This window comes from Dermacentor silvarum, chromosome 1 (genome assembly GCF_013339745.2).
Source record: "Dermacentor silvarum isolate Dsil-2018 chromosome 1, BIME_Dsil_1.4, whole genome shotgun sequence".
In the NCBI taxonomy this organism is placed as follows: Eukaryota; Metazoa; Arthropoda; class Arachnida; order Ixodida; family Ixodidae; genus Dermacentor; species Dermacentor silvarum.
The window spans coordinates 424,500,113-424,561,060 of NC_051154.1; the positions used below are offsets into that span (position 1 = coordinate 424,500,113).

The 60,948-nt window shown below is 47.9% G+C and overlaps 1 protein-coding gene across 1 annotated transcript; it reads left to right on the forward strand.

Annotated features, from left to right (window-relative positions):
- Positions 1 to 27,437: 27,437 nt before the first annotated feature.
- On the forward strand, positions 27,438 to 58,692 carry LOC119437649 (zinc finger MYND domain-containing protein 19-like). Its single transcript, XM_037704646.2, has 6 exons — positions 27,438 to 27,832; positions 37,683 to 37,742; positions 40,768 to 40,874; positions 43,819 to 44,071; positions 52,984 to 53,044; positions 57,500 to 58,692. The coding sequence occupies exons 1-6, from the start codon at positions 27,749 to 27,751 to the stop codon at positions 57,697 to 57,699; spliced, it is 765 nt and encodes a 254-aa protein (XP_037560574.1). The 5' UTR covers positions 27,438 to 27,748; the 3' UTR covers positions 57,700 to 58,692.
- Positions 58,693 to 60,948: the final 2,256 nt, after the last annotated feature.

Genomic DNA, 60,948 nt, shown 5'->3' on the forward strand with positions numbered 1-60,948 from the left:
TGCAGTGGACATAAATATAGGCTGATGATGATGATGACTAGAGCACTGCACGGGCTCGGGCTTACCCGAAAGCCCGGGCCCGGCCCGGCCCGTGGGCTGGGCCGGGCCGGTTAGAGCAGTTTTTTTACGGGCTCGGGCCGGGCTCGGGCACGGCGTGTGCTTTTTGACCCGGGCCCGGGCCGGGCTCAGGTTTTTTTGACGCGGGCCGGGCTCTGGCCTTCTGCGAGTTATTCTCGGGCTTCTCAACTCTGAAAAACATGTATTTTTCGGTCTCGGGCCGGGTTCGGGCCAGTTTCAAGTCGGGCTCGGGCCGGGCTCGGGCTTAAGGTAAAGGGGTGGCGGGCCGGGCCGGGCGGGTAACGTAGATTATTTCCGGGCCCGGGCAGGGCCCGGGTCTCGCCATAAAAGTTTTGATCGGGCTCGGGCGGGCCGCCCAATGTAAAAACGGGCCCGGGCCGCAAAAATCGGCCCGTGCAGTGCTCTGATGATGACAGTCATCTTGCACGTGTCACTTCAGCTTGGCACAGAATACATTGAAACATGCAAGGCATAACGGTCGCGTGTGTTCGAAGGCCTAATTAGGCCCTTCAATGAGCGGGCCCGAGTCTGGCCCGGGCCCGTGGCTTCAAGCCCGAGCCCGGACGGGCCCACGGCTTCAAGCCCGAGCCCGGCCCGAGCCCGCCGACAAACGCTTCGGACGGCCCGGCCCGGCCCGCCGGCCGGGCCGAGCCCGTGCAGTGCTCTACTCTAAACGGGCGCGCACGTGTGCGCCCGGCCGCTTCCTTTTAGGGGCGAAGCTCCTAGGGTCGAGCCTTGTCCCTCGTCGCGCCGTCGTAGCCACGCTAGTACTCGCCGCTCCCGCTAGAGGTGCAGCTATGCTCTTTCTCTCTCGTTCCCGACGTGCGCTCTCTCTCTCTCTCGTCCGTAGCTAGGGGCGCTGCGGTGCACAAGGGCTACATAAGCGCTGTATATACTGTACACATGTACAGAAAGTGAGAGAGGCATAAAGGAGAGATGCCTCGACCCGCACCACTACTGTATCGCAGGTATGTACACATGTACAGTATATATATATATATATATATATATATATAACGTTAAGAGACAGGAAGAGAGCAGTGTGGATCAGAGAACAAACGGGGATAGCCGATATTCTAGTTGACATTAAGCGGAAGAAATGGAGCTGGGCAGGCCATGTGATGCGTAGGATGGATAACCGGTGGACCATTAGGGTTACAGAATGGATACCCAGAGAAGGGAAGCGCAGTCGAGGTCGGCAGAAAACCAGATGGGATGATGAAGTTAGGAAATTTGCAGGCGCAAGTTGGAATACGCTAGCGCAAGACAGGGGTAATTGGAGATCGCAGGGAGAGGCCTTCGTCCTGCAGTGGACATAAAATATAGGCTGATGATGATGATGATGAAATATATATATATATATATATATATATATTGTGAGCATTATATTACCCCTTCATCTTCTTCATCTGTATATACTCATCATCATGGTCAGCGCCATTCGCTTCAGCGCGCGACCTGCATAATAAACCGTTGAGGTTGAACAGCTGTCTCGCAAGTGGTGGAGGTGCGGGGTAAGCGGCGACCGGAACGAAGCTTCAGGGAAACTCGAAGGCGTAGAGGACCAAGTGATCGAGAGCACGTTGGCAAGATGCAAACGTAGAATGGCTAGGTGGGTGCCGGTCGAGAGCTGCGAGTGAAGGAAATGCAGGAGAGACGTCCGGCGGGTTGCTCACGGAAGGTGGTAAGCAGGCAGTGTTTGAAGACGGTGGTAGGGGACAACGAGAGAGAGCATCGGCATCCTGGTGTTTCTTTCCAGACTTGTAGGTGACGTCGAAGTCGTATTCTTGTAAACGAAGTATCCAACGGCCGAGATGGCCCGTTAAATTTTTTACCGTCGCCAACCAACACAAGGCGTGGTGATCAGTAACGACCGTAAAGTGGCGGCCGTGCAGATAAGGCCGGAATTTTTGGACGGACCAAACAACGGCAAGACACTCTTGCTCGGTAATCGTATAATTTTTCTCTGCAGGTGTTAGCGTGCGACTTGCGTATGCGACCACAAGTTCTTCGGAAGTGTGCTGACGTTGCAGAAGAACAGCGCCGATAACATGGCCGCTGGCGTCAGTATGTAGAAGAGTGGGTGCGGAGTTGTCGAAATGACAAAGCACAGGTTCGGACGTGAGGGCACGCTTGAGGGCGTCAAAAGCAGTTTGGCATTCGTCGGACCATACATAGGGAGCTCCAGAAGGGAGTAGTTGATGGAGCGGCGCCGCAATGGTGGCAAAGTTACGTATGAAGCGCCGGAAATACGAGGCTAGGCCAAGGAAGCTACGCAAGTCTTTGGCGCGTTGAGGCCTGGGGAAGCGCAGGACAGCGGTAATCTTATCGGGGTCAGGTCGAATGCCCTCCTTGCTGACAAGGTGTCCGAGTACTTTAATGGTTTTGCTGGCGAAGTGGCACTTTTTTGTATTCAGCTGAAGGCCAGCAGCAGAGAGGCATGTCAAGACTTCGTCGAGGCGCTGCAAGTGCTGATGGAAGGTCGACGAAAATATGACGATGTCGTCAAGGTAGCATAAGCAAGTCTTCCACTTTAGGCCCCGTAGTACGGTGTCAATCATCCGCTCAAATGTGGCGGGAGCATTACACAGGCCGAAAGGCATTACGTTAAATTCGTAAAGCCCATCAGGAGTGGCAAAGGCAGTTTTTTCCTTGTCTTCTTCGTGCATGGGGATCTGCCAGTATCCGGAGCGTAGACCAAGGCTGGTGAAATACTCCGCGCCTTGTAATGAATCTAACGCATCATCGATTCGGGGAAGTGGATATACATCTTTGCGGGTTATTTTGTTCAAGGCACGGTAGTCTACGCAAAATCGCACTGAGCCGTCTTTCTTACGCACAAAAACGACAGGTGATGACCAAGGGCTTGAGGAAGGGCGGATGATGCTTCGTTTCAGCATGTCGGCAACGTGGGTATCGATGATCTGGCGTTCGGCGGAAGAAACACGATATGGCCGCCGGCGCACGATGGAAGTTCCATCTGTGTGTATGCGATGAGCCGTTGCAGAAGTCTGTCCCAGAAGAGGAGAGTGCACGTCGAAGGAGTCTTTATGCTTGGATAACAACGCCAGTAACTCTTCCGTCTGCTGTGGCGTTAGATCAGTGCTGATTGCACTAGCGAGAACAGAAGCAGGGGCTGGCTCTATAGCGGTAGGTGCCCGTGAAACAGCAGTAGTCGAGGTAAGCACACAGACAGGCTGAGTGTCCAAGACGCAAATGACAACAGCGCCTTTAGGAAGAAGGACTGGCTCAGTGGTTGTGTTGAGTACAGCCAAAGTGGCCGTACCGTTGGTGAAGCGAACGAGGCTAGGTGCCAATATATATATATATATATATATATATATATATATATATATATATATTATATGTACGCCATGCTCCGTCTTCCAGAAGCCGCAACCGGAAGCCGGCTTCCGGTTCCAGCTTCTGGTTCCACTTTCGCTTCCACTTCCGGTTCCGGAAGCCGAAACCGCCGGAGAACAATTCTGGCGCTTTGCCCGAATGATCCCCCGGCCGGTGCTTCGCCCACTCATCATCATTCACTTCGTGGATATGGGTGTTTTTTTTTAAAACTTTGACTGTCGTGACAGGCTCATCTAGTGAAAAAATCGGAAAGGAGTCAAATAACCCCGCAGGGCTTTTTCTGCTTGTGCACCCAAAGGGGGAAAGCAGCGAAAGGCTATATGATGCGACGTTAACGGATTGCATATGGCTTGTTAAAGTTGCACGGAATGTAACGCTGCGCGTCGGGCACGCGCATTTTAAATATTTTTCCCTTTCACGCGTACGCCCAAGCAAGTCGCACATTTTCCGACAAAAACATCTAAAAAAGTTTTTGAGTTATACTCTGTCAAGACGTTCCCCAAAGTATACTCCGGTGACGCCAGAGGTGGGCTGTTACCACAGCTGAAACACAATAGCATATTTGATTAACCGTACTTCCTGCTACATAATGTTTCCAAGGACATCTATTTAACGTCTTCGCGTAGACCAAGATGTCTGTAGCCGTTTGTAGCCGTTCCGAGAAGTTTTCAAGACGTTTTGTGTTTCGTGGGTAGCGATGGCAGAGACCTCTTGCTCATGTTCGGGTGGCACAGTTGAGCTCTCGGGAACGTCAGGCTGGCAGGTGAAAATAAAAAAAAGAAAGCCATGTGTTTCAGTCATCAGATTCTATTTATGTATTTACAATACCATCAGGGCCCAAGGGCATTGTAAAGTGGAGTTGGTTTTGATTACAAAAAAAATTGAGCAAAAACAGCAGTAAATATACATATTATTCCAAATGTAAAAGAGGCTCACAAATGAAAAAAAGGTGAAATTAAAATTAAATACGGGGTTTTACGTGCCAGAGCCGCGATATGATTATGAGGCACGCCGAAGTGGGGGACTGCAGAATAATTTGTACCCCCCGGGGTTCTTTAACGTGCTCCTAAGGTGACCGGAGATAGTCCGCCGGAATGGTAGGACGCACTCACATCACTTCTCGCTTTTGCGTCATTCTTCGCACGTAAATCTTGTGAATTGGTGCCTCCTTTTGTGATGACCTGATCCGTGAGGTTGCTTGCTACGCGTGAACACCATTCTTATGTGTGTGAGTGACCTTTCGTTTAATTTACGGCCCTTTTGTGATTCCTATCAACGAGTACGGCCATGGCTATAGGCCTAACCAGGAAACAGACCTCATCTAGCGTTCCGGCGACGCGCCGGGCGCCCCTCTCCGGCGACATGAGATCCACCGTCGAAGGAGAAGACATGGACCCTGAAGATTGCAACGAGATCCCCAGCTGGCAAATCATTGCACCCAGGGCCAGTAGGACCGGCAAGGGAGCGTGTTTAACCAAGGATACTACTCCTACAGGGACATCACCACCCCAGGCAAGCAATGGCAAAGCTTCTACTGTTAGAAAAAGCGTTGTGAGACAGAGTAAAATGCATCCATTACCTGAATACGATATTAAGATCACCATTAGGATCCGTGGAGGACTTAATATTACCAGATTGGGCATCACAAGAGTGGCTGACGCAATAACAACGGCAGCTTGCATTGAGACGTCCGGGCGAGAGAATGATATAATGTGCCCTAACTTGCAACAAAACATAATTGTGGTCATCACGCCACTCGAAGAGAATGCAACCAAGTATGCCACCATCAGAGATATTATCATCAATGACCATACCCATGAGGTTGCCGCATACAGGGCGGCACCGCACGAGACCTGTATAGGCGTTATTAGAAACATCCCGCTCAGCGAGAACGAAGACGCACTCAACCGCAAAATCGTTAATGCGCATAATCCTCTGTCCCTGGCAGCCAAACGAATTAAAGAGACCAATACGGTCGTCATTGCTGTCGACGGCTATAAAGTTCCAAACTACATAAGATACGGCAACGCCCTCATACGCTGCGCGCTATACCGCAAGCAGATAGACAACTGCTATGCCTGTGGACGACTGGGACATCGAGCGGATGTCTGCCCATCACCAGATGAGCCCATCTGCAGGGGCTGCGGAACACCAAATCCCACGGAAGCACATAACTGCACCCCACAATACTCCCTATGCGGAGAGGAACATATCACGGCTGGCAAGGAATGCAGGCAACGATTCCAACTTCCCTACGTCGTTAGAAAACGTAGAATCGAGAAGAGAGCAACGCTGACCTCGAATCAGGGATCCAAGAGAGCACATTCTAGCTAAACGAGCAACATTTCCCAGAGCTCACCCAATCTCAACCAAGCAGCGGCAGCGTAGCCCGCGGAAAATCGGGATCAAGACACAAATCCAAGGACCTTAGAGGATCATCACGCAGCCAATCCAGGGGACCCCGGAGCCGCTCCCGAGGACCCAACAAGGACAAGCACGAGACCAAGACCCGGTTCGACGTCCGGGGCGGACCAACGGACCACATGGCCACGTGGCGGCGAGCCAGGATGGGGGAGCCGGAGCCACCTGGGCCCAGCGACTTCAATCACTACGAGCGACAGAGGTAGGTTCGGTCGCACCGCCAAAGCGTGACAACAATTCCGACATAATCAAAAGACTAGAGCATGACAACCTAGAACTCAGGAAATTGGTCGTTAGCCTCATTGATGAAATTAAGAAACTTCGCGCTTCCCTTCCCGCACCAGCCAAAGAAAACAACTCAGAAATTGAAACAATGGACATACCTGTAGTCGAACAAGCGTCAAACCCGGCTAAAAGGAAAGCGAGCTCGGCTACACAGCACACCAAGGCAACCAAAGCGAGAGCAGATAATACAGATACCTTAGACAAATTAGTTCAAAACTTCGCCGCACTCGTGGCTGGGCAGAATAAATTAATAGAGCAAATGGAACACATCCGCGGCACAGTCGCTGACCTAGAGCAAAGGGTGCGCTCCATGGAAACGAACACCCAACCAACAGAAATCTCGGTGGTACCAAACAGACTGCCACAGCCCCTCTACGTCAGGTTCAACCTTTGGCACCTGACGACACAAACATTCAACAACATGGCCAATCACTCTCAACCTTTTAGAATCTGGCAATGGAATTGTAGGGGATATGCTAGCAAAAAAGCCCCCTTACAGCAATATATTCGCGCCACAGCTGATGCACCACATGTAATTCTCCTACACGAAATCAATAGGGCTAACCCTACACTCACAGGATATAGCACCATAGCAAAAAACCTGTGGTCGTAACGGGATAGCTACGCTAATCAGTAGCAAACTAACCCACATTCAAAACGACCTCAACGTACCCTCTAGTAATCTGGAACATATCATGACCGAAATAATTCCTAGGAAATGCAAGGCTAAAAGCCTATTCGTTCTTAACATTTACAGCAGCCCCAAAGACCACGCACAGAGATTCAAACTAATCCTGAAAAAAGCATGTAGCAAAGCAGGTGATAACCCGCTTGTAGTCGCCGGAGACTTTAATGCTCCCTGCGGCATCTGGGGCTACAAGTATGACACAACTAAGGACAAGCATCTGTGGCAAAACGCAACCGAACTAGATCTCACACTCGCCACAGACCCGGCATTCCCTACCAGAACAGGTACTTCTACATGCAGAAATGTGACACCCGACCTGTTCTTTGTCAGGAACTCCACTGAATTCCGCTGGCGTAATCTCCTCGAAGATCTGGGCACTGACCACTGCATAAACGAATTAACGTTCCCAATAGCCACACGAATCCCTAAAGTTCACACTTTCGTAGATTGGGCAAAATTTAGAGAACATTGGCTCAAGGACCAACCAACACCCACACTAGAACAATGGGTGAAACAGATCAAGGATGATATCAAAGCTGGCACCTCGGACATAGAGACATACCTGCCAATAGACAGCATAGACAGCCACCTAGCCCACATGCTCGAGGCCAAACAGTCCCTCACATCTATGTGGAAGGGACAGCGTCTTCAGACAACCGCAGGTTGAGAAAAAAGATTTCGGAGCTCAACAAGCAATTATAGGAATATAGCTCTAAGCTTTCCAGGCAGCAGTGGGACGATGTCTGCAATTCTATCGATGGTCAGATGCGGAACAATGGCGCCTGGAACCTGCTTAAATACCTTCTAGACAGCACTAGCACCAAATCTAGCCAGCATCGCGTCATAGATAAGGCAGTCCATGTGGCGCTGCAGAACTCCACTCCCACACACCTCATTGACAAGCTTACCAACAAATATCTATCGCTGGCTGGCGCTAACAGCAACGGCTCATACCCGACCTATATGGGCACGGATAACCTGGAACTGGATCGAGAGTTTGAGGTGGAGGAAATTCGTACTGCCCTTCACAACCTCAATAGTAAATCAGCCCCTGGCCCCGATGGCATTAGCAATAAAACACTTAAGAATCTAGACACAGAATCAATCGAATATCTCACCAAAGAAATCAACTCAATTTGGAAGCAGGGCAACATCCCCCCCGAGTGGAAAACATCCCTTATCGTCCTAATACCCAAGCCCGGCAAAACCCCCAGCATAGATAATCTAAGACCGATCTCACTCACATCGTGCGTTGGTAAGGTCGCGGAGCATGCCATTGTCAACCGCCTCACCAAACACCTAGAAAACAGTGGGATCTATCCACACGCTATGATTGGCTTTCGGGCAGGGCTATCCACGCAGGATGCTATGAAGCTCATCAGGCATCAAATCATCGACAGCAATTCCAGAGACCTGAAAGCTATCCTAGGACTCGACCTCGAGCGGGCATTCGACAACCTATCACACGAATACATTCTCAATACCATCTCCACCCTCAACCTGGGCCCCAGATTCCACGCATATGTCAGCTCATTTCTAGCCGACAGGACAGCAACGCTTAAGGTTAGCGGACTCACGTCGCAGCTTCTAACGCTAGGCAACAAGGGGACACCACAGGGGTCCGTTATCTCTCCTACCCTCTTCAACCTAGCCCTAATAGGCTTAGGCAGGAAGCTCAGCGCCATCGAAGGCATCAAGTACACAATATATGCTGACGATGTCACTATATGGTGTAACGGTGGCAGCGACGGCCACATTGAATCGACATTACAAATTACTCTTAATACGATCGAGGATTACCTAGAGCCCACGGGACTTAAATGCTCCCCAAAGAAGTCAGAGCTTCTCCTTTATACACCAATTAGACCTGGACCCAAACCAAAGGGCTGGGTCTACGGCAAAGACCGGGACATCAAACTTCACACTAAAAGCGGAGGAGTGATTCCCATAGTAGAGTCAATCAAAATTCTAGGTATGACAATTGAGGCCAATGGCGCTAATACCAAGGCGATGAAGAAGCTTATCACTAAGACAGACAACGCCATGAGGCTAATCAAAAGAGTCGCCAATAGACAACAAGGTCTCAAAGAGGACAATTTACTCAGGCTCGTACATGCATTCGCCTTATGCCACTTCACATATGTGGCGGCGATGCACAAATGGAAACCCTGTGAAAAAGAAAAGCTAAATATCCAACTGAGAAAGATCACCAAGCAGGCACTGGGTGTCCCGAGTTGCACGAGCACGGCACGCCTAATGCAGCTTGGCACACATAACACACTTGAGGAGATCGCAGAGGCACAGGAAAGAGCTCAGTTGGCTAGACTGGCGGGTACCAGGTCGGGCCGTGCCCTGCTCCAGTGGTTAGGCTCCGACGAACCTAAAATCAACTCACTAAACACAGACATGCCGTTGGACACGCGTAACCGCTTCGAAGTCAAACCGCTACCTCGCAATATGAATCCGGAACACAACACAGAAAGGCGACCATACCGGGGTGCTAGTCTTCTCCGCAAAATGCATAAATAAAAGCAGAGCGCTTGTTTTGTCGATGCAGCAAGACATACAGACAGAAAAGCTTTCACGGTAGCTCTCGTGGACAACACGGGCAAGACCGTCAGCTCAGCCACGGTTATCACAAACAGCCCAGAGATTGCCGAGCAGACAGCAATCTCCTTGGCGTTAACGGATACCCGGAGGCCATACATATACAGTGATTCTCGTAGTGCAGTCATAGCCTTTCAGAAAGGTGTAATCTCGCAGCAAGCCTTACATATCATACAAAAGAGCAAAATCCACTTCCATTCAATCTGCTGGTTCCCTGCACACCTGGGAAACATAGAGAAGGCCCCTCTGAATCTCAACGAGATGGCCCATAAGAGCGCGCGAGAACTAACCCTCCGCAGCGCCGCCCTCACGGGTCCGGACCATTTCCAAGAGAACAGGGACGCCCCACTGACATATAACGAGATCACTAAACACTTCTACCTCAGCCGAAGGGAATTTGCTACACCACATCCCACACTCAATAGACCGCAAGCACTCACTTTGAGACTACTTCAAACCAATACATACCCCACACCCAAACGCCTACACTACTACATGGCGGAACGATTCCCCTGTACACAGTGCGCGAACTGTAATGAAACACTTGACCTCAAACATATGCTCTGGCCATGCGACCGAACTACCAATGCCGATTACACTCAGGACCTGGCCAGGTTCGAGGCTGCCATTCGCAGTCCGGATCTGGTTGAATAACTTTGGGCAGTCCAGCAATCCCACGACGCGGCCTCGAAGCTCAGTCTTCCGGTCCCGACGTGGGATTAGCCTTTCTATGGGTCACCCCATAGCCTTGCAGGACCAAATAAAGTTCTCCATCCATCCATCCATCCATCCTAAATCTAAGTACACGGGTGTTTTTGCATTTCTCCCTCCATCGAAATGCGGCCGCTATTCCTCCCCCTGTTTCTTCTCGCACTGTGTATTACCAGAACCACCTATTAATCCGTTAGATTGTAGCACCCAGAAACGCAGCAGGTGAATCCACCCATCGTACGATGGCTCTACACGAACCATGAAAATTGCCTAAAATCATTCGGAAACAGGGCGCACAGGCACTCCTGGCGGCTGGAGTGGCCGGATGACTACAAGTACCAGCATGCACCGCGGCAGCGGTGGCGTCGTGAAACTGGCCGGTGGGATCAGTATAACTTATTCTATACTAGTCTTATCCACCGCTCACGGCCGGCTGATCCCGTTGTAACGCGAGCGAACCGTCGCTCTGACCACTGACAAAGCACGATAAGCGCGAAAACGCATTAGCACCGGAAAGGCATCACTACAAAATACCGGCCCTGCACCCGCGGCCTACCCATGGTGACGGCCGGAAATGCAGTGCGTGACGCGCGTAATGCAATGCAGATATATACAGTTCGTCTGGGTAGCGTGGCATTACAGTTCCCATTGCTCTTATCGGTACAACTGCAAATGTAAACTGTAGTGTTCTACGATACGTATGTCGTGCACCGTTCTATTGTGTGCGCAGATGCGCAGATGCGCAGAAAGAACGGCTCCTTTATTTATAAAAGCGGTTGCGCAGAATGCTGGCAAAAAAAGCATAAAGCACCATTTGAAAAGTCGTGAACCTCTCACAATCTCGACCGTCACATACAAGGTCCCGCTGTTAATGATACCGTCCTCTTCTATTTTCCTCCAGGGCACTTTCTTGGCAGTGCACGCTCCAACGCTCGTCGCATCAGGTGCCGGTTTTTTGATCGTGTCGGAATTGCTCATTGGGACTGAAAAGCGCAAGTATCTGTCCTCTTGGACAGATACTTGCGCTTTTGCGGGGTGAGCCAAAACTATGGCGACTTTTTTGTCGAACGGCCATGCGACGCAGTCGTTCCATACAACATCGACCAAGTGCAGGCGAAAGGTGAAAGCGAGCTCAGCGTCCTGCTCTTTGAAGAACTCGAGCGCAGTTTTGAAGGTGTAACCGCCTACAGTGTAGGCATCGCTCATTTGACTGTGGTACCCGAGGCCTCGGAGGACGGCGCGCGTCGCGTGCACTTCATGGAAGGCGTACGTCGTGACGAACCCGCCCACCTCGCTAGCAGCGCGGAAAGGTCCATGAGCGACCGGTGCTTTCTGCACCGCCAGCGGGGAAGAGCGGCCCACATGTTCAACGCTGTCGTTGCTGTTCGCCTTTACCTTCACCAACTCCAGTTCTGCTTGGAGTCGAGCGAGTTTTACAATCATCGAATCGGTGGAGCCAACGACTGCGTCCCTTAAGTCAAAAAGGACTAAACGGGTATGGCTGTTAGTCCTCTGGGGGACTAAATGACCTGCCACAGATTTTGAACCAATTTTGGACTAACTGCGGGAGCAAATGCCTAACTGGCCTAACTGGGGGAGCAACTACGGCAGACTAAGAGTCAGGCCAGCTTTTAGTCCCTCCCAGTTAATCCTGACAGGTTCAACGGTTAGTCTGTTTAGGTTAGTCTACAGGGAGCAACTGCAGGAGCATCTTTTAGTCCCTCCCAGTTAGTCCCTAGAGGACAAACGGTTAGTCTGTTTAGATTAGTCCACAGGCAGTAACTGCAGGAACACCTTTTAGTCTGTTCCAATTAGTCCCTAGAGGACAAACGGTTAGTCTGTTTAGGTTAGTCCACAGGGAGTAACTGCTGGAGCAACTTTTAGTCTCTCCCAGTTAGTCCCTCGAGGTTCAACGGTTAGTCTGTTTAGGTTAGTCCACAGGAACTAACTTCAGGAGCAACTTTTAAGCCCGAGAGGACCAATGGTTCGTCTGGTTAAGTTAGTCCACAAGGACTATCTGTTTACCCTCCTCGGGAGAAATGTTCTTCCTTTCAAGTACTCCCCACTAGACCAACGGTTGTTCACCTAAAATTAAACGTTGCTCACCATAAAGGTAACGGTTATAACACCTGAATGCTGTTCTACAGGCTAACCGTTAAAACAAGAATGATTAACAGTCAATCCAAAATAATGTTTAGAATAAATCATACTTTTCAGTGATGCACCGGAATCACTTTTCCAATGATTCCAGGCCACTGTAGCTTTTCAAGCAAAAACAATGATCGAACTCAAGTAACTCATGTTTATTTTTAACAATTAAAAAATGACACCATCATCTTGAGCGACATTTGAAAGTTATCAAAATGAAACAAAAAAGGAATACTAGTATACAAACGCCAAGTCTTGATATACAGTAAAGACGCAACATAAATACAGGAGATTAAAAAAACTGACTGAAAATATACAGCAGTTGAAACAAACCAAGAACTCCAAAAGTATACAGCAGGTTAAACATAGTACAGGGTTGGGACTACCCAAAGGCATTTGGGAGCAATTTTTGGAGCAAGTAAAATTGCGTTTTGGAGCTGTTTGGAGCAGACAAAATTGTATTTTGGAGCAACTTGGAGCAGAGTAGATTTCATTTTGGAGCAGTTCGAGCAGGCCAATCTGAATTTTGGTGGAATAATGCAATATAGCAGCACACTCGAAACCCCGATGAAACAGAGAGAAAACCAACACAAGCCGCGTAGTAGAACCAGGCTTTGTAGCTATAGTGTACTAGAATATTTAAGAGTGGGTCGAGCGGCGGCACGGCGTTTGTTTTCCAGTAAAGCCGAAAACATCGGTGGAAGTACAATCTAACTATATATTCCCGCACCGACGCTCATGATGATAGCGGAAAATGGTCTCAAGTTATTCGATCCAATCGACGTGCTAACATAATTTCTTGGTCACCATATGTCACCGCAGACCCAGAGAGCCGCAGTCAACCCTGGGTTGCTACAGTCTGATCTCGTTAATTCGAACTGCCGTTTTATTCGAACTGACGCTGTGGTGCCGTCAAAGTTATGTGTATTTCAATGGGCAAAAACGCCCGGTAATTCAAACGCGAAAGCATTTGCGACGGTTAATTCGAACATACCGCGGACCGACAATGCTCTCAGCAGCTCGCCAAGTAACGCGGCGGCGCCTCCGACTTGCATTGCTCCGACACCGCCATAGAGCAAAAGCTTTGGAGAGACCCCTTAATGCAGCGGTGGAGGACCAGTCCGGCAAACGCTCGCTCCCGATAGCGGCAGAAAACGAAACTTCAGGGAGCGGGCTATGACGGCGACGGGGCGGCGCCGGCACGGAGGCGGGCGCGCGCGGAGACCGTCGATGGTGAGGGAGCTGCGAGGGAGTTGGGAGAGAGGGCGAGGGGAGCCACCGAAGCAACTACCACGCAAGCGGCGGAGTTGCGGAGGCCAATCCTCTTCCCTGCCACCCTCCTCCCTCACATTCCATGGTCTCCGCGCGCGCCCGTCAGTCGCCATGCCGGCGCCGTTCGCTCCCTGAAGTTTCGTTTTCTGCCGATATTGGGAACCGAGCGTTGGCCGGCGTGGGCAGTTCCGCTCTTTATGTGCTTGCGCGCCGCGCTATTTCGCGACTCGCACCGTTCGTGCAACGTGCGATGGTGCTCGAATACTACAAAAATACGTCGTCCCTTTAATTAGAACTTCTTTTAATGCGAACAAATTTTCGGGCCCCTTCGAGTTCGAATTATCGAGATTCGACTGTATAACGTAAAACTGTTCCAGTCTGCCTTATTGAGATATCAATTACATGGACACTCAAGGCGCATTTCTGCCGTCGTCGTCGTCGTGGTGTTCCGTATAAAGTCCAGGGGCGATAAAATCGTCGCCGCGCGCCATATGCTGTATGTGTATGTGCGCGCCGTCCTCGGTTGCGCGCAAGGCACCGTGGACGTTGTCCGGCGGCTGCTGCATATGGCACGGCAGTGCGGGCTCTATCTTGGAAGCGATCTACTATGGAGACAGAGTGCGAGTGCTCACAGCTTTGCGCGCTGTTTTCGCCGCTTAGCTCCATTTGAAGCGAGAGGCAGCACGAAGGCGAATTAGCTCGAAGCTGCCACGCTTCCTCACTCCAGCGTTTAGACAGCCAGTTTCCGCGGTCATCGAGTGAGACGCGTCATGTTTGCTTGTGTTCACGTGACCAAATGCTTGTTAATTTAGTTAGTAAGGGAATGTTCACAAGACTGTACGACCGATAAAACTATTCTTACTTTGTATAGCTGTCTACTAATTTGTTATCACAATCGATGCTTCGCCTTTCGGGTGAAACTGCGACTTTTCATTCCAAATCCGCAATTACCCCTTCGCGATACATCAAAATGTCTTAGGCCTCGCCGATGTGGGCATAAAAACAGATTGGAATATTTTTACACTATACTGGCCCTGGGGAGAGAGACGGCCGCCCGCTGAACCCGCGGCAGCGTGCGCCTCCCTAATGTATCTAGTTCGCTCGCAGTGCCCTACCTCAGCTATGAGCGCCGCACCACTCCGCCCACTCAAACGCATTTTAGTACATTTTAATACAGCCGCCCTAGCCGTTCCGACAGCAGTGACAACAGCCGAGAGTGGCCGCGCACACGCGCCGAAAAGTCCAGTGTGAAAAGCACGAAAATCACGAGAAACTGTGCAGGAAGCGCCATCGCGCGGTCTGCGGAATGAACGGCCGCACTCTTTTTCGGAAAACGAATCCACTCGCTGTTCGTGGCCACGCACGCCGAAGCCGTTCTGGCACAGAGTGGCACAATTTCGGTCAATTTTCTGTGTTTGGCGCAGTTTGGCGCAGGAATCTGCGTTTTTATCAAAATAGCGCAATTGGCACAGGAGTCCCACCCCTGATAGTATAGTCAGAGTAAAATCATGAAAAGAAGAGTGAGTCACAAGCAGTGACAGTCAAAAATAACAAGCACATAAAGTATGTAAAGACCTCAGTTGTGTGAACAAGAATGCGCGATTGTGTGGACGTCTATACATCCATTGCTTCTACTGGCACACTAGCCCTATCAGCAAGACTGCAAGCTGCACGAATGGGGTTTGCACTTATGGGGTTTGCACTTATTTGCACGTGGCGTAACCTTGCTGAAATAGTGCCAGTAAAAGCTGCGTATGTATCTGTGGCCATACGCTAAAATATTCCTGTTAACACACCTGTGGTCTGTGCATCCCGAATTGAGATGCACCACCGCAAGTAAAGTATTGTACGAGTATTTGCTCAGGCTGAACTTGGGTACACTTGATTACATAGGATCCGTACACAAATGCCAACACCAATGCGGTTGATAAAAGTGGACTAAACAAAATTTTAGACAGCGATAAAGACAAGTGCAAACACTGATTATCAACACAAGCACATATTAGAGGTAAAAAAATAATTACAATAAGGCATGCCTCAAAACAGAAATTATACAATGCAATATCATTCACAAAGAAAAAATATGAAATGCAAGCAAAAGAAAAGAAAACTATAAACACATGCAAAGTCAATCACTAGAACAGTCTTTAAAAAGGCGGCGATGGCCTTCCAAAGAAAGGGAAAAAATTTTTAAATTTTCAGCCTCCTCATTGAAACAGTGCGGCAGCCAGTCGAACAAGGGGTGTAGGGCTCACTCCACGGTCCACACTAATTGCTTGGCAAATCAAGTCAAATGATTTCTTTGCCTTCGAGTCAAAAACAATACCAAAAGCCCAGTAGAGGGCAATTAGTGTGGCCACTGCTGCTAGTAAGGTGTTTTCAGAAATGGCAACCTCCTCGAGCCACACGACAAACTTGGTAGCATCAAAAATTCTGCCACCTGCTGGGTACGTGATGGTCGGAAACACGTACTTGACCCCAGGGTCCTGAAAAGGAATGTGTTGACTATCTTTTAACATGATCACGATAATAAAACAGCACAACCAATGAAACGTGCAAAAGAAACCGGCAAAACAATGAAGACAACATGCTTCTTCAAAAAAAATCTTGCAGTCGGCCGCGCAACCCTTGAAACAGCGAATCTGGCCGATCGTAGCCCAGCATTTTCCGGAAGTACGCGCGAGCTTTTCATCTTGTTACTCATGATGATGATAATTTTTTGCGCGTCTCGGACTTACGGCCGCCACTGCGCGTTGCATAGTGCAGCTTGCAACACCGACACCGCGTTCCAAGAGACCCGCTCCGGGAATGTGTCTCTCTCTCGCTCTCACAGCGCGCAAAACCTCTTCACCTCGCAGAGCACGAGCGTACGATAGCGCCAGCTGTGCACGAAGACGACGACGCTCGAAGGCAATCATAGGTCGGGAGCCGACTGTTCACGGCTGGCTGCTCGCCGCTGCTCGCCGCTCGCCTGCTGTCTTCGTCTGCTGTCCTGTCTCGGGTGTGGTCAAGTATCGGGCGGCGGTTATCTATTGCTCTTTTAACGTCTCGATTGTTCTTTTGATTCATTTATTGATCTTTTTTCTTCACCTTTAGGATTATTGTGCCGCGAGTGTAAAGTCAGACTAACCTGATGTCTCTTTCTTCCCCCGGTCAAGGGCATTCCCCTTGGCTAGCCTCAATCCCTTCCCGAGAGTGGCCAATAGACTCTTTTTTACGCTGTGGCAACAAAAGTGTCCCTGTGGCTCTTGTGCCTACAAATGGGGGATCGATTCAGATGAAGAATCCGAAAGCGATTCAGGTGGAGCTTCGAAAGGCCTCCTCCCAGTTCCAAAAGATCACCGAGGTCCGCCAGTTTGGTCGCGGTGGTATTCTTTGCTGCTCATCGGATCAGGAGTGCGTTCGAGACCTTCTAAACTGTTCTGAATTCGCATCGAATCCGGTGAGCCCGTTTATTCCACCACACCTTGCATGCTCGAAAGGCTTAGTTCGTGGGGTCGACGCGAGCCTGGACCCCTCAGAAGTGCTAGACTTATTTTCAGTTGCTGGAGCTGTATCCGTATACCGGTGTAGCCGAATTATTGAGAACAGGAAGTCACCTACGGAGTCGGTGATTGTTACGTTCGCGGGAACAGTTCGTCCAACTGAAATCAAGGCATGGCCCCTGATATACAGAGTAGAGCCACTTTCCCCAAGACCACTACAGTGCTTGAAATGTTGGCGCTACGGACACACTATAAAAGGATGCAGATCGGTTACTCGATGCCGCCTATGTGGAGAGAATCACGACAGCACAGAATGTAAGTCGCAGGAAGAAAACTGCTGCCTATGCAATGAAGCACACCCTGCAGACTATTCAAACTGTTCTGCAAAGGAACGAGAATTAAGAATACTAGAAGTGGTGGAACGCAGGCGTTGCTCACGTAGGGAAGCAGTTACAGAAGTTCAGGGAAGATCCCAGGGCTACGCAGGCGTAACAGCTCGTCACACCGCTAGTATGGATGTTTCTCTATCCAAGGCCATAGCAGAGGCAGTAGAGAAAGCTATGGAAAAGGCAATGGAACGACTTGCAACAACTCTTTTTGAGTCCTTGACACAAATGATGACTAGCCAGATGGCGCAGGTCATTGGTGCAGCCTCTACCCAATCTCCTGCATACCAGGTTGCAAATGTACTAAACATAACTCAAAAACAAACATTGTCATCAAACTCGTCAGCTGACTCCCCTTGCGCAGGACCTTCTACTCAAGTAGAACGGACGGAACCGGAACCCCTAACGGAAGAGTATGAAGACTACCAGGATGTAGACATGGAACACAAAAGTCTAAAACGCACACGATCTCCTCCCCACAAAATTTCTTCAAAGTCAAAAACTCAAAAATATGAAAAAGTGAACCTTTCCAAGAAGGACTTTTTGAAAGAGACTATTTTGGATCAGGCGGTTTCCGCTACCGTTCTATCTTCACCATAGGGTCTCTAAAAATCTTGCAGTGGAATTGTCGTTCAATTGTTTCTGCTACTACAGATCTATCGTATATTTCTTCTCAATTTTCTCCAGACATCATTATCTTACAAGAAACCTGGCTTTCATATGGTCAAAAATATTCTCTAAAATATTATCGAATGTTTCGTTTGGATCGGCCTGCCAGAGGTGGTGGCGTTGCTTTCTTGGTTTCAAATAAATTTAGTCACAAAGCAACGATATCATTTCAAAGAATGTCTACCGAATGTGAAATTTTAGCATTAGACATTTCACTCCCAGACTGCTCCCCTTTTACCTTAGTTAATTTATATTTCCCAGCAGGAGTGCAGGATACATTTTCTCTAGACACCGTATTAGCTTCCTGCAGAAAAGACATAGTATTCGCTGGTGACTTTAATTCACACCATGTATCTTGGGGTTTTAAAACTGATTCAGAAGGAAAACGCCTGTGGGAATGGACTCTTGATAATAATCTATCTTGTCTAAATTCAAAAGTTATTACGTTTCTTCGCGGACAGTCTCAATCGGCTATAGATCTCACTTTCTCCAGCTCATCTTTAGCTATATCATCGTGGAATACTATAGACTGTGCTACGAACAGCGACCACCTCCCAATTATTTTTCAAATTGATTTCCCTGTGATTTCTCTTAGAAGGAAAAATAACTCATTTATAAACTATAACAAACTTCAAAAAGACTTGAAGTCTTTGCAGAAGTAGGCGTCTCTTTTCTCCTCTACAATCACCGTATATGTAGAACAAACGCGCCTTCTTCCTACGCGCGAAAGGCCGTGGCGGGGAGGGGGGGGGAGGGAAGGGAGGCGACGTTTAGCTGCGGCATCAAGTGCCTATTTATTTCAGAGGCTCCGGCAACAGTCACCAACGCCGTACGCATTTTGTGCGAACGCGGGCAAAACGCCGACGGCGTCGACAACAGTTCTGCTTGTTGCCGGTGCTGCTGCATGTCCAAGGTTATACACCTGATAAAGCTACTATCATTACTCCGTATAGCTCTCTACAAATTTGCTATCGCAATTGATGCTTCGCCTTTCAGGTGAAACTGCGACAACATTTTTAAAGGGCATCTTGCTGGCTCGCCCACATATGTACCAAGTTTTTTTATTATTATTATTATTACAAAGCTAAAGCTTTTTGAAAGGCATGTTGCTGGCTCATGCGGACGCGCACAGTGAACTGAACGACACGGTGTTGTCATTCCCCGGTTTATTGCCCGCAGCCCCAGCGTTGTTATTGTCTGTTTGCGTGAACGATTTTCTCTGCGCCCACTGGCTATATTTGCGGCAGATGACAAAAGGAAAGTCGGCGTTTCCGAACCAACTTGTCGAGAGCGGCCTTCAAGTGTGATCTTACTCCTTTTTTTAACTCGCATGGCTAAACATCTGCTGCTCATTCTGGTGTAGAAAATAACGCATCTTTCCTTTCTCTGCTCTCCGAAGTGTCACCCTTCTTATTATTGTATCTCTGAGGTTCAAACACCGCGGATTACATAAAAATTCAAACGAGACGCAAAGTGAACACGACGCGCGTGCTAGCTGCCGCGCGCCGCCCCCATCTAAAGCTGCGAAAGATGCGCACCAGCTGCAAGTAGCGCCATCTACCGCTTTCATCGCTCCTCTGTGCGCTCCGCCGGCGTCTGCCCGTCACACTACCCTCTTCTAGCCACCATAGCCACTGTAGAGTGTACTAGAAGTGGGCAGTGGGCTTACTCAGCCGCTCCTCTGACGCAGTCAGCGTCGCATCCAAGAGGTGGCGCCACTGGCAATTTCAATGGAAGGTTTGCTTGCAGAAGCTTTGATTTTCCTTGCGTTTCTGACGGTTTCAGTTCGAAGCAGTTCACACTCTTATTTGTTTTTAATTTTGACATACTTGAGAGTCTTTACATATCTTTAGCAAGCACTATATTTGTTTGGGCCACATGATATTTGCCATAATAGTACCTTGTGGAAAAGGAAGACGGCAACTCTTGGGCAATTTGCTGCCTATCCTTAAACCTTTTTGCAAAGAGGTCGTCGCTGACGGATTTTGCTTATTTGGAAGGGACCTTCGAATTTTCCGAATTATCGGGCAATCGTACAAAAAATTGAAGGAAAATTTTGAATGAAAGGGACGGTGACCAAATATACGGTTTCATGCCGTGTCGACCTAATGTAAAATTTTGTCAGACAGAAAACAGTGCGCACATACTACCCAGCTGGGCTAAAAAAAAGAAAAAAAAACATCAGGCATGCTAACCAGGTTTGTGCTTTGCTTAGCCAAAATGAATTTGTATATATGGCTTAAATATTTCATTGTTCCACTTTAGTTGTTCCATGCTTCACAGTAGCATTCTGCGTTTATTATTAACCAACATTACGCTCGCACACATTTATTAAATCAAATCAGGATGATTTTTCCATAAAGAAATGGGGGGAGGCCTGACAAAAAGTGAAAACTAGTTAACTTGACAATTATAGGCTCAGGCCTATGCTTATGTACAGCTATATAAGGGTAAGCAAAATGAAGATAACAGCTAGGGCTGTTGCTGACACAAAGCTTTTGTTTGTAAGTACAGCAAGCCATTGTTTCATGCACTTCAACTCACAAGCAACGGTTCAACTTCACCTGCTTGGCCCTCTGCGCCGCTTTCCTGCCTTGTCACAGTTAATTCCTTTGACATCAAAATGCAGACGTGCGACAATGTAAAAACTAATTATTTTAGCTGTGAGGCTAAGAGCGTGCACATTACAGCTGCCAACTTCGAGGGCAAGCAATTACTCTTAACTGCCAGCAATGTCCATAACGCTGTCAGAGTGTGGCTCACTCTGACAGAAGCATTCTGTGAAAAGATCCTCTAGCTTTTTCACGAAGCCGTACAGCTGACTAGAGGGATAAAGGAGGCCTCCTCGGTCACAGAAGTTTGTTAGTCTGGGCGGACACTGGGCAGCTGCCCTAGCTGCGCCGTCGCACCCACGCTCCATTGAAACTGACGCCAGCGCCGCCGCTCGGGCTATCGGAGAAGCTCATATTTGCGACATTCGTGGAGCCGCCGCATCGCATAGCCTCCGCCGGAGAGTACATTTTTTTTTATGTTTTAGTTGCTTCGGTGTGCCCATGACTCTTGACGGCCTGTACCAAATGTAGTTTTAGCCAGGTGAACTGCTGTTTTTACCACTGTCCTCTAAAAGTAACTGGTATCTCCGTACCGTGAATTAAGGCTACGTTGAAAGCACCCTTCTAGTACACTGTAGTACTAGACAATGGTCGAGTGGGCCGAACGGCGCTCTTCCGCTGAGGCGCCCGGTGTGGGAAAATATTGCTAGGGCGCTGCGAGCGAACTGGATTCGGACGGAGACGCGCTCCGCGGCATATTCAACGTACTTTCGCTGCGGGCGCCGAGGCCGATTGCGCATAGTACGCTCTTAAAATAGTGCTTTATTTCAACTGAAAACTTATGTTTACACCATTTTGCCAAACATAGATATTTGAGGCATGGATTATACAACGCGACGTCTTCAATTTTGCTGTCGTTGTCAAGCGCGTCGTCTGCTAGCGAGCGCGGGACGCCCAGTTTTTCTCGCAGAACCTCTGTGCAGTACATTTTTTTTTTTTTATGTTTTAGTTGCTTCGGTGTGCCCATGACTCTTGACGGCCTGTACCAAATGTAGTTTTAGCCAGGTGAACTGCTGTTTTTACCACTGTCCTCTAAAAGTAACTGGTATCTCCGTACCGTGAATTAAGGCTACGTTGAAAATTTTATTACTGATACCGTGTCATTTTACGCGCGCTTCTTGTTGCTGGATATTGATCAGGGACAATGATCCAAGAAAACAATATTAGAGTGAAATAAACCAGGTTTATTAACTGCGCGGCGCGAAGAATGACCAATGTGTTTCTAGGTAATTAAATCAAAGGGTACATAGACATGTATTTACGATATATATAGGTAAGTGAAAATTAGCAAATACTCTAAATGCAATAATTGAAATGAAAAAGTGAGAACTCGCGACCGGAATAAGCGCACGTGTTTGCAGTAACAAACACTTATTAGTGAACACTGGAAATAAAACTCTCATTCGCAGCAATAATATTTATAGCAGGCAAAACCATCTTATATATATATAACGTGTGTGTGTGTGTGTGTGTGTGTGTGTGTGTGTGTGTGTGTGTGTGTGTGTGTGTGTGTGTGTGTGTGTGTGTGTGTGTGTGTGTGTGTGTGTGTGTGTGTGTGTGTGTGTGTGTGTGTGTGTGTGTGTGTGTGTGTGTGTGTGTGTGTGTGTGTGTGTGTGTGTGTGTGTGTGTGTGTGTGTGTGTGTGTGTGTGTGTGTGTGTGTGTGTGTGTGTGCGCGTGTGTGTGTGTGTGTGTGTGTGTGTGTGTGCGTGTGTGTGTGTGTGTGTGTGTGTGTGTGTGTGTGCGTGCGCTGATATGCTGTACGACGCCGAATAGTAATTTCCGTTCGAATGTAACGCATGACAGCACTGTTGAAATCTCAAAGGTGAGTGACTGCATGCAAGTGAGGACTGTTATTCCGAATGATTTTGCTGCCGGAGAGTCGTGGCTGTTGCGTAGAGGCGCAGTTTCTGAGAGAATTAACAGACGGGGGTAAATAAGTCCTGCTTAACAAGTTCCTAGCTGTCATTTAACAAGTTCCTAGCTGTCATTCAATATAAATGCCTCGTTTTGGGGCAGCCTGTAAATCTGCTAACTTGATTCAGACAAGGAAAACTTTGTTTGACAGTCTCACCATGTTTGCAACCCATTAAAACTGGGTGCCCCATGTGGTAAGTATGATAGTGCACCGGATAACTGAACGCAGCCGTTTATAATATACAAGCTGCATAGTTGAGCGGTCATACATTTGGGAAAGGAATATTACATTTATGCATGAAATATAGGATGTTAAGCGGTACATGTTTTTCTCGGAAATCAGACTCAAGAATAATTTCTGTTGTTGACACCCCCAGAAATAAGCCGAAGAACGCAGCCACCTGCTTTTTTCTTTTTTTAATATAAGCAAATTCTGCGGTTTTACGTGGCAAAACCACGATATGATTAAGTCACCCGGTTTATATAGTTTTTGCCACCTGGAGTTCTTTAACGTGCACCTAAATAGAAGTACACGAGTCTTTTTCCATTTCGTTCCCATCGAATTCCGCGACCTGGATTGAACCCGCGAGCTCAAGACCGTATCCACTATACTATATAGCCACTATAATTAGGATACCGCGCAGGCTTTCTTTTTTTTTTCGAAGTATCGACTGGAAAAAAAATTTCTACGTACGGCTTACAGCCAAAGATTAGCATATAGAATGGCCGCTTTAGGATATGGAACCAAATATCTGTGTACGCATTTTTTATATTATTGTGTAATAAAATTCCCCTTTGATTTGATTTAATTAACTCAAACCGTTTTCGGCGCTCGAGGTCCGACTGCAATAAATGACCCCGTACCAATTACTCCGCATTCTGTTAGGCGAGAAATGCGGAAATTTGAATGAAATGTGGCGCTGCAGCTTTTTTTTTTTCTATAACAATACTTCCCTTAAATCTGAGGACAAGGCACCGGATGGGGCAGCTATGTTTATTTGTTTGAAGCGGCAAGCAGGAAGGTTGCATATGTTTCTCCTTCTGCGTTTCGCAGGACCTACTGATGAAAAACTTTATGCGCAACAATACGCACGAGAGATACATGCTGCTTGAAGAACGAGAAAAATATTTTTCTCCGAAATCGACACTGCGGCCGCAATGCACGCGCAATCACCGAGCGGTATTAAAAATATTAAAAAATAACTAAAGAAGAGAAAGAAAGGAATATATTCTTAAGGTATAAATACATGTCATATGCAATTATGAACCCCGTTTGAGCGGTCTGAACGCAAATACCAGCGCGCGAAGTAGTACGAATGACCCTGCCGAGCAGTATCCCCAGCAGTTTCCAACGGCGCGACCTTGATGCGGCCCAATCCACTTCGACCGCAGCGCCGCCCCAGTATTTTTCCACGTCGGACGCCTCACTGCAAAGCATGCGCCGCCCCAGCCGCTCGTCCCACTCGACCATATTCTAGTACACTCTAGCCACTGTTACGGTAGAGTGTACTAGAATACGGTCGAGTGGGACGAGCGGCAGGGGCGGCGCATGCTTAGCAGTGAGGCGCCCGACGTGGAAAAATACTGTGGCGGCCCTGCCACAGTATTTTTCAGTAGAGGAACTTCTACATGGCTCATACCACTGGTACTCGCGAAAAATAATTTTGAAGAATGCTGGTGGCGATACTTTTTTTCGGGACAGGGCCATACCCCTGTCAGCGAGGGGGCGATGCAGAAATCTGAGGGGGGGGGGGGGTCAGGACATCCGGACATCCCCCCTGGATCCGCGCCTGGCTGTCAGTTTGGTCTCGTCGCCTGTTTTGGAGTGTTCCTCGCGACATTGCAGTCGTCAGCAAAAAAGAAGACAGCGAAAAAGATGTTGGTGCTTTGTACCTGGATGTGATACTGGGTACAGGAAAACCTCAGAAAAAGTATCTCTCTTCCGTGCCCCTGCCTGCAAACAAGCGTTTGCCAAATGGGCTCGAGCGATCCCAAGGGCCGACAAAGCATTGCAGGAGAACTCGGCAGTTTGTTATGTTGGCACCAAAGTTATGTTGAGCACCGCAGCGACGCACGGCTAATCTATTACATTGCAGGTTATGTGGCGAGAAGGCGTGTTTTGCCCACACATTGTGAAGACTGCAAAGCAGCATGTATTAGCGATAAAGGCAATATCCCCAGAGAACTTCCATCAGAGGCATCCAAAGAGTGGGTCCTTGGGGGCCTTTCATATCCCTCGGAATCATTCTATAAGCTGGTCAATGCCCTTGAAAACAAACTCACTCGTGCATAATTCAGTGTAACACGCTTGCATGCCAAAGCTGTGGCCGAGATTTTGCAGTCAATTGGTGATATGCCAAAAATTGGTTGCCGAGACCATTCTGCTGCCCTGACAGCATCAGTAATACGTTTTTATTGCCTCACAAGGATTCACTTTTTGCTTAAAGGTGTGAATCAGCAGGGAAGTGAGAAGAAACGGAAAACACTGAAACCTTGTGTGTTGTACGGTTTCCCAATTTTTTTTCCTCACTTGTAAACAAATGATTTCATGAGCAGATCTATTGCTTCACTGTCTGCAATCATGGTAAATTGCTTATGTGAGCGTCAAAATGGCATGCTACATGTCTGCAAACCAGTGGCGCACCGACGGGCGGGTCGGGGGTTGTAATCCCCGCCCTGAGGCCGAGTTAAACCCCCCCCCCCCCTCTTGTTTAATCCCTTTTCTTTCCTTGCACCTTTGAGTACTGCAACTAAGATGTAAGACGCGCAATCGTCTGCACACTCGCTAACTTGCGCAAAACGCGCATTTATTGACAATTTCCCGTGAAGACATTGAAATTAGTGCTGTTCAGATGGTATTGGCAAACTGTCAACCCCCCCCCCCCCCTCCCTGGCAGAGATCCTGGGTGCGCTACTGCTGCAAGCGCAGAAAAAAAGTGGTGTGTAAATACTTGGAAACGTTCTCAGGTATACTGTCTGCAGTTTACAGGTCCTACGGCACGCATATAGGGTGATTGCTGATCTCGAGGATGACGATCGCATTTTCAGGGAGGCGTAATGCAAGGCGCCCGTGTGCCGTATAATGTCATTGCGCGTTAAAGAATCCGAAGAGATAAAAATTATTTCGAAGCCCCCCACTAACCCCTAACACCCCGAGCCGCTTCACGAAATGTGCACAGACAAAACGCGTTTGAATCTCGATACGATGCGAACTGGGCCCGTAAAATTTCACAGGAGTAAGCATAACATTGTTTTCATGATAAAGATTTATTCTTTGACGCTCGCAGAAAGCGCGCGATATCCGAAACGGGCTCACTTTCACTTCGGTGGTAGAGATGCAGCCGACGCGAGGCTGGCGATGCGCACATTTCGGCTGCGTGCCTTCCCGCGCCTCAGTCAACGGCGCCGCCCTGCGGCATCGGTGCGCTGAGGGGCCACGCTTGCGTCGCCGGTATTCACACCTCCCCTTCCAGCCACCCTACACGTGGCCTTCCTGATCACCGCGTGCGCAATCTTGGAGGCCATAAACCAGATGGCGCTAGTTGTAGGGTCAAATTAAGGTGCCTCGATGCCAGCGCCGCCGTTGGACGGCGGCGCTGGGCATCGAGGCACCCTAGGACAAATCATGGAGTAATTTTACTGCGTTTTTGGATTGCAGGTTATAATAAAAGTTTTCGTATAGTAAATTGTGAACTCCGACTTTTGAAACAACTTTTCGCCAAGCCATAGGTGATGTCTAAAATCTACGCCCCAATGATGGCGCTAGCTAGATAAATAAATGCAGATCTCGTAGGCTATGCTTTTGCTGGCTGCAATACAATGAAAGCTATTGCAGGAGCCAAAAATATGTCATAGACGCTGGTCTGGACGCCACGGTGGCGCCTTGGTAACAGATGCCAAAACTCATGGAGGAAGGAAAAAAACTTCTTCCTTCACGGCAACACTAGAGTGTAGCTGAAACCCGACGCCTATGATGAGTCTTCGGCTACAGTGTACTAGAATTCTAGAACACTATACTTCGGCTCTTGCAGTCGCATCCGCCACGTGCAGCCAGCCAAAGTATGGCCTTCTGAGCCATAGAGTTTCTCACTATAACATGTGAAAGTCTATGTTTTGAGCTCTATACTTGTTACCTAGATGGGGCTGTTGTCGAGGCGTAGATTTGGATAGGTGGTGTCCAAATCTACAAATTTAGGGTAGTTTAAAATGCTGATCTTGGAGGTTATGCTTTTGATGGTTGAATGCGACGGAAGCGGTTTTGATAGCCAAAAACACGTCTACGCGTCGAGTTTTGGACACCGTCTTTTACTAGCTAGTTTTGATTTCATATTGGGTGGTGTCCAAAAGTCGCTGTCTATGATGTGTTTCCAGCTTTTAAAATCGCTTCCGCCGCATTCAAGCAGTAAAAGCATAGCCTATAAGATCCGCATTATAATTTCAAAGATTTCTATCTTATAGAGCGTGGATTTCGACACCACCTACACCACTTATAGTCTTTGTTCTAGCTGTTTTATTTCAAAATAAATCAGTAAATTGATGGTCAGTTGCTACGCCTGACTTCGCATTCTTGCAATTAACAACCATCTTGAACGCGTGAACAATGCAATGCAATTATGAATTGTTCGCCTTACTACTTGAAAGTTAGCTTTCTGTAATACTAAGCTATTAACATCCTTTATATTCAATTCGGTTTTGATCAAACTACATGCTTGCGTTCCGAATATAAGCCGCGCTCGCACGTTGTGCCGAAACTGGTGCCGGCAGGAAGCGTAGCGAAGTGTGTGGCGCCTCGGTCGCGCCAGCTGCGAAGCCGTTGGAAAAGCGTTCTCGGGCTGGTCGGTCGCTCACATGTTCTTCGCGGTGTCGCTCGTTCGAAGGAGGCGTAGCGGGTGCGTGTGCCGCGGCCCGTCGCTTTCCATTTCTTTCGTGGTTCGCGCGCTTGTGTGCAGTGTTGCTTCCGCGTGAGCTCGCGCGATTAGGTCGTGCTCCTGTTCCACGCGGCCGAATCGAAGCCCGCGGCGACCACTTCCGCCAGCGTCGATCGTCCCACCAAGCCGCATCGTCGGTTCCTTCGGCGGCGCCTTTATGCCTGCCCCGAGCTCGACAAAATGAAGGACCAGGCGGGCCCTTCGGACTCCTGGGTGTCCGGCGTCAAATTGGGCATCGTCAGGCTGGGCCGTGCCGCCGGAAAGGTAGGGCACCGCCGTAAGGGAAAGTGCTTCGCACTCTTCCGGTTTCCAGTATATCTTCCCCTGCCCGCGTTTTACTAGCCGCACCAGACAAAGGCTCTCTCTCTTCCCGCTTCCACTGCTTCCGTTTATCGTTATGTCCGCTGTTTCTGGGCGCGTCGCAATTTGCCCGCTGCAGCTTGCGACGGGCCCCGAATCCTGGCGTGGTTTCATTGTATCCGCGTAATCTGCAGACCTTGAACGCACGCGTGCACGTACGAATCGTATCCGAGGGGTGCTGGAGTTCCAGCTGCCCCGACTGACGTCTTGGTTGTCGCGCGCGTTTGTGCGTCATCCAGAGGGGACTTCTCACGAAGCCCCTTGCCAATATATTCTCGGAACCGCTGGCGCAATATTCCAGCCGTTTAGTTGGACGTTCTTTATGTGCACTACACGCGTTTTCGTAATCTTCGGTTGCCGTGCTTCGCCACGGGTTGACACAAGTTCTACGTCCCCGAGCGCGTACAGCTCCCCGTGTAAGAACGGAGCGGGAGAAACGAAAGAAAAAAAAAAAAGAAAAAAAACACTCGCCTATCGGAAGGCCTGCTATTATCGTTCAGGAAGTGAAAAGGAAAAGTGGACCGACGGTTCCTCGTCCGGGCTGTCTTATACATGCATGATTTCAGGGCGCGGGAAAGGGGGTTGAATCACTTTTTAATATTTTTTCCCTTTGTTATGTAGTTCATGGCCGTTGAAGCACGTACGCCGTTGCTGTCGCCTCTTGGCAAACGCGCGAGGTAGTTTCATCACAGAAGACTCGGAAGCTTTGCAAGCGCCCCGTTGTCCACGCTGTTGCGATGGGGCGCCGAGTTGCTACAGCGTACAGGATTCGGTAATGCATTGACACAAGCCGATCAGCGAAGTCACTGCAGAAAAGCTTCATTGACTTTAGCTGAGCAAGCGTTTCTATTTAGTTGATGTTTCTTGTGTTTTTGTGCCTGTTGCCTTTCCGCCGCGGATGGGAGATTCCCCAGTGTTGACTACGAGTAAATCTTGGCCGGAGCTTCGGGCTCGAAGCATGCACGTTCGAACCTCGCGGAAGAACCCGGCCCTGTCTAATTCGAGCTGCACGCGGTTTCACGTTCTCGGTTGGACACATTCCAGCGCCGTTGATATGGAACGTGCTTCTTCGGCCCTCCTAACCAGTCCCGATCGGGGCGCCAATCAATGAGTCTGCCTGCAACCGGCGTGCATGACGCCGTGCACTGCACGGTAGCTGGCGGCGTCTGCATCGCTCCGTGTGATTTGCGTGTATTTGCTTGCCGTCCTGGCCGTCGGTCCTGCCTCTATCGGCGCCGGACCGAGAAGCGGCGTCAGGCCTTGGCATCGCCGAACCGAGGAAACGACCCAGACTTCAAGGGTGTGCTGCCTTTCGGCGATCAATAAGGGCCCGAGTCGTCCTAGCGGTGGCGGTTCGCTCGCCAGCCGGGGCGGCCCGGCTAATCTTTTGTCTTTGTGTTCGTCTGCGGACTGTCGCGATTTTTTTTATTTTTCGTCATGCGAACGACAGGGGCGGGAAACGTTCGCATGGGAGGCGACGGCGGCGTTGGGTGAATCAGCTGGCCGGTGCACCTTCGAAAAGCCGAAGGTCGGCCTCCTCCTCCACCCTCGTCTGACCGGTCACCGGCCAACAAAAGGCAGCACCCGTGCACACAATTCAGCCGCCGCGGTGCTTCTTCGATTACTTTCTTCTTTCTTTTTCCCTCCGTTCCGAGTGCGCCTCTCGTTTTATGCATGTGTCGCGCCCGTTTCTTGTGTGCGCCGCTTCTCAGACACGAGAGCGTTGGGGGGTGAGGGGACAATTTCAAAAGCCCTCCCTGCGTCCACCGCCAGACACCTTCGCGACCCCGCCGTTCGTGCCTGCGAACAGCTGCGGCGACCGGGGTTTGGCGGGGGGGGGATTTGACGACGACGCGAAGACTACGATGAGCACTGCTGGCTCGATGAGCAACTGCCGCGTTCGCTTTTCGCGATTGGGGAGGGTGAGCCGATGCCCGACGCTTTTGTGGCGCGCGTCTCCGCTCGGATACCCTTGGTTTGTCGCGCGCGGCGGCGTGGGGGGTGAACGGGGATCGTTTCTCTTTTGCCTTTGCGTCGGGGGGGCTTTGACGTCGGAAGGGACCTTGGGGATCGCCGTGGTACGGTGGAGGTCGCGCGCACCTGTTGGTCCTTCGAAGCCGGCTGTCGTCTCCAGACGAATGTAGCGATTCGTTTATTTCATGTATGCAGTCGGTGCTGAAAGTTTGAAAGCCATTCCGGCGCGTTCGGCCGAAGGTCGGCTGGTGTCTCCTTAATTTCTTCAGCTCTAGATTGAGACGCGTGATTTGCTCTTTCGAGCTTTGGTTAGGATTTGTGCGATAAGGAGAACGAGGCACCAAACCATGGGCACGGAACATCAACGCGATTTGCTACAAAGAAAAGGAGTGTGCTCACATTTGCGGCAAAAATTACTCATCACTGACATGCCCCGCGCATCCCCTTCACGAATTGTTGTCCGAGATACCGATAGGCGTGCTGATGTGGTTATCGACTTGTGCGCGAACGGCCTCATAAATATTAGTCCGCATTTTCTTTTTCGCTGTTTACCACACGTGTCTGTCAAACCATAGCGAAACATCGGTGTGTCGATACGTGTTGAGGAATGCTGGAAGATGCCTGCTTCATTAGCCTGCGCATACGCAATAGACCTTTTTCTTACTGTCCCCGCAAATTGTCCAACGTCGTGAAATAATTGCATGTAGTGTAGTTTCACTTCGTTGCGGAGAATTTCCGCAGTTTCCTCCGCTTTTCGAAGCATGATTGCCGTCCGTGATTTCAGAACTTACGCACTTGCAACTACGCGACGCTGGCTGACTTTTTATTTCGCACGGTGCGCGGCTAAAGACCACTTGGCGGTGTGAGTGAATCTGAATCCCTCCAGTGCGGTTCCATCAATCACACCCACCGAGGTCGCCGAGAATTCGGAACCAATATCGCGCCTCGTCAGACGTCGTAGTGGCCCGACTTGGTTTTTTCCCCGAAGCGAAGTAAACAATCCTGCAGTCTTCAACCATGAAAGGGGAAATAATCTGCATTAGCTCAAGTCTACCAAGGCAGCCCCTAACGGTTTTCTCCGAAGCTTCCCAGTTGAAGAACAATTTGCTTGGAAAGGAAACCGGGATAACGCCATGGCGCTGAGCCGTGCTCCCTCAAGGGCTGCAGAAGATAGCGCCAACCTTTCCTTTCCAAATGAACCACTTAGTATAACGCCATCACGGGGCGGTCGCTCTACTAATGGAGCTGACCACAGGAAGTCGGCTAGGTGGCGTGAGCCGCCGCCCGATGTAAAGGGTTAAGCCTTATTCATCCATCCATGTGCTCAGATAAGCGAAACTGGCAGCCGCCGCGCGATAATCGCAGCTCCACGCTGCTACGTCGTGCTGTATTTCCACAAAGTACAATATCTCGAGAGGGACACTTCGCTGTTCTTGCGTAGCGCTTTAGTGCCATTAATAATGCCTGGCCCAGTTTTGAACCTTGCTGCAGTTCGCGACACCGAAAGAGCTAGTTTGCAACATATTGGGGGTCAACGTAAAAATAAAGGAATGGACCACCACAGGCGCTGACAGTTTTTTATTTACGCCACAGGGATCTGCGGATTCACGCAGAACCAGCCCGACGTCATCGTTTTGTCTCCCGGTGTTCGGAGGGGAGCGCCCCAACTATCGGACGCTAGGAAATATGGCCACGCGAGAGGTAGCCTTCTTATCTCGAGAGAACGGTTCGCTATCCCGTGCCGACAGGCGCGCCTATCGTTTCCATCAGCGCCTGTTCTCTGCCCCCCCTTGAGTCTTCCACGACCGACGTCTCGCGCTGCGGGAGACGGCACGGGCCTCCGCTGATAAAGGCGGCGACCAAGGCGAGCAGTTTGGTGGCCCGGATTAAACGATGACCTCTGCTGGGGCTCGTCCGTCAGTGTCTCCCCCCTTGCGTGGGCAGAGAGCAAGCAAGCGCGCGAGCGGGCAGCCATAGCGAGCACTTTGATCCCTGGCGGGCCGGTTTTTGTTACCGCCAGACTTCCGGAATCCGCAGCGGCAACCTCGCCCACTGGTCGCCGCTGTCTGGTTGCCGGCCGAGCACATCTGCCGTCGTTTCCACGCACATAGTTGGACCAGAAAGATAGCGGTGGGCCCAAAGGGGCGCGCCCAAAAAGTCCCCGGCCCGTTTCAGATACAAGCGGCTGCTGTAGTGCGTTGGCTTTGGCCTGCGTCCGTGTGGTCGTCGAGTAGATCGGGGAGGAGTCGCTGTGGTGGTACGAAGCACTAGCGAGTTTGGGATCCGCGATCGAAGCCGTTGGTGTGCCAAGTTCTAACGTTTGAATCTCGTGCGGAAGGCGCGTTGTCACGCAGACCGTGGCACCGTTGCAGCGTTTGTGCAGCGAACTCTCCGCACGCGGAGCTCATCAGCCGAGCAGATAAACGGCTGGTTTGTTGGGCGTTCAGTGGTTGGTGGTCTAGATACAGTAGGCTATTCTTACTAGAATTGTTGGTGAACTGCCCAGGTTCTGTGGTAAGTTTCTCAACTGTCGATATTAAGTGACATGACTTTTGGCTGTTACAGACAACTTGCTATGGACACACCTGCAACTTTTTTACTTGCTGATGTCGGTGGCAGTAATTATAGAAATGGCAGACGTGACAGTGGTGAACAGAATTTGTCAATTCACAATCATCACTGTTCTCTCTCTCTCTTTTTTTTTTTAGGTAGCATTTTGTGCAGGCAATTCATGTAAGCTATACAGGAAAAGCAAATGAATATCTAAACTCCATGAGCATGCTGGGGAAAAATCAGCACAGTTCATATCTGACACTGAGTGTCAGCAGCATAGCCACAATTTTGAAATGGGGTTATTATAAAATACCTGATATGACCAGTGTTTCACTATGCTTGTGTTGTTTGGTGTCCTCATAAGGAACACCAAATTAATCTGTTAGAATCCATTCCAAGGAAGGCAACATGATTTCTTTGATTGCTACGACTGACTTTTCTACACATACAGCTCTAGTTTCGCTGATTTTCGTATTCAGGGGGTGAAAAACTAATATTTCGTGTAAAGCGCACTTTTCTTGAAAAGTGATTCAGCTGCCCTTTAAGCATTGGTAGTCACGTTTGCCGCTCTTCGAGTTTGTGTCCACGCTTTGCAACAAGTAACCACATTTTAAAGTGATATATTTTTCTGTACTTGTTGTAATCTTGCTTGGATTTGTTTGTTATTGCATTATTTTTTTTTTTCATTTTGTTTATATATAACGACTCCCACTCCTGCAATAGGCCCTGACTGGACTGCAGTATGTAAAAATAGTTTTGCTTTGGGGCAGGTTTTGACTGGATGGCGTGAACATCTTAAGGCAGTCTGAGAATTTTAGGAGTGGTTTGGACCCCGAAACTTATTCTATGCTTATCCCACTGTATTAATACCTGCAGTTTGGTGCCTTATTTTTCCTGTACCGGAAACTCTGGTATTGGGTGCCAAGGTTTCCTGGAAGGTATAAGAGTAGGTGTCTTAGCAGATGAGTACTTCAAAATGGTGTAGTAAAGCTCTTTTGGCAATTCATGGCAGTGAGCGTTGGTTTTGTACAATTGCAGTAGCCAGTTAGCCCTTTCAAAACAAAGTTATCTAATAAATGTGTGCCTGATTCATTTATTTATGAATCAGGCACCCATCTAATTGCAGAAATGAAACTGGGTAATATGCTAGGTTGTCCATTTGGAAGGAATTCTGAACATAGTACCAGTATTGAAACATGCAACCTGATATGTGTGAATCAAGCGAAGCCTTCCTTATCTCTGCAATACAAAGCATGAAACAATGATTTGTCGCTTATTTTGATATGAATGTTAACCTGGTGCTAGTCTCAGGATTCCTAGAAAATGTGCAGGCCTCTATAGCTTTAGTTCCCATAAGATGCTAGTCATTAAATCTTAATCATGACCTTTACTTATTATAGCTTATTGAAATTTATCGGCATATATTGTATAACTGCCAGGGGATAATATGGTGCCTAAATATTGTCTCAATCTCTATTTCAGTTTTTAAGACTTGATATCTTAGCTGAAAAATTGTCTGTGTGTGTGTGTTACTACATTTACTTGGAACTTGCACTTGTTCACTATGCATTGTTGCTGTTTGTGCTGTCATGCTGAGCACACATTTTCAACCAGAGGAGTGTCATGCAGAACTGCAATACATAAATATTACAAGTTGGGTAAAGTTGAGTAAGTCTTGTATGGCATGTAACAGTCGGTAATTGTTATGTATTGGTAGGCCAGGGTAAACATGGTACAACACAGTGTATGTTACAGTGTGCATTGCATTTGAATTATGACATCTCAAACTTTAGCACCCTAATTGAACCTGCTGGAAACATGTCCAGTACATTTGTTGGCACGACTACATAACACTGTACAAGGACAGAGCTGACCACCTGTCTTTTTCTGTTATACAGTCAGCCATCCATTCTAGAATTGTGAGCCAAGCCCACCCTCAAGGCCTGGCAATGGTCCTGAAGGTTTTAAAGGACCCTGAAACATTTTTGACGATGGTGTACAAACATGCTGAGTCGGTAGGGTAGGTCGTTCTGACAGTTCACCATTTCAAATGCCAATGAATTCTGTTGACTGAAAACTTGCTTTCACTGCATTTCTTGCCTATTCAGAATCGTCAAAAGCTTACAACTGCAGAATTTGCAATTCTTTTGTGAGTTTTGTCAAGTTCACAGGACATGAACTCCATGCAAAAACTCACTACAGGAACATACTTATGAGAACTATTTCATGTCTAGCAGGCTTGAAAAGCACCCATCCAGACACTCGAAAATTATGCCTCATGCAATACAGGGCAAAAAACAATGAAAGGAATACTCCCACCGAGCAAGTACACACAACTGTCTACCTTCCCACTACTCGTTTTACTAAAACATTTTGAACCCATTATTCAAACTTGCAACACGATTCCAATCGGAACAGTTTCGAGATGTATGCGACACACATTAACCCCCAATTCAGAAATGCATCTTCAGTCGAAGCCCACGCTTGACTTGATTTAAATGACGCCTGTCGTGAACGCGACAGAGTAAACGCAATGAGCGTCCTGGGCACGTTCACGCCAGGCGTCGCTTGGATCAAGTCAAGCATGGGCTTCAACTTAAGATGCATATCTGAATACGGGGATAAGTACTATTACTTCCATCGATGCTATTGCTGTTGAAGAACTTTCTTGGCATACACAATTGTGTACACAGTGTCTTAAAGGGTTAAGGGATGGATTTAAGTGCTCCGCGTCAAGCGTGTCATTTATTACAAGGCTTTAAAAATGTGCATTGCTACCGATCACAGCAGCGTCACTCCCTCGTGTTTTCAGCTGCCCCTACCCACGCTGTGTAGTGTGGGTGAGCACTTGAGTGAGCTATTCGATTGGCTACACATGCCATGTCATCGTGAATGCTTGAAACATGCCGCTGCTTTAAGGTTATTTTTAGTAGCATAAGAATAAGTAGACGAATGCAATAAATGTAGACATTTCTTCAAACTAATGGCTCCCTTCCACCTGAGAAAGCGGATTGTCTGCTACAGCCAATGGGAAGCAGAGGGGTTTCACATATGAAAATAGCGGCAACAATGTCTTCTTTGGCGGCAGAAACTAGCGCTGTATTAGGCTCGTCTTGCACTGCAGGTGTGTGGCGGAAGTAAACTGCAGTGACTAAATGATGTAGAAGACTCGAGTGGCTGCACGTCAAAGTTAACACAAACCTCCTTGGTCAACATATTCATAACTCGCAGTTTTGGTAAGGCGCTTTTAGCAGTAACCATAGGTGTTCCGCATTTGTCAGCGAGCCAAGTTTTGTATATAGTTTGCCCAAAATGATAGCAGAAAAATATCCTAACAAGCAGAGATCCGGAAAAAATGTGTTGTGAAGGCAGTTGAACATGTCCTGCGTGTCAAAACGTCTGTCTGAAGGCGGCCATCTAGATTTTGGTGTTGTAGCAATGTCTCCACCTCCCATGTAGAAAGTGTGGGTTCGATTCCCGATGTCAGTTTACTTTTTTTTTTTTAATTCTAGAGTAGAGGAAGCGTTATAAATGGCTTATTTCACGGCATTCACAAGTTTGCGGCATCTTTTTCTGGTGACAGCTACAAATAAATCTTGTGAGCGTAATATAGAGACAGTCGTAAGCACACATATTATGAGATATTTACATGTTATCAGGCAAGTATCAAACAGAAATAATACTGGAAACAGGTACTTTATAGTTTGTACACTGCACATACGTACGCAGCAGTGTAGTGAACTTCTGCAGCGGCATCTGTGTTTTCTCTCTTCATGTAGCGCAAGCCAGCGAACATTGTGCGTACTGCCGCCGCATCTCGATCCGCCACGCGAAATTTGCCTTTATTTTTCGCTCCGTGTAGCCCAGGCTTAATCAAAATGTAGGAAAGACACGGGAACATACTCAGTTCAAATCAACGAGAAGTCATCACTTGCATCGCCACATGAAGGAGGCGAGGCATAGCGATGGCCACATGGTGTAAAAGTTGAAGGGAAACGCCGCAGTTTGAGGGGAGGGTAATGTTTTAACCACTTGTACCTGTGTTATAGCACTCTGACACAAAATTCTTGTGAGAAAGCATTTATTGAGAATACCCTCGTGTGTAGGTGTACGACAAAAACTGTTCAGGGACCCTTTAAACATTCCTTTTTTGGCATATGGATGTTGGCTATGACAAAAAAGCAAATCTGCAAGGTCTTACGTTTACAAAAAAGAAAGTATGTTTCTTGAATACTTCACTTGCCTTGAGTAGTGGCTGGCCTCAAGTTTGAAGTTGCACTCAACTAAATGACTAATGCTTATTAGTAGCTCTAGCTAAAATTTGGTTTACATAATTTTTACTTAAAATAATTTATACTATTAAGTCGTCTTAGCTGTTTCTGATGTAGACCCTAATGAATGTCGGCAAAAAATATAAATGAGCGCCAAGAATAAGGAGATCCAAGGGGCTTGATTTTTTGTTAGTCACAATTATACGAAGTGACGGACAATGGAAGCCAGGGAAAGTTTAGGGGAAGTTAATTGTGCTGTTTGATTGAAATGTAGAAATAAGGACAAGGGGATATGAAAGTGCGCGAAAACATAACTTGCTGCCCTTGGGGACAGAACTCGCATTCCCTACATTACATGTGTGGTGCTTTACTAAATTCACATGCTGCATTGCCATCTCTCTGGTCACTTGGGTATTTGCGTGCAGGGTAAGCCCTGGGAGTGTTGGGCGCCGCTCACAGCCAAGCTGACGGGACGTTAAGTGCTATTTTAACCTTTTTACATTATCTCTCGCACTAATTTAAGAGTGACTGTTAAAACATATGGTGTGGTCAGTTATATCTGTTGGACCTTCCTAAATGGCTTGACAATGTCATTAAAGTTGGCCACAACTGACGTATTCCTGGAACTCCTGTTGAAAGGTCTTGAACTTATCACAGAGTAGCTTGGCTATGTGCGTCATCCGTGCAAAATTGTTTAAGAACTTGGCAGTTGTTTATTAGTCTGGCCACCTGGCTGTCAAGATGTGAAAGGTGCAATCATTCTTTGGCTGTGTTTCCATGCTCGTTTTTGCTTGGTTATTTCGGTGCTTAGTGTAACGTGTCTGTCTCTCTCTGCCAGGTGCATTTGTTGTGCCCTTGACATCTTGTCAGCAACGTGCGTCACTGCGGCTACAGCATTTGCTCTGCGACATCTGTTGTGCCCTCACCAATTGTGTTCACTTCGTGTTATTTCACAGATTAAGTATACTCTGCTGGATGAGCGGGACATCACACTGGTCCACGAGTACTCTTTTGAGGTAAGCCTCGGAGAGACAGCTTGGGCAACACCTGTTGCTGTGTTCTGTATGGTCTTTATTGTGCGTGTTAGTCGTGTCACGATTACATCTCGGGAAAAGGAAAATTTTAGTATCTCGGTAATATATTATGGATGTTGTGATTCTTGTCATCTAGTGCACACGCAATCTCTAACACTGTGGGATTACTACGGGGCTGGGGGCAATTGTGGCACATACAATGGCAGACAACACATTGTCGTCGTCACACACGCAGTATTCACCCCCTGTCACAGACATGTGCCTTCTAGTAACACTTTGCACGACTCTAAGCAAGGCTAGATAGCCAACTACCCACAAAATGCTTCGCATAACATTGATTCTGATGCTGTGTGGGATCTACATAATTTTTGTTCCAGTAAGGTCGTCGGGGACGGTGAAACTGTTTGTTGCAACAAAATGGAAAGTTGAGCTAGCTAAACTGAATTGTGGCTTGGAAATTATAATGCTCATTGCGCACCCATCTTGCTTCTCATCCGAGTCATTATTTTCTGTTGTAATTTCCAAGGCATGACAGTGCGTTGCAGCTTCTTGTGCTGAGAGCCCGTAACGTTTAATTGAAAATAGTAGCTTTCTACAGTAATACCAAAGCCCACTTGCAATTTCAGTGCAGTAAACGAGAACGCAAAGTATGAATGTAGTGTAAGCGATATAGTGTTCCTATCATGTCTCACTTGTATTGTCTGTTCCTTATGTGTTCGTCTTTTTCTGCACTAAATTTTCGGCTGGAATGCTTACCAACTTGCTCAGTTCGTTTTGCTAATTTACCTACTCAAATGTTTAATATTGTCCTTGGCGGTGGCTCAGTTAGCTAAGGCATTGCGCTGCTGAGCACAAGGGTGCGGGATCGAATCCCGTTGGTTGCGGCCGGCATTTTGATAGGGGCGAGATGCAAAAACGCCGGGTGGTCAAAATTAATCCGGAGCCCTCCACTACGGTGTGCCTCATGATCAAACTGGTTTTGGCACATAAAACCCAAGAAAAAAGAATATTGCCCTTGGGGGTCGGGGGCTCTAATTGCTGCAGCAGCCTTTATAATGGAATGAGCAAACTTTCAGCCAGTTAATTTCTTTTACTACAAACAGCTTGCTCTTATGGTCCCAAGTTGGCCAAGCATACTAGGGGAAAAAATATACCATCGCATCTATCTTCATGTGTGGCTGGCAGGTCGGTAGATACTGAAAGGCTGAAGTTCTGAAAGGCAGAGGCACCGGTATATGGACAGGTGCTTTCATGCTGAAGAAAATTTGAATGTGGCTGTTTGATGTTGAAGTGTGCCCAGGCCAAAAGGTCATTGTTTTCTGGTACCTGGTATCTAATTCTAAAGCCGGCCGTACATTTCAGCAAAATAATTTGTTTGGCTGTATTTATCAGACCCTTACCAGTAAATTGGTAAATTTCAATAAAAGTGCCAAAACCACAATCTAATTATGAGGTGTGTCGTAGTGGTGGGGGGATGGGACTCCAGAATAATTTGTACCACCTGGGGTTCTTTAACGTGCATCTAAATCTAAGTACATGGGTCTTTTTGCATTTTGCCCCCATCGAAATGCAGCCGCCGTGGCCAGGATTTGATCCCGCGACCTCGTGCATAGCAGCCTCGTGCATAGCCACTAAGCAACCACTTCGGGTTAAAAAAAAAAAAAGCAACGACTTGCTGGAGCATGCCTGAAATGCCATACCAGCAGCAAAAAGTCACTTTTAAGAAAGCACGACTAAACTGTTCCTTTTCCCACTGTAGTAGAAGTGAGTGTACCTATAGTCGGGTACAACTTTAGAAGGCAGCGACACTTGCCCCTCAATGGCGGATGCACACGAGCCTCCGCCAATGGGCACGCACTCTAGACTGACGTCATGAGCCTGACGGCCGGTGGCCCCGTCGACGGAGAACATGGCAGCCCGCACTTCAAGCTGGGCCGAGTCGCGTCATCGGGACTATTTCATTAATAGGGGAGGCAATTGGCTACTACACTTCGGTCATCTTGGCGGGGCCTCTCCTGCCTTCTTAACTTGTACCAGACTATATGTTATTTCTGTCTCACGGGTGGCCGTACACGAAATGATTCGTTTCCCCATGCACATGATGTGAAGCGAAGTGGTGATACGGTACACATGGCAAAGTGCCGCCTTTGTGGCGTTGTGTGCATGCACTTTTTCACTGCTTTCTTTGCCTGACGCTACATTGAGCTTGATCCATGCGCTCGTTCACGCTAACAGTGGGCCAACCTATACAACACAGTAGGAGACTGATAGGAGCAGACGCTCACAGCACCGACATCAACAAACAAATTGTATTGGAAAAGATGCGCAGCATATCTATTCATAATTACTGTCCTTTCACAACCATGGTGCACTACACCACGAAGAGTTACAGTGTACAGGGCATGAGCTAAATGCATGTGTGTCTGTAAAACATCACAGAACAGCTAAACTTGTATAGTTTGGCATGCCTTGTTTCTGTGTGTGCACCGTGGTTTGGACATGTCAGTGATGATGAATGTATACATGCTGCTTGCCTTTTCCGATAAGATTTGTAAGTCAATGCTATGTGTATCTGCTGCTATTCATTTTGTGCTTCTGTGCTGTATGTCTAATTATGAATCGCCAATGAGCCCAACTTTCCATTGTTGGACTGACTTTATATCTAAGGCTAAAAGGAATTTGTAAGCGGTTGCATGGATGGCAGTGACCACTGTATCGCTAGCACACCTGTGTCAGCCATGCTTTCTGGTAAAGAAATGTCTATGGCCTGTGCATTTGATGTGGATCTGTGTGGGTATCAGTGGCTTGAGGTCTGCCATCTATGTTTCATGTTTGCTTTACTACAAGGACAATGTCCCAGCGCAATTAGTCCGTACTAACAACTTGAGCACATGTTGTCTGCGTGGCAACTGGTCAATGTCCTGGGAACTTTCAGGTGCGAAGCTCAGTACGACATCGCCGTGCTGACCAACTGCTCATCTCTCTGCGTTTTTTTTTTTTTTTCTAGGCTCGTGTGGAGGTGGACAAGGATGGCAATGGGGCCCAGATATTTGCCTACGCATACGAGATGAACCAGGGAAAGAGCACTGGGCAGTACCTGCACCAGCTGCTTTGGTGAAAACTTTTTCCTCTGTTCTTTCCTGCTTTGCTGTTTCTCTTTCGCAAACCACATGCATTTGTAGGCACTTGTGCAAGTTCTTCAGTTGTGTGCTGCTACACTTGTGCCCGATTTTGGAACTTGAGGGATACTCGCAGATCTGCTGAATGCAACGAAAATAAAGATGGTGGTGTGTGGTTGTGTGCACAGGCACTAGGATCAAGCCAAAAAAATAGACGTCCGACTTGCGGATTGCCTGAAGTTGTGAATTGCTGGCGCACACGTCGTAAACCACCAACTTTATTTTTGCTTACTTTCTATCGTATTTACTCGTGTAAGGCCCACACTTTTTTTTTCAGAATTTTTGCTGCTTGCGGCCGGTGTTTGCTGGCTTTTCCTTTTTTTTTCTGAATTTTTGCTGGCTACTCACCGAAGCCTCAAATGCGCTCAGACTGCTATTAAAATTAATTCAAGCACTGACAGCCATCTATGAACACATTTACAGTCGCCAACAAATTTTCTGGGTGTGAACTAGTGCCACCTTTCAGCGGCTCACGGGAATTAACCAGAACGCGAGCATGCACATGACGCTTAGTGAAACTTTTTTTCCAACTTTTCACACTCCATATTGGGGGTGTGGGCCTTAAAAAAGAGTACAGTCAAACCCGGGTATATCGAACCCACATATAACAAACTATTGTGTATAACGAACAGCAGTAAAAAACTCTAAAATTTTTGCATAATTTATTCTATTTATAGAATTACCTAATATCGAACTTTTTTGTGATCCCCTTTAGATTCTATAAATCCGGGTTCGACTACATATACTATACTATATAATTAATCCAAGTCAGCATCCGCTGTGAGGTAACGAACCAAAATACACACCAATCCAATTTCTGCTAGTGACACAAGCTCATCAATTTAGGGACGCACTAAGGTGGCACCCATCACAGATTTTGTCTGCTAGCCACACACATGCTATTGCCATATAATTTCCAATCGAAATGTTGTTCCCCGAGGCCATTGTTTTTAAAAAAGCAAGATTGAATCGTTGCTGTTCCTGGATGTTGCCAGCAATTTCCAGCGCAAAGTTGAAAGTTGTGTGTTGCGTACAGATGTCAGTTTTGCAAGCTGACCTTAGTGTGTCACTAATTGATGAGCTTGTGTCACTAGCAGAGATTGGATTGGTGTATATTTTGGCTCATTACCTCACAGCTGATACGGGCTCGTTTTAATTAAGATATACAGTCTCAACGGAATCTGAAGGGGATCACAAAAAAAAGTTTGATACTACATAGGTAATTCGATATATTCTCCTGAGACCCGAACACAACTTGTAAGGATAAATGTAATGAATTCCAAACTGACCACATGCTGATTGGCAAGATATTCTGCACCAACAAACTTGGAGCGCTAGAGTAGTGAAAGCTTGTATACGAAACGGCAGTCACCGACATCATTGCTGGTGAGACCATGCGATGCTGTAGTCAGCCAAAGCATGCAGCACTCTCATTGCCACAACTAGCTGCTTTCCAGTGGTGCAAACACTGCATAGGCGATTCAGTAGCTGCATAGTTAATGCACAGGTATTTTAGTATCTTGGAAATCTGAGTCGTGCTATAGAGCCATACGCAGAAGCTATTTTTGCTAGACTAGTTGTTGCGTGATTTATGATGAGGAAACTGATGCAAACAACGGATGACAGTGGGCAAAGTCAAGAGATGAAGACAGAAAGAGCACTTTATCTGTGTTGGTCTCTCTACTTTGCTGCCTTGCCTTGGCTGGGCCAGTTTTCTCATTATAAAAACTGAGGATTCTAATGCATGATATAGTTAATCACTGCATCACATGATGTCGTCACCCCTCAGTGGCTATGGCATTGAGCTGCTGAGCTTGAGATTGCAGCTTCGATCCCAGAAACAGTGGCCATATCACGATGTGGTCAGAATGCAAGAATGCTTGTGTACCGTGCATTGGGTACATGTTAAAGAACCTCAGGTGGTCAAAATTAATCCGAAGCCCTCCATTACAGCCTGCCTCAAAATCGGCTCGTGGCTTTGGCACATAAAACCTCAAAATGTTATTAAGTTTTAATTTTAGTTTGTCATAGCTAGTGCTGCTGTTCAAATATACCTTCCAGTATTGTCCTGCCCTAACGCATTCAGTGGATGCATATTAAAGGGAAGCAGTTGAAGTCGAGGATGGAAGAGGGTTAGTTGGTGTACATGTTGGCTTACGCAAGACAAGGGTAATTGGATATCTTTAGGAGAAGCCTTCATCCCACAGTGTACGTAAAATAGGCTGCTCATGCTGGCGACGGTGTATTTAAGATTTTTATGCCCGGTGCACTTTTTCAGCTTCATAACTTGTGCTTTCTTTTGATATGAACTGATAGCACACGTGGAAAATAGCAGCACTCAACGCTTAATGAAATAGTCCATATAAGGTATAAAATTAAAACATAAGCCATTGCAAAAGTTGGGTCCTTTGTTTTCGGCCAAAACTTGATTTTTGCAAAAACCCAATTTTTGCATCCTGAAGCTTTATGAAAATCGGGATTAAAACTTATTTCTCCCCGAAGTTTCACCCTTTCATAAAGTGTAAGAATAAGTGCAGGTGTCGAAAACCAGTGAATGCCATCAGACTTGTGTGTGCAAGTGGTCAAGATATAGTATATTAATATTGTTCATGTATGAAAATGATATATGCTTCCTTTTAAGGGAAAAATGATATTGCTCATAGATCTATTTTTTAATATGCCTCATATATTAGCTGATGTGAAGCCACGTACGTTATCATTGTGTGCATTATATTCACCCTCAAATTCCTTCATTGCACGCCAGTGCTGCCACCTGTGCAGTCTCTGCTTCTTTTGCGTCTTTCACTCTCTACAAGTGTGGCATTGTGGCTGGCATGGCTTCGATGAGGAACGAGGCAACTTTCTGGTGGTGTGTGCAGGGAGCGGCACTTTGGCGGAGTGGCTCCTGGGTTCCGGGTGGCACACCTGAACGGGGTCACCATGGACAACCGGCTGGAAAACCTGGCACTGGAGCGGATATGCCTGCCCTCTGCACCCCATGTGGCCGACATACACATGCCAGCTGCCCCCTCCTCGTCGCTGGCAGCAGAGTCCCAGCCCAACAAGCAGCGCGAGCAGTCCCTCTACTGGGCTGCCATCCAGCAACTACCACCGGAGCACCTGGTCGAAGAGGTGCGTCACCTGCCTGTGGCTTTGGTTGCTCCCTGTTGTCACAGGGTTGCACTGGTAGACTTGTTTCATGTAGTTTCCATGCAACACTTATTACCTGAAACATGGTAGTTATCTTGGTAGATGCTGGAGAGCTTGTGCGCTGCAGCGCTTGTCGCAGTAGAAAATGAAAAACGCAAACCACATTACAATAAGTAGATAAGCATGGCTGGGGCACTACAGTTAAACCTGCTTATAACGAACCTTCATATAACAAAGTTTTTCTATTCCCAGCCGTTACTCCATAGAAGCACATGTATTTGAGACCTCTACGTAACGAAGTGGCAGCGGGAGATCCCCTCGAAATAATGAATTTTCTCCGCCGACAACCTAGAGATTTCGCCCAAAATTTTGTCATTCTTGCGCAAGCAGCAACCGGAAGCACCTTCTCCGCCGCGACGGAGTGCCAAGCGAGCGCACGGGTGCATGCGTGCAGGCGTGTACGAGGCAGACCTGCATCCCTCGACCTGGCGATCTTGCCGCTGCGGACGTGACCTTTCCCCCTCCCTTCATTCAAACCTGATCCTGCCGCTTGCTGCAGCTGGCCTAGCCCACCAAGCCGGCACTCTCCTTTTCCAGTTGATGTTGCAAACACACTGGCAGACGCTGTGACACATCACACTCGATGAGCGCGGATACGCGCTGTCAAATGCTGGCGGTGTGTGGAAGCGCCGCTGCAGAAGTGAGCGAAGTGACCTTTGTGGCTGTTGTCTATCGCTTCAATGCAAACTGAGCGCTGAGAACACACAGCACGCACAAAGCTACAAGCCACCGACGCACCTACACTGCCTAGACTCTGCCCCAACGCAGATCGCTTTCAAGATACGGCCCGCGCGACTCGCCGCGCAGTACACAGTTGATGCTGAAGTACAGTACAATGCCGCCCGCTATCCCTTCCCCCTCGCTCCCTCGCCGGTGCCTCGAGCACAACAGAAGCCGCGCTTCCTCCCTGCTTTTCTTGCGCGCGCAAGATTTAGAGCTGTCGTCGGCTCCCCTCGCTTGTTTTCATTCGCAAATATAGCATACGGCGCACGGCGACTGCGTTATCGCCCTTGGACTTTATACGGAACATCTATGAGCCAAAACCAATTTTAGGGCCACAACGCATCATAGACACCATCTTTAGATAGCAAATACGGATCTCAAGGGCTATACTTTTGCTGGCAGAAACTCAAAATACGTCATAGTTGTCGCCCCTGGCACTTTGGGCGTCCAATGTCATCGTCAAGCCACCAAGCCAAGCGACATGAAAAGTCAAAATGGCCGCTCGGGCCGGCGCGGGGTGGCAGTTCGCAATGTATGATGCAGGAACGATCCCACAGTTGCGACGCAACAGCGGGGTTACCAATGCATTGGGTTCTATGGGAGCTGTGCCGGGACCAGCCTAAAACGACGTAACAGCCAGAAAAACGCAGCACCCGGGAACATAACAGCGGGGTTCTACTGTAACACTATACAATGCTACGACGCCATCGTGATGCTCGCTCTTCGTTTCCGATGCCTCGCACTTGTGCGAAACAACACGCGTCCACGCATCCAGTACCTGGTGTGACATTCCAAGGATGAGTGCTTCGACGAAAACGGGTGCGCGTTAGAATCGAGTAAATACGGCAAGTTTTCGTGCCGAACCTGCGTATAACGAAATCCTTTTTATAATGAAGTTTTTCGGGAATTTGTTAATTTCGTTATATCCAGGTTTAACTGTATAACATAAAGCTATTCCTAACTCATTCTATTCCATTTTCCCTATTACCGTATTTACACGATTGTAGGTCGACCCATTTTTTCAAATTTGGCAATCCAATGTTGGGGGGTCAACTTAGAATCGAAACCGAACCGTTTACCGCTAGTAACGGCAACAGAAACGAGAAATCGGGGTGCTACGGCGTGGTTACAACTTTGCACCTACGTTTTTATGGTTACGGTAGCAGCGTAGCGTAATAATGTACTGTATTGCATACATTTTGATTGCGCGCACCACGAGCGCACGGCTCTTGTGAGTGCATCGATCATGGAAGAGCCGCCGTTTAGGGGGTATTGGTAGATGGCGGAAGAGCCGCTGTTTGGGGGGTATTGGTAGCTGGTGGAAGAGCCGCCGTTAGGGGGGTATTAGTAGTTGGCGAAAGAGCTTTTCTTTGAGATTGTTTTCGACGGCCGCACGCATCTGTCACTTTAGCTGTTGTGCTGAATCGTCGCGCCTGTCATGAGTGCCAAGAACTTTCGGCGCTCGTTCTCAGCAGCGTTCAAACGGGCTGCTATCCTCCATGTTGAGGAAACTAACAACTGCGCAGCGGGACGCAAGTCTGCAGTCAGTGAACGTGTGGTGCGGCAGTGACGGCTTCAGCACGAGAAAATTTGGCCTCTCTGGCTTCTGTGTCGGGGGGCTGTACCGCGCGTTGTCGTGGTGCGGTCGTTCGCGAAGTGTGGACTCACTTTTGATGACGACGTGCTGTGGGACCGCAGCAGCTATGACGGCAGCAGTACCAGTGAGGTCAACTCTAGTGACGATGAGTAGTCTTAGCCCCACCAATAAATTTCCCTTGTGTGAAAGGCACTCGCGTGGTTTTTCTCCCCCCCCCCCCCCCTATTTTTTTTTTTTTTTTTTTTTTTTTTTGACACATGCAATTTTGGGGGGGTCGACCTAAATTCGAGTCGACTTACAATCGTGTGAAGCCCGACCCTCATAGAACGAATTTCCGACGTCCAAGCGGCGAACTTCGTCCGACGGCGGCCGCTCTTCGGTCGGCGTCAAAAATCGCGACACGCGCCACCGATTTGGGGGGGATAGATATTTTCGCCCGCCGCCGGAAGCGTCCAGCACGCGGCGACAAGCCCGATCCAATCAGGAGGCAGCACTTCCGGCCGTTGCATCATGGGATTGAGCTTATGTAAAACATGGCGGCAGTCCCGGTCGCCCGCTTCGAACTGAATTTGGCGTTGTTCTTGTAGAATTCACTTCGTTCGTAGCAACTGACTGCGCAAACGGCTTTTGCTTAGTCTCATGTCGCTTCGACGAGAGTGTTATGGCTAATCTTGAGGAATTTTCGAGATCGCTTCTCGTTTCGAACGCGCCTAAGCCTAGCGAGAGAAATTTTCATTGAGATGCGAGCGCCACCTGTCGGTAAAGTTGGGAGATAGGCGCGACGACGGCATATGGCCTCTGAGATTGGAAGCTTTCGGAGGCTATGGTAGATAGCTTGTACTGCTTGTCTGCTTCGCTGCAGATCGGCGGACATGGGAAGTAAAAATACAACGCGCTCCTGGCTTCCATTGCGCGGCCTCTGGCACTTTCCTGACGCACACACACATAGAATTACTTGGTTGCCCTATGTATGCGAAATTCAAAGCGTAATGGAACCGCGTATGTTGTAGAAGAAATAACTCAAGAAAAATTATAAAACATTAAGTTATGACGTTATTAAGTGTCGCAACATGCTAAATCTTACTGTGGGTTACATTTAAAAAACAGTAATATCCGGCTTCACGGCTGGCCACATTGATAGCGGCTCGGCGGCGTTCGCCGCTGGATCGTCGCATGAGGGGCGGTGAGGCGAAAACACGGCGGCGCGTCTCGCTACACTTTTTGACGCGCGAACATCGTCGGGGAAGTTCGCTCCATGAGGGTCAGGCTTAAATACGGTAGCCCTCTGCTATTGATATAAAAAAAAGTCGGGATGCGCCCACTTAACCTGTCTGTCACGCGATGTCATAATACCACACGAATTCCCCACTTCAGGGATGTGTACACCCTAAAAATGCATTAGTATGCCAAACAAAAGTTTCAGAATAGCCGTTTAGTGCCCCCGTTTTAAACGGAATAGAAGATGGCTGCCTTCCAATTGCTCTGGCACTGGCTACTCGGAGCTGTCATGAAGAATGGATTTCTTTGCGTATAATAAAAATATTTATGTGGCAGTATAGCGTTGTCGAGCCCTTCTGGCACGTACCGTATTTACTCGAATCTAACGCACACTTTTTTTTTTTCAATAAAACAGGTCCAAAAATTGTGTGTGCGTTAGAATCGAGTACGACCCTAAATCTTTGTTGCCATTAGCCGTCCGCATTTCAAAATGGCCGCCTCGCATGCGCGTCAAGCCTAGCTACCGTAGCTTCCTCCATGTGCTGCAGTATACGTGCTTAAGCAATAGTCTACTGTCTGTCTTCACATTCTCTGCGTCTGCTCTATGAAGTACCGAGTTCATCATGATGCCGCAAGGAAAGTGATCATGTGTGCGGAGACGGTCGGAAATCAGGCCGCATCACGGGCGTTCAGAGAATCCAAAACTTGCGTGCGAGACTGGCGCAAAAAGAAAGGGAGGATTTTCGCCAGCAAAGCGGAACGGTTTCAGTGGACCGAAGCAGGACGTAATCTGCAACGATCCACTTCAGCGATACGATCGCCTTGGCCCTATCTTGAAAGCAATCTGCAACGGGGAAAGTCCGCCACGCGCAGTGTTTTCGCCGCGTTGAAGCAAGAGGCATGATAGCACGAAGGTCAATTCGCTCGCCGCCCTTGTCACTCCAGCGTTTTGACAGTTCGTTTCCGCGGTGAACGAGCGAGATGTGTTCGTTTGCTTGTGCACGCGTGACACCATATTCGTTAATTTATTTAGTAAGCGAATGTTTGCAAGTTTATACGGCCGCATTCAATGCTGCGCCTTTTGGCCGGAACTGCGACTTTTTTATTTATTGCAAATTCAGTGCATTGGGAGGAAATCTGTTTTTCCAAATGAGAGAAAGTTGTATATTTCTGTTTGAAAGCATGAGGTGCGCGGTACTGTAAAGGACTTTTTTTTTTTGTCACGGGAAACGGGTGCGCTTTACAATTGAGGGCACGTCTGCCAACTCTTCTTTGCAGAGGACCCGTTTTAGTGGCATTCCTAAAGGGGCCCTGAAACATTTTTGAACGTAGTAAGAAAATGTTGCTAATCTGTCATGCAGGTTGCTGTGAACATGCAACCCAAATATTACTGCACTGCATGCAGCATAGAATTTACAATCTCCTTTCAAACATGGTATTAGTTAGAAAAGTGTTCTAGAGCCTCTATAACTCCCCATTGCACGCCGTTGTGATTTTCGACCAGCCAGCGCAAGCTAAGCCAGGGAAAGTGGACCAATTGCAGATGCCGGCACCACTCTCCTCGCCCAGTTATCTTCTTTCATTGCGCTAGCTCGGCTCAACCGAAACGCTCTCCACTTTTGCACTCCTTGCCTCTTTTCAGCTAATTGGATAATAACCTGTAAAGGTAGACAGTGGTATTCACTTTGAAAGTGATTGGGCAATCGAACTACGCTGTGGGTCGCCACCCGATGCTTGCATCTGTGGTTGCGTAAATTTTACGTCCGGAGATTGGAATGGTTTTAGGGGATACGACCCCTGGTGTGAAGTGCCGAATAAGAACTGGCATTAGGAATGTGGTAAACAGAATTTGTTGAAGTCATTCCATTCATCCATTCAAAAATCGCCTGTGGCAGATAGCACAATTCTAATCCTTGACCTGGATTACTAGAACAGGCAGACATTACTTACACGAAAAATCAATGTGTAATCAACTAACAAACTGTCACTAATTATGTTTTTTACCAATCGCTTTACAGCACATCTTGTGAATTGCAATCAGTGAGTTTGAAGGCATATCGACTAGGAATGAATTCTGAGCATGCCATTGGTTTCTAGATATGCGCCATCAAAGTTCATGTAAAAATGCACAGTTGTTCCACTTCACAAAGCGTTTTCATGCATTGAACCACTAAGGCAACTGGACTGCCAATGTAGTTCGTCACCCAGTTTGGGAATATCTCGAAACTGGTGTCGTCCTGAGAATTCGTTCCAAGTGGTATGATACGCCTTGTGAACTTGCCGGCCACCATTCGCAAATTTCAGTATGCACCGTGAAGTAATCAATTGAAAAGTTAATTAGCAAAGTTTGGTAATTAGTCGATTATACATTTTGATTTATTGAGCAAGTAATGTCTCCCTCTGAGTAATTCAGTTCAAGGACTAGTAAGGTTATCTGACAGGTGATACTCAAAAACCCTGTCTGTATAGCATAGCCTGTCTCTATAGCGGCTGTCAAACCTTGTTTGACAAACCTTGTTTGCTGTATAGTCAAACCTTGTTTATACATAGTCGGCCGGGAACGACGTTTAGGTACGCAATAAACAATGTACGAATTAACTGCCAATGCCAGTTTAGCGGCTACTTACCAGCCAGAAAAGAACTACGTCACGATGCTCTCGCACACGCACTCGGGCAGGCTTTATTTGCGGGTAGGCAGCAAAAAATCACTGATCTTCACTTGCCGCCGTGGTGTACGTGCCACGAAGACTGCATCTTCGAACTCGATAAGGCCGCGAGCCATTTGTCCATGAGAGCCCGCTTACTAAATTAACAAGCACTGTGTCGTGCATGCACAGGTAAACATGAACAGATGTCGCTCGATGACCGCGGAGGCACTTGCTCGATGAGGCCTGCACGGGTGTGCACTTCGTCCACGATGCAGGTCGTTTTCAAGATATGGCGCCCACTCAGCCGCCGCCGAAGTAAACCCCTCCCTCTCTTGTCTCCCTCCCTCGCACGCGTGAGCCTATTGATTCGGCTGACCCACGCAAGCTTTCACTTGCACATAAAGCGTACGGCACACGGCGACGATGTTGCCATGTTTGGACTTTACACGGAACCTCAAAGCGACGTCCACAGGGTACAAATGCGCTTCGCAATAAAATGTGCTTCTGCACGGTTACTACTCCGACGGTGACAGCGAATTTGCACCCACTACCGGCAGTTTCTCCGCATTACCGGGAACTTATCTCGAAGGCCATGCTTTTGTGCGCTGCAATCGGCAACAGCTGTACGAGCAGGAAATACGTCTTGGTGGCCATGTTTTAAGTTCACTATCGCTGGCGACTGTCGTCCGGGCGTCGCAACTCGAGAATGGAATGTCTGAGCACGAGATTTTGCCGATTTTGTGCCTGTGCGAGTAGAACAAGAAAAATAGTACGCCCGAACCGTTTGGTGGGCAATGAGCGACTAGGGCTTAAGCGGTCAGCCAATACATGGGGTTCAATGGGGGCTGGGTGGGGGAATCTTCGCGACTACGTTTAAACCGCAATTAAGGTACGTATTAACGAGGTTTGACTGTAGTTAAAAAGAAACTTCCAGTATTGTGTTCTGGAATGCAAAATTATAAATGATCACATTCTGTCATAATATTCGGGAACTGGTTCGAGAAGAAAAACTGATTCAATGCTATTACTTGTGAAACTGGAAATTTTTCATGGTTCACTCTGATTACATTCATGCCATTTGGCATGCCAGTAAACATCTGAGTAGTCATATAAGTGACATAAACATAAACTGACAGCGCATACACGCTGTCGGTGTTTGCGTCAGGCCGTCTTGTTATGTAGAATATTTGCACATGCCAGTTATGTTTACCACAAATTGGCTGGTACTTTGCAACGTTGCGTGCCTCATAATCAAATCGTGGTTTCGGCACGTAAAACCCCAGAATTCAATTCAACTTGGCAACAGGAACTTGTAGCCCCCCCCCCCCCCCCCAAAAAAAAAAAATGCAGATTCTGCATATTCAATGGATTCAGAACAAAAGGTACTTCTTTTGCACCAAAGACAATGTATGCACGACCTTGCACATTTGTAAAAGCAGTGTCGTCTCGGTATCTTCACTAACAGTGCTGTCGCAGCCGAAAGTTGTTGCAGGATATAGGAATGCAAAAAAAAGTGACTTCTTAGGCAGCCTAAATTGGACAGGCAAACTGCATTGTTTGCACTAGCACAGACTGTGCCTTTGGATTTCATGTGGCAGGTTGATATACATAAGGTAGATGAATTAAACTATGAGGAAGAACCTGGACTTGCGATCACAAACCATTACCAAATGTACACATTTACCTGTGTATAAGGCACGCACTTTTTTCATAGATTTTAGAGTGCAGGGCTTACACGAGGCAGGCTACTCACTGAAGTGTCGAACTGTGCTGAGACTGCTATGCAGAATAACGCAAATACTAGCAGCCGACTATGAATGCTTTGTTCAGTCATCAAAATAAAAATGTTGATAGGCTTGTGTTATCATCAATGCCCTCCAAAAGCTGGTCATCCTTTGTGCTGTTGATTACTGTTCGAGATTCCAGTCACTTTGAAGCACGAAGTGCACCTTGAAACGAAGTGCACACCGTGTGTTTGAAATCTACACGCACACATCTTGCAGCGATGCCCTCTTAATGCGCTCGAACGCACAATGACGCTAAACTTGCTAAACAATGCACCTCGGCAGAGCCTATAGCATTGAAGCATGCTGAATCTATGACGCGTGATTGTGATCCTCTGGCAAACAGTGATGATGACGATGCCATCGTTGGCAGTACAGAAACTAGTGCCATGTAGTAGTAGTAGTGGCTTGTGGAAATTGACCTGCAGGCGGGTGTGGCCTCCGAGATCTAAGTGGCTTGCCGGCGTGATCTCAGAGGCTACACACCTGGGTATGTGCATGACGCTTCATGAAACTTTTTCAAATGTTCGTGCTCCAGTTGTGTGTGGGCGTGGGTGTTGCACGAGTGAATACGGTAATCTTTAGCATTTAAGAAACTGGGTGTATATATTCACTTGTTAATTGTGGCAGTAAGCAAGATGGTGTAATCAAGGCACGAGCTAGTGATGTTTCTTTTTTTTTAAATACAGGGCACCACGGATCGTCCTATTGCAATGATGATGGATGCGTCTAACTTTGCAGAAAAAGGCTTGTGGCACTTTTAAAAAAAATTGTCACATGCTGCTGTTCAACTGGCACTTGCTCACTAGTGAGCTAGAGGAGCATTGTAGCAAGGGTCCATAATCTTTTTTTCTTTTTCCTCAGCTTGCAGATGCTGCCGTCACCAAGTATTACAATGCCAACGGCGAAGTGATTGAGGAAGATGGTAAGTAATGCTGTGACTTGTCAAGTTATTGCTGACCGGAAACCAGAACATTTATAATACAGAAGCACTTTTTTGCCCAACTGCCTGCCAGAAGCTCTAGCAGACCTCTACTCACTTCTGGCACGCTGTTGCACTGGAGAGCAGTATTTAGGAAATGTAGGGGTGTCTAATGGAAAATGTGTGAATTACCCAAACATGCGAGTCCAATAATAATTTTTCAAATGCAATTTGATTCACCATTTGATTTCCCAAATGTAATAAGTTGTTGCACTCGGTATGAGTTGCAACACAGGAAACCCATTTACTGAAGGGGCTTCGAGACTGTATAGCAGCGCCAACACACGAAAAATTGGTGAACAATACACTACCAATAACTGGTAGCACCCGATTTACAAGAAAATGACACCTGTCAGTTTTTTAGTGAAAGAAACAGTGGCGGGCATATATTGTGTGGCAACTAATGAGTGTGGGAACTAATATTGATGAAAGCTTCTTGCATAAACTTTTGTAAGCAGCTCTGAAAGTTTTCTCTGTGCATTGCCTGCTGGAGTTAATGTATGTGATCCCAAAGCTCCCAATATACAGTAACTAATTTCGTGCACACCCAGAAGCACTGCCTACAGAAAGTGGTTTACATTATGAAAGCTCGTAGACAGAATTAAACATTTAAACCCAAATTAAAGCATGGAGCCTTATGAGAGAACAGTCGAACCAACTTTTAACAATATTCACGTGCCAAGAAAATTCCGTTACTATAACCAATAATTGGTAGACAGTGCAGCCCATTTATAATGATACCACATATAACAATATATTGGCTATATTGATGAGTCGACTTACGAGGATCAACTTATGCAATTAGGGCTGTGAGAAAGAACCCCATATAAAACAATGTTATGACTGCATGTCATCTACCACGATCAAAATTTTGCCTTCTGGATGGCGTTTTTCCATGCAGACTAAGCTTGACATTTTGCATTGCTAAGTTCCCCTAAACGAACAACGCGGAGACTGGGCAAAAAGTTACCTTACGCGAGTTCGTATCTGCCACCATTACCGCGCAGCATGTCCTGCCCATGCCCCAACTGCAAAAGCCGCAGGGAGGACCACAAGATGGCGCTAGCTGCTTCGTGTCTGCATTGCCCACGATCGTGCTCTGCTCCATACGCACCCAGAGGAGAGAAACGAAAAATAGTGAAAAGCAAAGCGGTGTGGTGGTGCTGCCCTTTCTACGGTATGTCTCCCTCTCTCAGCGAGCGCGTAAATGCGCTATGAAAGCAGCCCCGAAGCAACTGTCCAGTTTGTAAAAGATGGCACCGACAAAGCACAAAGCTGTGTCCCTTGAGCCGAAGTTGCAGATTTTGCAAGACTCGAAGTGTGAGCTCATGCAGTCAATTATATTTACGATTCTCTAAATCGGGAGCGATCATGAAGACTGGAGCCAGTGGTATGCTGATCAACAGGAAAAAAGGTTAGGGACCCTTTTCCACCATAACTGCTTCAGAAAGGTGGGCTTTGTGTGCCAGGGCGAAAACCGCTGGCATTACCGAGCTCTGAGAGCACATCGCTACTGACGATGAAACAGGTGGTGCTTTGATGGAAGAGTTGTTCAGTGCAGATAGTGCTGCCTCGTTCTGCGAAGAGATCTCCAACACGGCAATTGTTGTCGCAACAGACGGCGTCTTTGTGCTACGAGGTGACGACGAGATTGACAGTGGCGAGTCTTTGACCCCCCAATGTTCATGCATAGTGCGCTTTCGTCGATTAAGTCACTCATTGATTTCGTGCATGTTAAAGGATTTCTGCCATGAGTACACATGGAGTACTAGTCAATGTTTAATGCGATATTGGCTGTACATAGTTGCAGCCATCTTGATTCATCTGGACTCTTGATGGGGACAATTACAATTCCGGCCACATTGCTAGTACATAGTTGCAGCCATCTTGATTCATCTGGACTCTGGATGGGGACAATTACAATTCCGGCCACATTGCTAGTACATAGTTGCAGCCATCTTGATTCATCTGGACTCTGGATGGGGACAATTACAATTCCGGCCACATTGCTAGGATTGTGTGTCGACCTTCTTGCAGTTGCTGCCACAAAATGGCCAGCTCTGTGCACCACATGTGGATCCCTCGTTTAACAGACATGCCTAGACTGGTTCTTTGCTAATTACTAAGACCAACATGCCACACATGATGCTTTTGTTGTCAACACTTTCGTTTGATCTTAGTATGCACTTCACAATTCAGCTGTCTGCGTTGCCCTGTTTTTCTTGAATAGTTGCGGGCTCAGTCCTATAGGCCCTTCTTGCGGAGAGCTTGCTCTAGAGCCTTGCCAAAAGCGCACGAAAACAAAACCATTACCGCTTCTGCCCTCCAATTGCACGATCAGCTGTTGGAAATGCAACTGGGTGTTTGCTAAAGCACTGTGCTCTATTCATGCTGCAAAATGGGGAACGGTAGATGGAAGGTGTGTGAAGTAGTTGGCTGCAAAGATTGACACACACTAGAACCCTGCCGATACATTTTTCACAGGACCGTAAAAATAAACTTGAGAGCCGGGAAACAGGGAAAACTGAGAAATGAGAGTAGTGGTGAACTGCACACAATTGTAATTGGTGGTGCTTCAACTGCGTACTGCGCCGCCTACTATCCCTCCCCCTGGTGCCTCTCCACTTTTCTTTCTGTCTTGCGCACGCGATATTTAGCCACCGTTTTTGGCTCCCCTCACACACTTTCACTTGCACAAACGGCGTGCGGTGATGGCATTATCGCCCTTGGACTTTATATTGAACATCTATGCGCCAAAACCAATTTTACGGCCCCAACGCATCAGACACCATATTTAGATAGCAAATACAGATCTCAAAGGCCATGCTTTTGCTGGCAGAAACTGAAAATATGTCATAGATGTCGCCCCTGCCACTTTGGGCGGCCAATCTCATCGTTAAGTCACCAAGCTAAGCGACATGAAAAGTTAACATGGCCGCTCGGCCCTGCTCGGGGTGGCAGTTAGCAACGCATGATGCAGGAGTAGTCCCACAGTCGTGACGCAACAGCGGGGTTACCAATGCATTGGGTCCTATGGGAGCTATGCCAGGACCGGCCGAAAACGACGCAACAGCCAGGAAAACGCAGCACCCGGGAATGTAACAGCGGGGTTCTACTGTATTAAGGAATAGAATTAATCTGGGGCCAAGTTCACGGTCTGCTGCTACATAAAGACTGACTGACTTGCGCTGGTCCGTCGTGATGCACGGCTTTTCTCATGGGTAAAAAGAAATCGTTCTTCCACCAGCATTGTATCGCTAACCTCCAAAGAAAACTTGACCACAGAATGTCGGCAAGAGTGAGTATCACTCGCTAAACAGACATACGGAGTAGCGCCACTTCCTGGCATAGCAAGTTTCTCTCATTATCTATACACACACACACCCCACCTCACAGGTAAACGTACGCCCCCTCTATCACCAACGTATCAAGGATAAGTGAATGGGCGCACCCTTGAATCAATGAGCCGAAGCATGGTGACAGCGACTACACCGACACATGAATGTTCAAAGCTGGATGTTCAGTGATGGCCCACGGAGTAAGCGATTGACTAGCGATATGTTATTGCTACAAGCTATTGCCAAGTACTGAAGATCCACATTGTAAGCCTTGTGCACAGCAAGAACAAATTGTTGCAAGTGAGTACACCCCCGAGCAATTAGGCAGAAAATACACAATCGGATAGTGGCCGCACTGAAGAATGCTACTGAATCTGAAACCCAAGCTCCAAAATGATTGCCAAATGAAGAGCGAAGAGCAAAATACTGATGCTGATTTAATTAACAAGTAGAAAGTTTGGAGAGGTACAAATAAGTTTCTAGCCCCGCTTTTAGTACAAGCACTCTACGCACTGCTCGCACAGTTTGCACAAGGTGTAATGAGCTCTTGAGGCGCTTGCATGTCCTCTGAAGCTGCGGCCAAGACTGCGTATCGTCCACCCAGTCACCGTCGGCAATATCTGCCGAAACAGGTTTGCTGAGCCGCACCGGCGTCATTGTAAACCTGGAGGCAAGAGAGGTAGCTGAGGCAAGCAATGGATGCGTTGCCACAAGATCAAACATGGCGGCGCCCACAGGATTGCCGCAATAAAATGCAAAATCTTCAGTGTTTCAAGAGATCACTGTGAGCCCCCAACCGTCTGCACATTTTTCGTCTTGTACCTTGTGTGCTAACCTGACATTGTGATTTGGCAGTCATGACATTCTGAGCACAGCATCTGCATTCCAATGGAGGGAATGTGCACAAGTGCTCGTGCAGTGAAATTATAGCCTCAGGTGGTCAAAATGAAGCTCGAGCCCAGCACCCCCATAAAAGAGGTGTTTGGTTACTGTTGTGCGCAGTTTCATTCTTCCTTCTGAACATTTCTCTTGACTCCCATGCCTCTATTTTTTTTTTCAGAGGAGGGTGGCTGCTACTACGAGTGCCACTATCCGCCTTGCAGCAGCCTGGAGCGGGAGCCCCGCGAGTTCAGCATCTGTGGCCGCTGCCAAGCAGCCCGCTACTGTGGCCTCTTCTGCCAGCAGCGCGACTGGCCGTTGCACAAGCGCCACTGCCGCCCCCGTCTCCGAGCGCATCGTGAGAAACCCCCCGAGCGATGACTTGGACTCATCGTTTCCATGTTAATCCGGGGCGGCCCGTCATTCGAGCTCTGCACCGCTTTTCCACATTGGGGACCGCTGCCTTCTTTCACTGCCAGCTCTGGCTTGCCACTTGCACCTGCCGGCTGCAGTTAGAAGGAAGGGCATCACTGGGACCTGCACTCTAGAGGTGGTGACAGGCTTAGTCCTGTGGGATCCCTGTTGACTGAGCAGTGCCGTTTCGTCTGCCCAGCTTCGCAGGGGACAGTGGGTATGCCGCCCTCTGTCGCTGCGCACGTGTGACCACTGCAAAGGCAATGCCAGATCTCCAGAACTTGGCATCTGTGAGCTGTGGTGGCAGTGACTGCTCTACCTTGTCATGGGGAGGGAAGTCTCCACTAATGGAGCATTGCACTGCTCTTCCTTCACTGCCAGCACATCGGTGCACAAACAGTGGGGTAGCACGTGCACTTGGCAACGGCCATGTTGTGCTGAGAATGGTAGAGGCATCAGCTCCCACCACCCGATCACCTCTGTGCAAATGGCAGTGCCTGTTCCCCAATTGAACTTCCGAGTGTGTTTTCGTACTCCGTGGCGCTGGTTAATAAAGCAGTGCATGCATGTGTGTTGTCCCTTCCTCTCGTTTGCTCACAATCATGTCAATGCCTCCATCGTGCTTTTATTCCCCTGTTTTTTTTTTTTTAACTGGTGCTGTTACCTTCCCATGTCTTCTCCCTCTGATTTGTCATTGGTGCTCTGTTTTGCTGTCAGGTGTTTGCCGATCAAAAGTGCGCTTTGTTGTTGGCAGCATGCAGTTTTAATGTTTGGGTTGTATCGTTCCCAGTCTCATTCTCACTTAAGGTTGTGCGGGAGAGTAGTAGTGTTGAAATGTTCTTTTGACGTTGACATTCCTTTGGGGCTTCCCTCTTTTCCTTATGTCCAGCTTTGTTGCTTGCAGTTGTCAGGTGGACTAATATAAACTATTGTTGCATCCTACGTGTGAGCATATGTGTGTGTGTGTGTGTGTGTGTGTGTGTACAAGCACTCATTCCGATGTGCTTGTACTTGGGATGCTACATTAGCACGACGTGTGCCTCCCAGGTTTAATTTCAAGCTGGAGCATCGGAGCCTGCAGCTGCAAGCAGTTTCCATGCCAGCAGCAGTTGTCTTCATTTTAGCTAAAGCAATGGCTGGAAGCACAGTCCTAGTTCTCTGCTTATGTGAAGAAAAAGAGCACTCGGAACTGCCTGATAAAATGCTCTTTGTGAGGCCTCTCAAGAGCGCTTTTCACAAAGTTCAAAGTGCCAAGTTCACCTGCTAGAAAGCCTCGTTAATGTGCTGTGGACTTTGTCACAGCAGAGGACTCCTCCTCCCCCAATTCTTGTTGAGGGTCCAATACTGAGGTGTCTTGTAGTACCCAAGGAGATTCAAGCTTATTTCAGTGAAGCAGTAAATGAAGAGTAATCACTCCCTTGCAGATATAACTGCATTTAACTTCTCTGTAAAAGATTGCACTGCTGGTAAACTGCCCCCGGTGTAGCTGTTAAGTACACTGCCAATTGTATCTGGAGCCAGTCAACTGTGCTTCGTAGGAACAGTGTTTTTACATGTACCCCCAGATTTAATCTGCAGTCTCTGCACCCTTTGATGTTGGATGGTAGTGCCAGTTTTCAGATATTCAGTCCAACCTCCTGCCCACAACTGCCACTGTAAGCACCAACCTGTAGGCTAGCTGGTAGTCCAATCTAAGGGCAATGCAACATGAAACATGGCAAGTGCAGATGTTACCAGAGTTAATATGCTTCAGTGAGTTTGTTTTACCCTAGGAGTGACGCCCTTTCCAGTGTGTTTGGTAATGTGTAGCCATGCCCATGTTGCTTGGTGCAAGTGATTGCGCAGACTGTTGCTGATGGCATTGAAACAGCATCCTTAAAGCAGCGAAGGCCACCAAAATCGTGCTTGTGCCATCGGTGGCGCTTGTTAAGCCACAGATGCAAGTGTTGCTATAGAACTTTAAAGGGATCCGGTTGCTCCAGGTTTGCCTACTGCAGTTCTGTTGCAGTAGTTGCACCTCCATGCCGTCCGTGCCCTCTGCCAAATTCTGTCAGCACTGCTCATGTGCTGGGTCTGCAAAGCCCGCTTCCTCGAGCAAAAGCACCACAGAGATGTCTACCTCCCTCACATAGCTTGTACAGATCTGTTGTTCTTGTGGGTCTTGTAAGCTACATTTCTTACCAAAGCCTTTTGTTCTCAAGTGTTGTCCACTTGCAACACCGAGGCGGCGTAGTGTGCCACTGCCGCCTTTTTGGTGGGGACGCACAGGCCTGTTGGTTAGCAGTCTTGAGAATTTCTGTCCGTATCACGCTGGGTGAGAATGCAGTTTGAATGGTGCGATAGCTTTAGCTTCCTCTACATTGGGAGGGGAGGAGTGTGTAGGGTGCAGCAGTGCACGTTCGACAAGTCTGTAGGAGTGTTGTGTGGGACGAAACACCTTGTTATCTGTCGTTGAGCTTCAGAATTTTTGCACTTGTTTGTGTGGCGTGTGCCTGTACACTGCCAGTTGTATTCCGTGGGTTAGAGTTGGTTTCACGAGGTGGGAGGTTCGAAGCCTTTTGAAATGAGCCAAATCCTGCCACACTTAAGCAGTGACTGATTTCATTCTTGTCACGCACACAATAGAAGCGTTGGTTTGTAACAGGTTTGTGCTGTCTGATCAACTGCAAGCGTAGCATGTAAAGAGCAGGAAATGGGAATCCATTGGCCAATAGTAGTTGCTGGACTTGGGGCATTTTTACACGTAGGATTGCCACTCATTGCAGTTCACAGCACTTAATATTTGCCTATTATGCAGCACTGAAAACATGAGATCTGGGTACTGGACATGTCCATAGAGCCAGCTAGTTCGATCTATACAATTTCAGCTCGGCTATATTTTGGACTCTGATGTGTGGTTGACACTTGAGGTGTGGACTGTCGCGTGGTTGCTTTCCCCTCCTGCTGTCCACATTGAAACCTACTCTTGAGGGCTACTGCAACAAGTTTGCTGTGCATGTATTCTGTTCTGTATCTGGGGAAGGTAGCAGCATCTTTATTGCCAGGAGTTCCATCCCTGAGGCTCAAACAAAGAAACGAATACAGGGTTACGTATGCTTTTAGTGACATTGCAATTTCTTTTTTAATGGCTGAGAGGTTTGTTGCACAAAATGCCAAGAGCCACTGTAATCAGAGCATAGTTCTTGAGAAGGCTGGAGTTTCTGGGCTATGTAAACA

Bases quoted from the DNA above. Each gene is read 5' to 3' on its own strand.
- LOC119437649 (XM_037704646.2), top strand. From the start codon at position 27,749: ATGAAGGACCAGGCGGGCCCTTCGGACTCCTGGGTGTCCGGCGTCAAA. The intron at 27,833-37,682 runs GTAGGGCACCGC...GTTATTTCACAG, and splicing joins TGGGCCGTGCCGCCGGAAAG to ATTAAGTATACTCTGCTGGA. The intron at 53,045-57,499 runs GTAAGTAATGCT...TTTTTTTTTCAG, and splicing joins CGAAGTGATTGAGGAAGATG to AGGAGGGTGGCTGCTACTAC.